This window comes from Glycine max, chromosome 20 (assembly GCF_000004515.6).
Source record: "Glycine max cultivar Williams 82 chromosome 20, Glycine_max_v4.0, whole genome shotgun sequence".
NCBI lineage: Eukaryota > Viridiplantae > Streptophyta > Magnoliopsida > Fabales > Fabaceae > Glycine > Glycine max.
This window is the reverse complement of record NC_038256.2, coordinates 12368180-12440268: the sequence shown is the minus strand read 5'-3', so window position 1 is coordinate 12440268 and position 72089 is coordinate 12368180. Positions and strand designations below refer to the sequence as shown.

General features: G+C 34.4%; 1 protein-coding gene across 1 annotated transcript; it reads left to right on the top strand.

The window, feature by feature from the left end:
- Positions 1-32119: 32119 nt before the first annotated feature.
- Positions 32120-44245, top strand: LOC106794093 (linoleate 13S-lipoxygenase 2-1, chloroplastic). Its single transcript, XM_003555572.5, has 9 exons — positions 32120-32588; positions 37716-37984; positions 39409-39649; positions 40517-40840; positions 41909-41994; positions 42097-42207; positions 42285-42598; positions 42915-43181; positions 43292-44245. The coding sequence occupies exons 1-9, from the start codon at positions 32249-32251 to the stop codon at positions 44049-44051; spliced, it is 2712 nt and encodes a 903-aa protein (XP_003555620.1). The 5' UTR covers positions 32120-32248; the 3' UTR covers positions 44052-44245.
- Positions 44246-72089: the final 27844 nt, after the last annotated feature.

The following is a 72089-nucleotide window of genomic DNA, read 5'->3' as shown; positions in this document are numbered from 1 at the left end:
ATTATCTTCTTAAATGCATGCATGGGGCACCATGGTAATGACTGCGAATGAACCATGATGCCCAATACGTTGTGATTTAGAAGAGATAATCTTCTGGGCTCTTGTGTCTGTAAAATGCATTTGCGTCATGCATAGCATAAACATTCCCTCATGCATTTTCTCCATGATAAGGTGTCAAAGTATTTCTTGATAGAGTTTTTCTTTCATTTTAGAAAACATGGGATCAAATCAAGCACCCTCTTTTAAGAAAAGATTCTATCATGTCAAAATCAAAAGCCTAGAGGTAGCCGATTTGCAAGAGTTAGGGCAGTTGATGGATCAACTCCTATGTCAAGCTTTCCGCAAGACATATGGAAAGATCTGGGATTTGGCTATGATAGAAGTGTTTGTTGAAGCCATTGCATCCCTTGTTCAATATTACGACCAGCCGCTAAGGAGCTTCACGTTTGGGGACTTTCAGTTAGTACCGACCGTGGAAGAATTTGAAGAGATCTTGGGATGCATACTAGGAGGAAGAAAGCTATATCTCTTTTCTGGGTTATACCCCTCCATGGCGAGAATAACCAAGGTGGTCAAAGTCTTGGCACAAGAATTGGACCGAGTAAAACAAAATAGAAATGGGGTAGTTAGAATACCGAGGAAGCACTTGAAGGAGAAAGCAAAGGCTTTGGCGGATCAAGGTGAATGGGCTTCATTCATTGATGTCTTAGCGCTATTGTTGTTTGGATTCGTCCTCTTTCCAAATGTGGAAGGGCTAGTGGACCTAGCGGCAATCGACGCCTATGACACATTTGACTAGAGATGCGAGAAGAGCGGTGCAAGGATTGTCTGTTGCACACCCACTTTTTATGTATGGTTGGTCTCTCACCTCTTTCGTCATGAAAGTAGACCCGTCTATCCCCTACAAGGTCACCGCATGTGTACCAAGAAAGGGGAAGTAAATTGGGAGCAGCTCATGGCTGGTATGGTAGGGGCATCCATTAATTGGTTCCCTTGATGGAAGGAAGGAGGGGCCGAAGTTTTATCCTCATGTGAAAAGTTCTCAAGCGTCCCCTTGATGGGAACGAGGAGTTGTATCAATTATAATCCCATTCTTGCCATAAGAAAACTTGGCTATCCCATGGGAGGAGCGTTGTCGGAAGAAAGTGTCACGCCTTTCATTGCACGACATTTCAGTGGCCCCAATGCAAGGACATTTCAAAAAGTCCAAAAAGCATGGAGTGCGGTGCAAAGAAAGGATAAGGAGCTTAAGGGAAGTAGCAATGGGATCGTCGGCGGCTACCACAAGTGGCTAAAGGCTAGGATGCAAGAGATAACTTGGCTCCCGAAGCTAAAATTCTCAAATGAAGAAGAGGCTGAAACCCCTTAGGAAAGCGAAGAGGTGCAAGCCTTGAAGGCGGAACTTGAAATAGCACAAGTGGTCAAGGAAAAGTTAAAGACAACGGCCATCAAGGTTCAAAAAGAGTGCAATGAGCCGAGGGACGTCAACATGGCCACGACCAAAGCATTGGAACGGGAAATAAAGAGGGCCCGAAAGGAAGAATGGGGTCAGAACAAGTTCCGAGGGGCTTTGAGGGACAGCAACAGCGAGCTTAAGCTTCGAAGGGCCAAAAGAGACCAGTCGAGAGTCGAAGGTATGATATTAGAGGACAAGTTGAAGGCTTGTCAAAGGTCAAAGAGGAGCTTGTTCGAATCGTTGAGTAGGATGGAACAGAACATGTGGGCTATCATTGACCAATACAAAGAGAAGCTAAATCTAGCTGCGACCTATGAACAAAGACTAGAGGACGAGTATGAGAAAGTATCGGTCCTGCAAGCAGAAAGCGAATCAAGGGAGAGGGTGATAGATTCATTGCACAGAGAAGCTATGATGTGAATGGATAGGTTCACTTTCACCTTGAATCGAAGTCAAGAGCTCCCAAGACTGCTAGCCAAAGCCAAGGCGATGGTCGACGTGTACTCGACTCCCGAGGAAGTTCATGGGCTCCTCGATTATTGTCAGTATATGATCGATTTGACGACCCACATAATTAGGAACCGCTAAGGCGTTTGTATTTTCGCATTAATTTTGACAAGATGAACAATTTTGTTCCTTAATGAAATGAGATTTGATTCAATCCTATATCTCGGCTGAAATTCTGCATGGGTCCAACACTTCAACAGTTTATCTTTAGAATGCATTCATGTTTAGTTCTTTGTCGCATTACTCACTGTATTTTGTTCTTTTAGCAATAAACACCATATATACAAGAAAGCTCTTGATGCATTTCTTTCAAGAAAGCTTGGCCGAATCGGTGGTCACCTATATACAAATTTGGAAGCTTCCCAAATTTGCTCTTGGAAGGACTTGATAGCTGCCTTCATCAAGCAATATCAATACAATACTGACATGACTCCTGACAAAACCCAGCTACAAAATATGAGCAAGAGGGAGCATGAGTCCTTTAAGGAGTATGCCCAATGATGGAGGGACTTGGCAGCACAAGTGGCACCTCACATGGTGGAAAGAGAAATGATAACTATGATAGTGGACACGCTACCATTGTTCTACTATGAAAGGTTGGTGGGGTACATGCCCTCTAGCTTTGCAGATTTGGAATTTGCGAGCGAGAGGATTGAAGTAGGCTTGTAGAGGGGAAACTTCGATTATGTCACTCCTGCCAGCACGAGCAATAGGAGATTTAGAGCAAGTGGAGCAAAGAATAAGGAAGGAGATACCCACGCTGTGACTTCAGCTCCTACTTGGCTGAAACCCCAACAAACCCCTCACAACACTTACCCATATGCCCAACACCAACCAAGCTTTTCGACCCGCGTCGAAAACCCTTCCAATCCAGTGCCTGTCCAGCAATGGGCACCTGCTCAACAACAAAGGGCCCCCACTCAAAACTCGGCTCCCACACAACCTCGCCTTGCCGGCAACTCCAATCCTAGCACGAGCGCCAATCCGGGAAAGAATTTTCATGTGAAGAAACTTGTGGAACACCAGCGACGATTTGAGGCCATTAAAGGCTGGTCGTTCCTCAAGGAGAGGTGAGTCCAGTTGAGGGACGGAGAGTATGCTGAGTTTCAAGAGGAAATTGCTCAGAGGCAATGGGCTCAGCTTGTGTCACCCATGGCTAAGTACGACCCATAAATAGTCATGGAGTTCTATGCCAATGTCTGGCCCATGGAGGAGGGAGTCAGACAAGCATTCCTGGGTGAGGGGTCAGTGGATCCCTTTTGATGAGGATGCCATTAACCAATTTATGGGGCATCCATTGGTCTTGGAGGAAGGCCAGGGCTGTGACTCTAGCATGACCACCCTTACACAAATTTAGATGACAATGTTGTTCAGCAACATTCTCCCCAGCGACCATAATTCAGACCTCCCCCTGCCGAAGTGTCAGCTGGTTTACGCCATCCTGACATAGGTGAGTGTCCATGTTGCCTAACTGATCTTGGATGCTATATATCAGTTTGCAGGGATCATGCCTCCTAGACACCTAGTGGACCCAAAGAAGTCCAACAAGGCCCTGGGATTTCCTGCTTTAATCATGGGCCTTTGCCAGTTCTATGGAGTGTCGGTCACCCCCACCAAGATTATCCAGCCCCCCATCAGCAGGGCTTTCATAGAGAAATATTGCATGCCCAACAGCAACAGTAGGAGGGCCAGCAGCAGCCCGCCGCAGATGCACTGCTGCCTCCTCTATATGAGACACCATCCTTGGGGTCCATCTCCGCTCACTTGCGGAAGTTAGAGCTCCAGATGCACAGGTACATGCAGCATGTGACTAGCCAGTAGGTGACTAACCACAGGGGTTAGGTGCAGTTGAATGAGACTTTCTACCGTTACACTATGCACCAACAGAGCCAAGACCCCAGTCCTTTCCCTTGGCCTACCCGCGAGTAGTTTGGGGCAATAATTGTCTGGCCAGGGGGATAAGCCCGATTGTGAGACAGGGGCCCCTGGGGACGACGAGGGAGCCCATGAGGATGACGATATGGCTGATGTGCTGGATTTCCTCACTTGAGGAGGCAAGATTGCATGGCTGAGATCACCCAAAAAAAATTGTGATTTCGTCTTCATTTCGATAAAACTGTACTCTATGTTATTGCTTCTAGTTTTTATTTGTTATCTCATTTCGATAAAACTGTACTATGTGTTATCACTTTCAGTTTTTATCTGTTATCTCATTTCGGTAAAATTGTACTCTATGTTATCACTTTCAGTTTTTGTTATCTCATTGTGATAAACTTTACCGCCTCTAGTGTATTGTCATACTGTTATGTTACGATGTTTCGTTTGAGTCGAGAAAAGCTAAGAAAAAAAAAGGTTTTGTGTATTGGTTTCTTTTTGTTCACACGGCTTTTGTTTCTTTGGTAAAGTGTAGTCTAGGGTAACAATTTTTCCTAGGTTACAAACTTTTTCCATGAAAACTAAAAATTTATTAATTAAACAAGAAAGAAAACTAAAAAGCCAACACGCTTTGGAAAAAGAATGACCACCAGTTTTCTTTGGAAAATTCACGGATCAAAACACAGAAAGGTTTTTGAAAAAGAATGAATGTGCACCTAAAGGGTGAACACACTGAAAGATTTTCCTGAAATGCCTAAATGGACTTGGATGTGTGTGTGACTTAATAAAAGAGCAGTTTTCAGAAACACTGGTTTGATTGAATGGGGAAGAAAACCCTAAGCCCTAGTGTTTACATGGCCACAAAAGCATTATGTCTAAGTGTTCGCATGGATGTGTGCAATGATTTATTTTGCATAAATTTCTAATTGTCATAATATGCGTTTCATGGAAATGATTGGGGCATCCCCTTGTTCCTGAGCCATTTGCCAAACAGATACCCAACATAAATCATGTCCCACCATTTGTAAGCCTTTTATGCCAAGTGTCGATTCTTGGCCATAACCTTGACCTAGGATGGAAATTTCCAACCTTACCCTAGGAAGAGAGGACTGGAAGACTTTCCAAGAGAATATTCTCTTACCTTGGGTTAGAGATGAGCAAAAACAAAAAGAAAAGAAAAAAAAAGAGAAAGAAAAACGAAAAGAAAAAGAGAAGAATCAATCAAAGATTGAAGAAAAGCAAAAGAAAATAGAAAAGAAAAAAAAAGGAAAAAAAAGAGGTTCTTTAGACCAGACAATGTCTGAGCAATGTGCGGAATTGTAAAAAAGCAAAAAAAAAAAGAATGGTAACAGTAACCTGGTTTAAAACTTGAGGGATATGTGAAGCAATCACCTGCTTAGTTACAAACCAAATCCTTGTGTTTGCTCTTGTTCCGCGTCGAACCTAAAGAGAAAAGGGAACAAAAAGGGGAAAAGCCCGAACGACCGAAGCCAAATTTCCCACCAAAAATCAACCTCCTAGAAGTCCTGTTAATCATGATTATGCGTATTATCTTTTATTTGATGGGAAATGACTTGCAAAGTCGATCTATGACATGTCTATGGTCTGGAATTAGGATGAAACACTTGCATGTGTGAGGTTTTATACACCTTGAGTAGTTTCCCCTATTTGGTTGGACCCAATGTTTCTTCTAATGCAATTTTTGAAACGAAATGCTAATATCTTAAATCTCTTTTGGGTTATGAGAAAATTCTATCTGCTTGCTTCCATTCCCCAATAATCACATTGTTTTTCTTCAAAAATATATGTTGTTCTGATCGGTTTGGAGGTTTGTTTCTTCGCTAAGCATGTTCGCCTTTTAGTGGAAGATTTTCAAAGACTATCATAGTCTATTGTTTTGCAAAGACAATCATGGTCATCTACTCTTTTACTTTTCAAAGACTATCATAGTCCATTGTTTTGCAGAGACAATCATGGTCACTGCCCCTTTTATTTTTTGAAGACTATCATAGTCTTTTGTTTTGCAAAAACAATCATGGTCATCTGCTCCTTTACTTTTCAAAGACTATCAAAGTCTATTGTTTTGCGGAGACAATCAAGGTCATCTGCCTCTTTTCGAAGACTTCAATGTCTTTCGACCAAGACTATCACAGTCTTCTTAGCCTTCAAGACTATCAAGTCTGTTGGCCTACAGAGACAATCAAGGTCATCAGCCTCTTTTTGATGACTTCAATGTCTTTTGACCAAGACTATTACAATCTTCTTTGCCTCAGAGACTATCAAGTCCGTTGGCATGTAGAGACAATCAAGGTAATCTGCCTCTTTTCGAAGACTTCAATGTCTTTCGACCAAGACTATCATGGTCTTCTTTACTTTTCTAAGACTATCAAAGTCTGTTGTAATGCAGAGACAATCATGGTCATCCACTTTCTTTACATTTTCAAGACTATCAAAGTCTGTCGTCATGCGAAGACAATCATGGTCATCCGCTTTCTTTACATTTTCAAGACTATCGAAGTCTGTTGATATGAACCCTCATGGCACAAGGGCTGATGACTTAGGAACGTCTAGGATTAAACCTTGATGGAAAATGCGGAAATTGATTAAGGGAAGGATGGAAAATAAGTGGTTAATTTCGTGGTCTTAATAAGGTGGTTCTTGGCATAAAATGGATGAATGGGATGGTAAAACGTAGGTTAAGTGGTGGTTGGACAGAAATATAGAAATGGCAATAACTGAAGCTACATGGCTCCAAATGAGGTGATTCCAAAACAAGGTGAAAGGTCTCGTTTTGAAATTCAATTTAGACTCAAGAATCACTTAATTTGAGTGCGTAAAATGGGAGTTATGGCCACGAGATAATTCTGGGCAGAGGTGGATTTTCTGGAATTATGGTTTGAAAGAACAAGGGTGAAGATGAAAGGAAGGAAAGAATCACTCTTTCCAGCGAGGGCAACACACAAAGGTTGTGAAAGTCCTTTGATACAACCAGGGTGTTCTTGAATCACTCAAGAATTTAGGAGAATCACTCTCACTAAGATAAAAGAGATAAACTCTAATTTTCTGAATAAAACTCAATTTGTGTTTATTGATAAAATGGTTCAGCTTATATAGAAGCTTTACAGCAGATTTTAGTAATGACCCACTAACCTAGAATTAAAATAACTTAATGCCATTAACCTAGGGAATTAAAAAAAACTTAATGGCTGAGTGTAACTGAAATTATGGCAATCAAAAGTCACCCCCAACAGCCAACAAGTCAGCCACCATTTGGTCTCCCAAAAGGCTGATGCCTAGGTTACCAATTGGGCCCTTATTACAACTTGAACTAAACCTACTAAAGCCCTTTTAGTGGATTAACCCAAAACATATTTTTGGTCAGCCAACTTTACAAGGATTGGGCCATTATTTAGACAAACTAAACACTCTAAAATTGAGACAAAGTGGTGCCATTTAGTCCTCCTCCATTTGGGCCATGATACAACTCACAACCTTGGACTTTTCTCCTTGAAACTTGGGCTTGTATTCAAATAGTATGGACAACACTTGTTAAAGAGCTTCCTTGGCTTTCCTTACTCTAGCCCTTGTCATAGGCCCTCCAAGTCCTTCAAGTGGATCCTTGCCCTTGCTTTGGTCATGTCCTCATCATCTATCGTCATGCAGAGACAATCATGGTCATCCATTTTCTTTACTTTTTCAAGACTATCAAAGTTTTTCATCATGCAGAGACAATCATGATCATATGCTTTCTTTACTTTTCCAAGACTATCAAACTCTATTGCCTTGTGAAGACTATCAATGTTTTTTGCTCTTTACTTTTTCGAAGACAATTAGAGTCTTTTGTTTCAAAGACTATCAGAGTCTTCTGTCGAGACTTCAATGTCCCCTTTACTTTGCAAGGCTTCATGGTCTTTCGTGGATATACCTGCTGCCTCTTATACTCTCTCATTTGACAGGTTTCACTGGTTGGGCTCCCGCTAGTGGTCAGTCAGATGGTGAGATCGCTCGAACGAAATTAATGTCTTTATCTTTACTTCCCTTTTATTTCCAATAAAATATAAGTAAAGAGGGGCAACTGTCATACGCTAATTTCGTTCGGGGACGATCATTTCAAAACGTTTAGATTCCTATCATTCAAATTAAGCGGCTTAACACCAATTTTCACGCAATCCGTAAGGTTTTTCGACGTTTCGAAAGGAAATGTGCAAAATACTCAAAAGCAGGGCAAAAAAGTCACTTTTGGGGCATTTTTAGCCCGTGGGCCCACTATGAAGCTTAGGGCTAAAGTAACCAGCTCGCCTGGGCGAGCAAGGTTACTTCTGGAGGAAGCAAGCAGCTCACCTGGGCGAGCTGCTGTGCAACCTCCACCCCTCATTTCCTATAAATAGGCGTGAGGGGGCAAAAGAGAAGGGTCCAGCATTTGAAATTGGGAGATTTTCACTGAAATTAGTGAGAAGAAAGAGAAAGAAGAAGAAAAGACAAGGCCGAGGCGCCTCCATAATGTTTCAGTAACGTTTCCATGATCGATTCCGTGATCGTTCTTCGTTCATCGACTGGTTAGTTTTTGTTTTTGATGTTGTGAATTCATTCTATGCACCCTTAGGGGTCCACTCTTTCTTTTCGTATCTTCATCTTTATTCTTCTGCCATCAGTAATTTTATTTCATTGTAAAGCAAGTTTCGACCGATTAATTGTGCCGTAATCTCCTTTTTATCATTGTAAAGAGATTTTCCACTGATTAATTGTGTCATAATCTCACTTAATCAATGTAAAATAAAAATTCAACCGACCATTTGTACTATAACCTCGGTTAATCATTGAAAAATGAAGTTTCAACCAGTCATTTACTTTGCAAGTCCACTTTTAATGAGTTTGAAAGTAACCAAGTGAAACCAAAGCTAAAATCAACATAAAAACAAGCTTTTATCCTTAAAAAAAAGTTTAAAATCAACCCTATGCGTAACTTTCTTGCTTTCAAAGAACTACGTAGGTCTGAGTTCCTCATTGTAATTGAGGATACGTAGGAGCAAGAGCCTCGCTCTTGTCGACCCCAAAAAGTAAAAAAAACTTAATAAAGGGAAAATAAACAAATATTGAAGTCATGATTTTGCACATTTGATTAAAGGTTGTCGTCCCTTGAGGCGGACGCATGGGGTGCTAATACCTTTCCCGTGCGTAAACAACTCCCGAACCTTTGTTCTTAAAATTCGTAGACCCTCTTTAGGTTTTTTCTAACGTTTTCCTCAAATAAACGTTGGTGGCGACTCCGCACGTTTTCCTTCCTTGGAAGATGCACCCGTAAGTCTCGCGTCTTCCTCCCACCGAAGGGTAGGTTGCGATAGCCACCGGTGGCCGGGAAACCCCTTATCTTGTATATGACTGTGTTGGATGAGTTAATAGGGTGTGTGTTGGGACAGCATGACAAGTCCGGAAAAAGGGAACGAGTAGTCTATTACTTAAGCAAGAAGTTCACGGCGTGTGAAATGAACTACTCTTTGCTCGAAAGGACATGTTGTGCCCTAGTGTGGGCAGCTCACCATCTAAGGCAATACATGCTGAACTACACCACTTGGTTGGTGTCCAAAATGGATCCATTCAAGTACATCCTTGAAAACCCACTCTCACTGGACGAATCGCTCAGTGGCAGGTTCTGTTGTCGGAATTTGATATTGTTTATGTCACTCAAAAGGCGATAAAAGGAAGTGCCTTAGCGATTACCTGACTCAAAAGCCCATCAATGACTACCAGCCTATGCATCCATAATTCCCAGATGAGGACATCATGACCTTGTTTGAGGATGAAGACAGGGACAAATGGATTGTGTGGTTTGACAGCACGTCTAATGCACTAGACCATGGAGTTGGGGCGGTATTGGTTTCCCCAAATGAACAATATATACCTTTCACGGCTAGGTTAGGCTTCGACTACACGAACAACATAGCTGAGTATGAAGCGTGCGCCCTTGGAATCCAAGCGGCAATCGACTTCAAGATCAAATTGCTCAACGTATACAGGGACTTGGCCTTGGTAATTCACCAGCTGAAGGGCGAATAGGACCAGAGATCATAAATTGGTGCCCTACCAGACTTACATCAGGAAGTTGATAGAATTCTTTGATGACATATCTTTTCATCATGTTCCTAGAGAGGAAAATCAGATGGCCAACGCCCTTGCCACACTAGTATCCATGTTTCAGTTAAGCCCGCACGGGGATTTGCCATACATCGAATTCAGATGTCGTGGCAGGCCAGCACATTGCTGCTTAATAGAAGAAGAGAAGGATGGTAAGCCTTGGTACTTTGATATCAAATGATAGATTGAAGACAAGGAATACCCACAGGAGGCCTCTGACAACGACAAGAGAATGTTGTGAAAGTTGGCGACCGGCTTCTTCCTAAGCGGAAATATCCTATACAAGAGGAACCATGACATGGTGTTGCTTTGATGTGTGGATGCTAGGGAGGCTGAGCAAATGTTGGTAGAAATGCATAAGGGATCCTTTGGAACACATGCCAACGGACATGCCATGGCCCGAAAGATTTTGAGAGCAAGTTATTACTAGCTCATTATGGAGAACGATTGTTGCATCCATGTGAGGAAATGCCACAAGTGCCAGGCCTTTGCTGATAATGTTAATGCTCTACCCATACCTTTGAACGTCTTGGCAGCACCTTGGTCATTCTCTATGTGGGGTATAGACGTGATCAGAGCTATTGAGCCCAAGGCAATTTGATAGGAAGATCATTTACAATGGCCTAACTAATGAGATTACCCTCACCCATCTTGGCACTAAATTTGTGTTGCATCCTCAAACACCTTTACAGGTGACCAAAGATCAACTAACTATGAAAGATAAGAGGGATGAGGAAGTACAACTAGAAAAACAAAAGAAAAACAAGGATAGTAAGGCCTTGTCTTCAAAGGCCAAGGGGAAGGAAAAAGAGAAAAAGGATTCCTCCAAGAAGATTGTTAAGAAGGAAAGTCATTTTGCAACAAAAGGTGATATCAAAAGGGCACTCCTTCTTAAACAATCTTTCTAACTTCTCTTATAAAGGGAAACATCCCTTAGCACTTCCATACCTCTTGAGCTTGAGGTTATTCCTCAAGTAAAGGAGTTTTTGGATGAGGGTTTTGTTCGTAAGAGCTTAACTCCTTGTGTTTTGTTGGTGTCCAAAATAGGTATTATGAGGCACCAAATCCCAATGATAGGTGATATGATGAATGTGTTGAGTAGTGCAATCCTCTTTTGAAAAATCACTCATGCATCCAACATCTTCATGATTCACATACATAGGGACTCATTAGGCTGGTTTGTTCTTATTTTTAGTTTCAATACAAACTTAGGTGCTCATATGGGACACCTTAAGTTTGTCGTACTTTTAGATAGGAATAATCAACATGAAAATACAAAAAAAAGTATGTTTTATTGCATTACTTTCCTTAATTTTTTAAATAAAGATCAAGGAATTCCCATGGACCCTAAGAGAATAAAGGTCATTCCTGAGTGGCCCACTCCACCAAATATAAGGAAAATTTGGGACTTCCATGACTTAACAAACTTTTACAAAAGGTTTATCTCATATTTTTCTATACTTGTAGCACCACTCATTGAATTGGTGAGGAACCATGTTCTCTCATGGAAAGATGTCCAAAAAAAGGATTTTGAGACCTTACCCTACTCCAACATACCAAACACCACTAATTTATCCTTTAGCAGGAGACAAAATACCCAATGGTTCTTTTCTTTTGGTTAAAGTTTAAATTATTGCACTAGTCTTAAGGTGGGGTCCCATCATACACTTCTTTTGATAATAATATTAGGTTCCTTGAATAGCTTAATTTATAAGAGTCCAATAAAATTGCCTTGACTTTTTAATGAAAAAAGAAAACAAAACAAAACGTGACACATCCCCTTGCCCACATATGTTCAATTACACATTAGGATTTCATCATCAATACACCCACTTTCTCCCCAATCCATTCCACCTACCACAACAGTATATAAACACGGAAGAACGAAACTAGTTTGTTTAATTGCAAGTTACACACATCAGCATTCCCATCCATTTCTCAAAATCAATCATCAATTTAATCAACCCGCACCAAAAATTGATTTAATTTATTTGACATAATAAAAGTGTGGTAAAATTCATTTAACAATTTTTTATTTAATTATTAACTAATCAAATTATATATAAAAGTATAATGGTATTTGTGAGGGTGTGTATGGGATCCAGCCGTCCAGCAGTGAATTAGAAGAAGATTAGACAAAGATTGGTAAATTTTGTGGTAATAAAAAAATAAAAAATAAAAAGGCCAAACCTCATGTAAAATCAATTTTGCTAATTTGGTAAGTTAAATTTGATATAAAAGTTGATATTTTGCTTTATAATGACTTAGAAGAGAAGAAAGGGAGAAGGTGATGTGGCTTTGTCATGATCAAGTAAGAAGGTGTGGTGAATAACAAGTGTAGTTATGGCAATTAATGAAAGCCAGTTTAATGTAAACAGAAAGTTTAATATTAATGATCTCATTTAGGTTGCTTTTCTAGATAGGAAATACGACACATCTCATAAAATTTTGTGGAAAGAAATGATGAACCATCCAATTACTCACTCTGGTCCAAATTAACTAATGTTTTATCATCCCAAAAAAAATTAAATTAACTGATGTTCTTAATTTTTTAACGAGATATTAAAATAAATATTTTAATATTATTTTTAATAAATATTGTTATATGAAAAGAATTAATAATATAATTATTGAAATTAAGAAAAATAAGGATATTTTAATAAAATCATCCTCAAATAAATGCTATTGCCTTGAAATATTTATTTTTTTAATTTGTGTAAGAAAAATGTAAACATCAATTAATTTGAGACGATGAGTAAATAAATGGCTACGGTTAATTAGTAAAAGTAATTTAATTTAAATGTGAAAAATTTAATTTTATCTTATTGATGGAAAATGGTCCATGTAGCAGTTATAGTATGTTGCAATTCTTTTTAGTAAATTAGTAGTTTAAATTTAAATTTTGATATTATCTTAATTTTCATCTTATGTGCTCCTTTTTCTTACTTTTCAAGTAAAAGTATATAGATGTGGTAGTCTAATTATCTTGGCCGAATTTTATTTATCAAAGGTTAGGAGTATTTAATTTTTTTTTCATTATGTGTTAATTAAGAACAAGATTGCGAACTCAATAAACTATATAGTTTCAAAAATATTAAAATAAAATTGTTAGATTATTCCTCACTTAAAATATCACTTAGATATTTTTTTAAAACTTTTCGAAATCAAAATGATACTTGCTGAACTTATATATACAATTAATTAGGAGCTTTTGGTCATACAAAACATGAATTTTAAATAATTTTTTTAAAAAATAATAATACATTTTTAACCACAATAGTTAGGCAATTTATCGGTGGAATCCCGAAATATTTTTACACACTTCAATCTTTTGAACCGATTATGATATTAGTCATCGGTTCAAAATTTAATAACAATTAAAGCTCATCATTCCTCCATAATAGTGTATTAATATACTTTATTGCCCTAAATATTACTTCAAGTTTAAACATAACTGTTTTTTACAATTTTCAGATAATATTACTAATTTATGTCGCTATTATCATTACTAGCAGAAACACATACGCCGTCATATCTTTGTGTTTGTATTTATATTTCATCTTATTATGTATTGATGTACATAATATTAGTTTTAGTTTATTATTCTTTCCAAATACATGTATTTTTACTTCTTTTGTCTCGACTATTTATGGTAGTTTCATAATTTAATTTTTGTGCATTACTGAAATCATATTCTAATCATATAAAGATTTTTTTTTTTAATTCAGTAAACATTTAAGATAGTCCAACTTCTTAATTCGCATTACAATAAATGAATAAAGCGGTTAAGGTATGTCTATGTTTCTTTGTGTTTAATTTTTTTAATTTTAAATTATGGACTAATTTTGAACCAATAAGAATGAGATAAAAATGAAATACTTATTTTTTTTAAAATAATGTTAAAAGAAAGAGGAAAAAAAATAATTTAAAATATTATGAATAAATTGATATTTTTGTTTTATTCTCTGCATTTGCTAACAAATTAAGGGATCTGAAAATCCATTTTTATTTTCATTTTTAGTCACAAATATTACCTTAATTTTATTTGGTTTTTAATTTATTTATTTTTATTTTTTATTTCTATTTTTAAGCATTTAAATACAATAAATAAATAAAAAATTATTTAACAATTTTATAACTAAAAAAAGTTATTTTGTCCAATAAAATAATTAAACTGTGATAATTTAGTGATACATTCCGTTTATTTTTATATTTTATATTAATGTAACAATTAATTTGATAGATAGGCCATTTGATGTAGATCAATAATAAAATTTGCTAATTTATTTTAAGTATTAATTAAAAAATTTATTTTTCATATTTTTTTACAGATAAAATATGCTAGGAAGAAAGTAAGGTCAATGTATTAGGTACAATTTTGAATCCTTTTTTCTCTTAGAACAAATCCCTCACTCATTTTTTAAAGTTAAAATCACTCATTAAGAAGTTAGTTATATTATTTAAATCTAACAGAACTTTTAACATAAATTGAAAATGGTGAAATCATAAAATAGGTAAAGATCATAAAATTCTCGCATTTTATTATCCCATTTGTACTATCCACTCATGACATATTAATAAATTGTGGATATATATTAAATATATATACAAAATAATAAATCCAAGAGGCGATATTATTCATCTTCTGTGCCATAAAGTCATGAGAGAAAATAATATGAAAATAAAAAAGGTTACGATAATAATGACTTTTAAGTTTTGCATGGAACTAAAATCAAAAGATCTTATCAAAAACAAAAACCAGAAGCAAAATATAGTACAAATGTATAATCGAGAGTGATAGATAACATAACAAACTAAATTTAACAAAACATCAGTTGCAATGATAATACTAAAAACAACTTCACGTGTTGTTCACTTGTTGGCAACTTCTATCTTGATGGGAACCTATAATCATAAGAATTAATCAACAAATGAGAATTATCAAGTATTTTAAAATACTCAAACAGGAAAATTCAGAACATAGTCAACTACAAATTTTAAAAAAGAAAGATAATAAATTTGTTTTACATCAGCTTTAACACATTTCTTTTGTTAAAAATAGGGGGAGCAACATGAATGATGCAATTCTACCCCGCAAGGGCATTGGATAGAAGATTTCAAGAAGATTGGACCAGGGATGCAAGAGAGAAGGCCCTAGAGTCCTCATGTGCCTTAGGGTAGATTTCGGGCCCATGGACTAAGTATGAGCCCGTTTATCTTTATACATATTAAATTAAGGTTTCGTTATTTTTTGGCCTTGTATTTAGGGCTCCACAATATAGGTAAGATACCCTAGAAATGTAGGATTTTTCAGCCCTTGTATTTTAGGGCACCTAGACTAGTTTTTGTATTAGGGGTAGTTTTGTAATTTCACATGCATTGAGTGAATATTTGATGTGTGTGGTTGGAAATAAATTTAATTGAATTGGCAGAAGCCCAATCCAATTAAATTTTAGAGGGAGAGGTGAGCATTTGCTTGTTACACCCCACTGTCACATCATATAGTTACATTTTGTGCATGTCCTTCATGCTTTACATGTCTCATGACACCTAAACAAACTCAGTGGAGAATCTTGGACTTAATCTTGGATTAGTGGGTTGAATCATAGCTAAAATTCACTAATCATAATTAGTGAAATTTTGACTCCAAAATTTGGCTCCACAAATTCAAGTCAAATTTGAATAGAAATTCAAATTTTCCTCCAATTTTGTGTGACACTTAGGCTATAGATAGAGGCCATGTGTGTGCATTTTTTTCAACTTTGATCATTTGAGAATTACACTTCAAAGTTCAGACCTCCTTTGAGGCACAAAATTTCATGCTCCTTCTCTCCTTTTCCCTCCATTCATCTTCTCCTACCTCAAACTCTTATCCATGGCTTCCTATGGTGGTGAGCTTCTTCTTGACTTATCTTCTCCTTGAAGTGGCGTCTCCAATCATCTTTCTCCTTCTCCATTCCGCTACAATCAGACCTCAAGAAGATCCAAGGCCTACAAGCTCCACATGGAGCAACATCAACGAAGATTAAACTTTGGAGCTTGAAGAAGTTTTGTCTTTTTACATGTCTAACTCTTTAAGTGACATTTGTATTGATTGTTGTATCTTAGTCTTAATCTATCCATACGTACATCATGCATCATCATGTAGAGGTAAGAAAATTGTTTCTAAAGTTAGAAACTTCTTTAGTGCATTAAACTCTTTGTTTTAATTGATTATCAGGCTATTTGTAATTGATTACACAAGTTGTTTGGAGCTTACAGAGAGATCCTCATTTGGTTTAATCGATTACCAGTTTATTTGTAATTGATTACACAATTTCAGTTTGAGACCATGTCTGATTTTTCATGAGTCTTTGCTTTAATCAATTACCAGGTGATCGTAATCGATTACTTCATTCTTGAAAGAGTTTCTAGAAGTGATCAAGAATACTTTAATAGATTAAATTAAGAATCTAATCGATTACATTATTCTTGAAAGCTTTATAGGTTTAGGAAGAACACTTCAATTGATTAAAATGATAATATAATTGATTACTCCTTCGAAATAATCGATTATATTGACAATTTAATCAATTACGGGCTCTTATAACTATTTTTTCTATAAATAATCACCTTGTGTTCTCACTTTTAAGAGATCAAAATTAGTGCTTAGAATAAGTTTGTCAGACTCACACATTCTAGTCATCATTTTTGAAGCATTCATGGTAAAAGTGACTTTTAACACCTTGTGAGATCAAGAAGAGATCCATTCAATCAAACATAGGTTCTTGCATTCCTTGACTAAGTTTTTCATATGTTATTACTTGTTGTTAACATATGCATGAATTTCTGAATGCTTGCTACAATAGGATTTTCTAGTTTGGGCTAAGGGTAGGTATCTCTTAGGCTTTTATTCACAAAAGACACTAGGATTAGATACCTTAGTCTCTTTTTCTGGATATGAATTGTGATTAATTGTGATTGCTTTTAAGAATTCAAAGTATATGGTGGAAATCTAATTCAAATTGAATTAGATAATTGGAATAGCTTCTCTAGAGATAGAAAATGAACCAGTATAAAAATTGGTGTCATTTTTCTCTTGGTAATATCTCTCTCATTGTATTCTTAATCAATTTGTTGAGTTTAAAGAAAATTTCTTTTTGGAAAGAACTTTAACAAAACGATATTGTGTATAGGTGATTGATTAGATGTTGATTTTAACAAAAAAATGTAATACGATCCTTGGAAGCGAAAGTTTTTCAAAACTATTTTAAAGTTTGATTTAATTTAAAAACCAATTCACCCCCTCTTGGTATGTTAGTTCCATCATGTCTTTCATTTTTTACATGAAGTTTTAACACTCAATTATATTTAGCACACCTATAAGGCTATACGCCAAAAATATTTGAAGTTGAATACAACATTAATTCAACCAAACCCAAATAATTGGATGCATAAATGGTCATTAATGTGATTTAAAAACTCATTTATGTAAAATTGTTAATTTTAAAGTTGAAACTCATTTTAAAACTGTCCATTTTCAAGATGTCTTAACCAATTATCATGGTCACATTTAGTAACCATTCATTTTTTTAAAAAAAAACTGAAACAAAAAATAATTTTTAAAATAAGAAAAAAATATACCCTTCATTTGATTTTTTTTAAAAAGATTCACTTGAATATCACAAATACAAGAATAAGGAGAAAATATAATTTTAAAAAAATTGTAAAAATGAAAGAACAAATATAAACAATCAATAGTAGAAAAGTATAAGCAGAAAAAAATTGAAATACTCTAAATTTTTAAGACATTTTTAAAAATCATTTTATAAAATGTAATATAATATTTTCTTGACTTTTCGTCTTCCCACCCCATTAATAAAATAGCATACGTGTCACAGAGGGAATAGTCACTTTTTTTCTCTAAATGTGTAATTCCCTAACAAATACATTACTGAAAGATGAAAATACAAAATTTAGTCACCAAAAGTATAAAAAGTGCGACAAATATATTTGACTGTTAACTTCCCTCCGTCACTGTTAATAAAATAGCCTACGTGCCACAGAGGGACGAATTTGTCACTGAAATAATTGTCAACGTGATCATCTCTAATTACCAGCATAAGGACATATTTGTAATATAATATTTTCTTGACTTTTCGTCTTCCCACCCCGCTAACAAATGCGTCCCTGAAAGATGGAAATACAAAATCTAGTCCTCAAAAGTGTAAAAAGTACGACAAATATATCCGAATGTTAATAGTGGATTGTGATTAATTATTATAATTTGGAAAAATTTATAATGATTGGTACACTATTACAATGTTTATTTTGGTAAACTATTATAATGTTTATTTTGGATAATTTCTATCATGACCGACAAATTAAGGTTGATAATCAATATTACATTTATTATTATGTTTATTTTAAATTATGTTTGCCAATATATTTTTTTAAGTGATTATTGTAATGTTATATTTGTAACGATATAAAATGGTGAAGATTAACCCTAAAATTATATTTTATCCTTAAATGAAATGAAATTTTGAGTTTAACAAATTATTCCAATAGAAACAAACTGATATTTAGGTCTAATAAAAAATTACTAATATTTTCATTCAATAATGATAACTTATTAACATTTTGGTCCAATGGAATGTACTGACATTTGGGTCCAAAATAAATTACTGACATTTTGCTCCAATAAAAAATATTGACATTTTAGTCCAACAAAAAATTACTGACATTTACATCCAAAAATGGTATCTTACTAACATTTTCATCCAATCTAGTTAGCATGATCACGTTGGTAATCATTTCAGTGACAAATTTGTCCCTCTGTGCCATGTATGCTATTTTATTAACAGTGACAGAGGGAAGTTAACAGTCAAATATATTTGTCGCACTTTTTACACTTTTGATGACTAAATTTTGTATTTTCATCTTTCAGTAATGCATTTGTCAGGGAATTACACATTCAGAGAAAAAAGTGACTATTTACTCTATAGTTTATATAACTTGTTGGCATATTTGTGAGCATGTAATTATTTTTTTTTATTATTCAGTTTTTGTTGCTAGTGCTACAATTGTATTTGCTCAAGTGAATTGTCTACCAATGCTGAATGGGACAAATTGTAAGGTCTGGAAGAAGCCATAGAAATTGTTCTCGGCTATATGGATTTAGATTTGGCACTGAGAACGGAACCACCCACTTCCACTTTGAAAACCTCTAATGAGGCAAAAATTGAGAAATGAAACCATTCCAATCAAATGTGCATCATGATCATGAAATGCTCTATTCCATAAGTGTTTTGGGGCTTTATTTCTGAGGGCAAAAATTCATAGCTCACAACTCAATGCATGCAACATCCCTAATTTATCAAAATTTCATGACAATTCAACTGTTAACGAGTCCAGGATCGTAGTTTTACTAAGACAGTTTTGGGTTTCTGCGGGAAAAGAAAAAGTTGCAATAAAAAGGGTTTTTCTCACAGCTTCGACATCTTTTCGTAATTCCCAATGGCGAGAATGTTCGGAAATGAGTTTCAACCATGGTGCTCAAATTTCACAACGATCCAACGGTGAATGAGTCAGAGATCATCATTTTTCTGAGATAAGTTTGGTAGTATACGGGAAAAAGAAAGGGTTTTGAGAGGAGGAGAGGGGAAAATGAAATTGAGAGAAAGAGGAAGCGTTGTCAGTGTGAAAACTGACCTAACACGTCTCTATTTATAGCTAGGGTACTTACAACTTATCATTTACTCTATTTATTTATTTTTATCATTTTGTAAAAATAAACTCTATTTTATTCCCTATCAAATGAATAAATAAAATACCCTTTTTATTTTCTCTCAAACCATTATTTTAATTAATAAAGCTATTTCTTCTTATTTATTTGATTATAAAAAAATTATCATTTTTCTAAAACTCTATTTATTTACAAATAACAATCCTTTTTAAATTAGTTTACGAAAAATGGGATGTTACATTGTAAAGCATAAAAACAGAAGACATGAAGTCTTGTAAAGCATAAAAACAGAAGACATGAAGTCTTGTAAAGCATAAAAACAGAAGACAAGAAGTCTTGCAAAGTATAAAAACAGAAGACATGAAGTCTTATAAAGCATAAAAATAGAAGACATAAAGTCTTGTAAAGCATAAAACACAAAAGACATGAAGTCTTGTAAAGCATAAAAAATAGAAGACATGAAGTCTTGTAAAGCATAAAAACGGAAGACATGAAGTCTTGTTTCAACACTTAGGAAGAGGTACTTCCCCCAACCTAGAACCTTGCTTATTCTCAAGCAAAGTACAGAAAAATTACAAATAGCAATAGTATAAGTATAAAATAAAATATGCTTCAAAGAATATGAACATGCTTTGTTTCTAAAGCACAACATTTTTCAAAAATGAACAACGAGAAATGAAAGCGCAAAGATGGAATTCTTAGAACCAAAAATGAGATTAAGATCATTTCACATTTTGTTTCTAAAGAACATCAGAGGAAACATGGGATTCATTCAAACAGAGGAAAACCTCTCAAAGCTATATAAATCTCACACAGGAAAGTGTTTCATCTCAATTCCAATCACAGATGTCATAAATCAATTTTGCAAGTTATTTCCTATTAAATCAAGATAATATGCATAATCATCATGGATCAATAGGTCTTTTTAAGGTTGGGCCTGGTTTTGAAGAAAATCTTGGCTTTTCTAGATATTAAAACATACATTGAGAATAGGAGAGCAGGCATAAAAATCTAGCTAGTAACTTAAACGAATGATCAATTCCTATCCTTTTTCATTTCAACCAAGTTATCACTTTTTTCTATTCAAATATTTACAACAACTCTGTACATGATTTAGACATTTATTTATCCAAAAAGAACTTATTTTTCCTTTCTCTTTTTCTTTTCTCTTTTTGTTCTTTTCTCTTTTTTTGTTCTTTTCTTTTCTGATAAATATTTAATTTCCTTTTATTTATCCATAAAGAACTTATTCACATCACATTAGTCACCAAATGATAGAAATCCCCATTAAAACACCCTTGCTCTCCTAACCTAAGGTAAGGTAGGAAACGTTTATCCTAGGTTAGTGTTCCAATAAAATATCAAGTGTTTGGCTTAAAGGGCTTGCAAATGATAAAATAATATACATTGGGATAGTTGTTTGGCCAGTGGCTTAAAATGTAAATAAAGAAAGAATGCCTAGATCATATTCATGAATCATATGTTATGACAATTAGAAATTCATGCAAAACCAACTGTAGAACATATCAATGAGGACACTCAATGTAAAATCTGTGGTTGCGCACAATAACTAAAGCTTAAGGCATGTTTCCATATTCAGATCAAATCAATGTTTCGAAGGTTGTTCTTTTATCAAGTCCATGCAAAAATATTTGAGTTCATTTGGTATTTGGGAAAGTCATTCATTGTTTTCATTCTCAATGTTTTCCAAAAAAAAAAAAAAATCCTTTTGTTGGGTTCTGATCCAAAAAAGTTTCAAAAAATACTAGTTGTTGATTCTTTCCAAAGCATGTTGCGTTCAAGAAAAATTTTCTATTTAAGTCCCAAAAAGAAAGTTATAATCTATAACTACACTATTAGAATATCAAAGCACGCATAAATTAATCAAAATAAAGTCACATAAGTTGTTTTTTCAAAAAATTCAAAACAATAAATAAGGTAATAAAGTGCTGAAATTTAATACAAAGCGATAAATAAACATAAAGACAAGTTCTCAAACTTTAAAAGACATGGCTGAGGAGCTTAGTCTCCTCCAATGAAATAATCAACCAGATCTGTCATGTCTTCATCATCCTCAACTCTTCCTCCATCTCCTTGGGCAGATCCTTGAGCGCCTGTAGGTCCCGCCTCCTCCTGAAAAATAGGCCTATCTCTAGGCCATGCAATAGTGGCACTACATTGTTCAGAAGTAGGCAAAGGTTAAAGGCTAGGGTCCTAGAGATGCTGGTGCAGCGTGTAATGGTAGAAGCTATCATTCAACTGCATCTTTCCCCTATGACTTGTCGACTACTAGTCAGCCAAATGACGCATGTATGTGTGCATCTGGAGCTCCATCCTCTGCAAGTGAGCTGAGATGGACTCCAAGGATGGTGGCTGATGTGGAGGTTATGGTGGTGCATCTATTGTTGGCTGATGTTGCTAATCTTGCTCTGATTGTTGTACTTGCCTTGGCATGCAATATTTTTCAATAAATGATTTGTTAATCAGAGGCCGGATGTGTTTTGTTGGTGTGACCGGTACTCCATAGAACTGGCAGAGACCTGTAATTAAGGCATGAAATCCCAGTACCTTGTTGGATTTTTCTGGGTCCATTGGGTGCCTGGGAGGCTTAATACCAACAAACTAATGGATAGCATCTGAAATGAGTTGGGCCACATGAACACTGATAGGCTCCATAATGTTGTAGACCAGCTAACATTTAGGTAGGGTAAGATCAATGGTGTGGTCACTCGAAAAGATATTACTAAGGAGGAAAGTCATCCAAATTTGAGTCAAAGTCATCATGATTCGCAACTGCCTCCCCACCATGCTTCGTACAAAATCACATCCTGGGAAGCAAAGCAGCTGACCTATAGCCTCTTCATCAAAACCTGTAGTCCGACTTCTCCTTGCAATGTACTCACATTGTTGCCATTCCTCTAGGATCAATGAATTCCCTAAAAATTGGTTGATGGCATCTATGTCATAAGGAATCCATTGGCCCCTCACTTTGGAGTGCTTATCCATAACACCTTCCTTAGTAGGTCAAGCATTTGCATAAAATTCCATGATAATCTCAGGGTCATATTTAGGCATGGGCTCTGCAAGTTGTGTCCAGTGCCTACTAGCAATCTCTGCTTGAAATTCAATATACTCATCTTTAGCTAATTAGACCCTTCTTTCCTTGAGGAAAGACCAATCTTTGATCACTACGAAGCGGCATTGATGTTCTTCACTACGAAAGCGGTGTCCATCAAATTCAATTTCTACAGGCAGAGCTGTGCTAGACCCTTCTCCTGCAGTGGTCTTCCTAGCTCTCTTAGAGGTGAGTTTCTTTGGAGCCATTTGCAACAAAGACATATCTAACTAACTTTTAGCACAAAAAATTATTTTTCATGAAACACATAGCCACATCGTTTTAGCTTTCCCAAGTATAACAACCTAGAAGTCAATCTTTGTGTGGTTTTTATTAATTGCATGTCATACCATACAATTAATAAAAATAACTCAATGTGTAGTATTCTGAAAGAAAGAATCTTGATGTTCAACAAAAATTCACATGCATTGTACCCATCCTAGTGCAGCAAGTTAGTCAATAAAAATAGGCCAATTCAATCCAAACAATTTTAAGCATTCAACTAACAACTAATGTGCTTGCATAAAGGAAATATTGAAATTTCAAGGTTGGCTCACACTTTTGGCATTTAATTCAACAATGTAAGTTTATCATACACCTAAAATAATGGTTGAACATGTGTAAAGATTATCATTCATTCAGATTTCAAAATAACACATGAACTGGCCATTGTGACATTTCATCAAATAGTTGGCATGCACATGTTTAAGCATGCATAAATGAAGGAGAAAGAGCAAGCATGATATGCAAACATGTAAAAACCAAGGGTAGGCCTAGAGCCATTCAAAATAGCCACAAATTGGAGCACTTTGATCATTCATTCATACACAAATTTATCTTGCAAATTATTGAAAAGAAAGCAACAAAAACACCAAATCACAAGGGAAATGAAAAATTAGATTGAGGTATGATACTTACATGAATGAGATGGAGTGGTGTGTGCAAAATGAAGATTTTGGTGGAAAGAAGGTACCTTGGGCGAGTTTTGGGAGAAAAAAGGCGAGGGTTTCATGCAAAAGGAAAGAAGAAGAAGTGTGAAATGAAGAAGGCGAGGGTTTCACCCCCTTTTATTTTGTCACTACAGACGTGCACTCGCTCAGGCAAGCTACCCATTTGTCCAGGCGAGCTACCCACTCGCCTAGGCGAGTTAATTTTTTTAATTAAATAATATTTTTAGTTATGATCTTGTAATAAACTTTATAATTAAGTATAATCCTAAAAATTCAAAAATAGTTCAAACAAATAAAAAATTAAACAACACAAACATGTAATGAGGAAGTATAAGACATAAAATTAATAAAGCAAAGTTTAGAAATACTAGGTTGCCTCCCAGGAGTACTTCTTTAACGTCTTTATAGTTGGACACTATTGTTGTGGCTAAGGCTTCACTATTTTATCATCCAAATTCTTTTCTTCTTCATAAGCAAATCACAATTCTATTAATATGCAGTTTGTTTAAAAATATCTATAAAACGCTTGTACTTTCTTTTCTTCTTCTTCCCTTTTTTTATTTTCTATTATCATTTTCTTTTATAACCCTAACTTTTGCCTAGGCCGTTCTTCCATGTTTTCAACCTACTAGGTAAGCATTCCTTATCTACCCCTAGGTTCACTCGAGGCTTGTGCATGGTGTCTATCATAACCCAAACAACTCTCAATTTTTGCAAAACTTTTGAAGATAATGAGATGAGGTCGCATGCATGTTTGTATTCATTTAGAAAAATAGTCAATCAAGTGTTTTGTTCAATTTTACTCAACCCTTATGGCACCCCCACCAAACATGTTGAATGTGCAATTTCTGATCAGGCAGACTCGGAAGTTAGCTCTGGAGCACAGGTCATATGAGCAAGCAAAGCAAAAGCATACATTCATATCCTAGCGAAACAAAAAATAAAAGTGCAAAAGATTCACATGAGAGGAAGAGATACAATGCATCAATCCATCCATATTATTAACGTTGCAATTGTTGTTTACAATGATAGCATAAGCATGAAAACCCTAATGAGTCCTTGGGGATGCCCCAACAATAACCCTTCAAATTGCCCCAAGCATCATGCATAGTATCATTTGACAACATCAGAATTCACAGGCGAAGGCAGTTCTTCACCATCCATGTTCGTGAGTATGAGTGCTCTGCCTGAGAAAGCCTTCTTCACCATAAAAGGTCCTTGATAGCTCGAGCCCATTTCCCTCAAAGATCTTTCTGAACATGTGACACCTTCTTCAAAACAACATCCCCCTTGCTAAATTCACGTCGACGCACCCTTTTGTCAAACACATTTTTCATTCTTCTCTGATATAGCTGCCCATGACTTATGGCAGTCAATCTCTTTCCTTCGTTAAGATTCAACTGGTCAAAATGTGCCTGGGCCCATTCCACTTCTTCCAACCTTGATTATGCTAGAATTCTCAAAGAAGGTATCTCTACCTTAAAAGGGAGCACAACTTCAATCCCATACACCAAAGAGAATGGGGTTGCCCCAGTAGAAGTGCGCACAAAAGTTTGATAACCATGAAATGTGAATGACAGCATCTCATGCCAATCTTTGTATGACATTGTCATCTTCTGAATAATCTTCTTGATATTTTTATTGGCATCCTCAACTAAACCATATGTTGGGCCGATAAGATGTTGCATTATGGTGTTGGATCTTGAAATTCTCACACATCTCCTTCATCATTTTGTTGTTCAAGTTAGTGATATTATCGGTGATTATTTTTTTGGGCAACCCATATCTGTAAATTATCTCCTTCTTGATTAATCTAACCACCACATTCCTAGTCATATTAGCATACGGGGCAGCTTCCACCCATTTGGTGAAGTAATCAATGGCGACTAGGATGAAATGATGCCTATTTGAAGCCTTGGGCTTGATATCCCCAATCACATCTATGCCCCACATTGAGAACGGCCATGGCGCTAACAACACATTCAACAGTACAGGTGGAACATTAACATTATCTGCAAAAGCTTGGCACTTGTTGCATTTCCTCATGTGAACACAACAATCATTCTCCATTGTGATCCAATAATACCCAGCTCTCAGAACCTTTCGGCCCATGGTATGCCCATTGACATAGGTTCCAAAGGATCCTTCATGAACCTTCGCTAGTATCTACTCGGCCTCGTCTGCATTCACACACCTGAGCAATACCATATCATGGTTCCTTTTATATAGGACATCCTCGTTCAGAAGGAAACTGGTCACCAACCTCCGTAATCTCCTCTCATCATTGTCAGAGGCCCCAGGCGGGTATTCCTTGTCCTTGATGTATCGTTTGATATCGAAATATCAAGGCTTATCATCCTTTTCTTCTTCTATTAAACAATAGTATGCAAGCTTAATGTGACATTTGATTTCTATGCATGACAAGTCTCCATGAGGGCATATTTTGAACATGAACGATAGAGTGGCAAGAGCATCATCCATTTGGTTTTCCTCTCTAGGAATGTGATGAAATGATATATCATCGAAGAGCTTCATCAATTCCTTGATGTAAGCCTAATAAGGTATCAACTTATGGTCTCTAGTTTCTCATTCACCTTTCAACTGATGAATTACCAACGTTGAATCCCTATACACTTTGAGCAACTTAACCCTAAAGTCAATTCCTACTCTAAATCCCAAGGCGCATGCTTCGTACTCTGCCATATTATTTGTACAATCAAAACACAATCTAGTCATGGAAGGCAAACATTGTTTATTTGGTGAAACCAACACTAAACCAATTTCGTGCCCCAACACATTAGACGCACCATCAAAATCATACAATCCACTTCTCTTTGTCTTCATCATCACCCTCTTCCTCAAATAGGGCCATGATATTCTCATCAGGGAATTCTGGATGCATAGGCTGATAATCATTTATGGGCTGTTGAGCCAGATAATCTGCCAAAGTGCTCCCTTTTATTGCCTTCTGAGTGACATGAACAATATCAAACTCTGACAACAAAACCTGCCATAGAAGATGTATTTGATTGGATCCGCTTTGGACACCAACCAAGTAGTGCAATTCAACATATACTACCTCAAACGGTGTGTTGCCCATGCCAAGGCACACCATGTCCTTTCTAGTAATAAGTAGTTCATCTCTCACGCTGTGAATGTCTTGCTCAAGTAATAAATGGCTTGTTCTTTTTTCCCGATTCATCATGTTGCCCTAGTACACACCCATTCAATTAAACTTCTCTCCCAACACACACACATCAAATAGTGCACTTAATGCATGTGAAATTACAAAACTACCCCTGATACAAAAACTAGTCTAGGTGCCTTAAAATACAAGGACTGAAAAATCCTACATTACTAGGGTACCCTCCCTACACTATGGAGCCTTAAATGCAAGGTTCAAAAATAATGAAACCCTAATCTAATATGTACAACGATAAGTGGGCTCATACTTAGCCCATGGGCCCAAAGTCTATCCTAAGGCTCATGAGAACCCTAGGGCCTTCTCCTTCATCTCTGGCTCAATCTTCTTGGAGTCTTCTATCCAATACCCTTGGGGGTAGGATTGCATCACACCCCCATCGACTCATCTAACACTATCATGTACAAAATAAGAGGTCTCCCAGGCATTGGTGGTACGAGCACAGAAGGATTCATCAAACATTGTTTAATTCTCTCATATGCTACTTGACAATCATCACCCACTTAACAGACTGATTCTTACGCAACAACTTGAAAAGAGGCTCACAAGTGGCAGTTAACTGTGATATGAATCTAGCGATGTAATTCAACCTTCTCAAGAACCCACAAACTTATTTCTCTGTACGTGGCTCAGGCATCTCAAGGATTGCTTTCACCTTATCTAGATCCACCTCTATTCCTTTTTGGCTAACAACAAAACCGAGTAGCTTCCCAGATTTTACCCCAAACGTGCACTTTGCGGGATTCAATCTCAACTTGTATTTACGTAGTCGCTCAAACAACTTCCACAAATTGACTAAGTGCGCCTCCACCGTTCTTGATTTTGCAATCATGTCATCTACATAGACCTCGACCTCCTTATGCGTCATGTCATGGAACAATGTCACTATGGCCCGCTGATATGCTGCCCCAATATTTTTCATCCCAAAAGGCATTACCTTATAACAGAAGGTTCCCCACATAGTAATGAAAGTCGTCTTCTCCATATCCTCTAATGCCATCTTTATCTGATTATACCCTAAAAACCCATCCATGAAAGAGAATAGGGCAAAGTGGGTTGTATCATCCACCAGAACGTCAATGTGAGGTAAAAGAAAATTATCCTTTGGACTGGCTCGGTTTAGATCTCGATAGTCCATACACATTCACACTTTTCCATCCTTTTTTGGGACTGACACAATGTTGGCAACCCACTCTGGGTACGGGCAACGGCTAAAAAACCCACATCAAATTGTTTCTTCACCTCTATTTTTTATCTTTAGGGACATCTCAGGCTTCATTCTCCTCAATTTCTGTTTCATCAGGGAGCATTCGAGATTCAACGGTAACCTATGCTGCATAATTTCTGAGCTCAAACTAGGCATATCCTGATAAGGCCAAGCGAAGATGTCTTGGGAGTCTCGCAATAGGGCCACCAACTCTTCTTGGACGTTAGCTGACACACAAGTGCCAATCTTGACCTCTTTTTTCTCTTCACTAGTGCCCAAGTTAACAACCTTTGTTTCCTCTTGATGCGATTTTATCTCCCTCTCTTCCCGCTCCACTATTCTCAACAAATCAAGAGGGAATCCCCAATCCTCATCTTATTCCTCTTCGGTTTGATTAACTAGCTACTCAAAATCAAAATCCAGGGCCTTAGTATCATTGCCTTCACAGGACTCATTATCGAATCTGCAACAAATCATTTAATCGCAACGAAAATAAATATACAGAGAGATGAAACGACAAAAGATGCGAAAGGGAATATATCTATCAAATGTAGTATATTAATGATCACTGGAATTTTAAAGAAAAGTATGCCCGACAAAAAGTAACTCCTAAAGCCTTAGGCATGGCAATAGGATACAAAACTATTCAATTACATCAAATCTGAAACATAAATCTTCGCTTGTAACCCAACCCAAACCTCCCACGATTTTCGACAACTTCCAGCAAAGTCACCATGCCATCACTATTTCAGCCCAAACCCACCAGAGTAATTCTTCTATTGTTAGTAGTGGTGGGCTTTTTTTTAATTATATATATATATATATATATATATATATATATTATATTTTTTTCTTTTTTTCATGATGTTTTTAATTGTGTCATTTATTTATTTTTGCCTTTTGATTTGTTTTTTTATTAATTCTATATTTTTTATTTATTTTTTTCAGTTTTTCTAGAGTGGATTTTCATTTTATTTTTATTTTCATATTTTTTATAAAATTATCTCAATCTTTTTTTATTAAAAAAATTGTTAATAAAAGTTGTGTTTAACCCACAACTTTAATTAAACTAAAATAGAGATTAAGTTAACATAAAATAGAATAAATTACAAATAATACAACATAACATTTAAATTAATGTTGTTTTGAGTAACAATTAAATTACAAACAATTTGACATAAGATTAAAATTAACGTTATTGGCTTGAGCTTGTATTTCCAACACGATGAAAACATTTGTTTTTGGAATGACCTAGGTTGTTACACATGAAATATCTTTTGGGCTGATTCAATTGGTGTATATACAAGAGTATCTTTCAATTCAAGTTTTTTATTATTATTTTGCTGACTAAGAATTCAAGTTGAGTTGTTAAAAAATATGATGCAACTTGTAAAAGCATTGTAGTTATTTTTTTGCCTTGACCACCTAGACAAACTTAAATGAATTCACTAAGTCCAAAAACTAATGTTTGTGCATTTTGGAGCACAATTTTCATACATTTTTAGACATATTGTAGATGTGAAAGTTGTATCATTGGATTCATATACATGAAATTTATGGGGTTTAACTATTGTTCCAACCAAAAAACAATATAAACATGAGTAAAATCGAGCAAAAAGTGAATCACATTAAACGTTTAAAGGAATTCACTAAGTCCATTTTATTTTATTTTTTGCATTTTTAGACATGACTTTGAAGCATTATTATATCTATTCAATATATGAAACTTGTATCATCCAATTCATCAATGTGAAATATATGAGACTACATTATTACTCAATTGATAAAACATCATAAACATAAAAAAAAAAAACACAAAAGATGGTCTCCATAAGAACTTTAAAGGAATTAAGTAATTCCTATAACTAACATTTTTATTTTAACAAATCATAAAATTGGAAATTAAAAGAAAATAAAAAGCATTCTAAAAAAGTTTTCAAAGAATAAAAGAAGTAATTATAAAATCAAAAAAAATATAAGATTATAAAAAAAATGAAAAAAAAAACATGTTCGAGAAATCTGTGCATGGTCACCAATTTCCCAACAATGAAAATAAAAAAATTTGGAAGCTACATTTTGAGAAATCGGGAAGTGGGAAATCAATTTCTCATCCCAAATAATGTTTTTATTATTTATCTATATAATTTTGTACTTGTATAATTAGAGCATTTTTTAATTTTTGTTTGTATTTTTGGTTTAAAAAACTCTCAAATCCGAGTTAAGGTTTTAAATTCCAGTGTTCATTAAGTTATTGAGTTTAATTTTGATAGTATACTATAGTATAAAGATTTTTACATTAATAATTGATTACAAATAATCTTAATTATAATTTTAAAAACAATTCTTATAAAACCTTCTCATGCAACATGATAGACTGACTATTCATGATTAAATAATAGTGTAAATTTTTTTTTTCTATTCTGTGTATTCTAATTAATTTCTAATTTATATACGAAATGAAACTATTATTTTAAAGTAGTTGTTAGAAAAGTTAACAATTTATTTTTTGTATATGATAATTCATAATTTGATGATAGGGTAAGAAATTTATGATGTTAATATATTATAATTAAATTCTAAATTATATTTAAACAATGAAACAACAATAATAACAATATTAATAATAAAAAAAATATTAATTTTTTGTCATTTATTTATACAGACTGTCAAAGGACCAACCAATATGTACCTAAACAGCACTTTGAAGACAAATAACATGCCCATTCGCTTTCAACGCCCGCGTCACAAATACGGAGCATCGTGCTTCATTTTTTTAATTTTATAATTAATACAAATAAATACTTTTTAAATCAAATAGTCAATGATATTACAGAAATCTTTGAAATGGCATCACGTTGCCGACAGCAGCTTAAAATCTTTACGATTCGTTGGTATTATAAAAATAATATATCTGTCAGTCAATAGGTGATCCTCCTTTATTGGATCTCCTTTTTCCACCATACATATACTTACAGATTTTTTTAAAAATCAGAAGTATTTTGTATTGATTACAATCATATTGAGTCAGATGAAATTATTTTGAGTGACAAATGTTTTTTTTCTCAAGTATTTAAAGTCTAGGTAAGTTAAAACAATTCAACGTCAGCTAATCAACACGCTTGGTGGCTGATTTGTATTTGTTTATCAACAAATATTATAACAGAATGAGAAAACATATTTTTATCCAGAAAACTGAAAAAGAATGAGTAAACATCTCAGCATTATAAGTATTTTCATTAATTTAGTTACAGATACCTAGCTAACTCTTTAAGTATTTAGAGCTTTTGATGGAAAAGATTGCTCACTAAGCGAGATAAGTACAGGTTTGATCCACCAGAAAGTGAGGTCTAAAAAAATTGAGATTTTTTATTTTATTTTAAAAAGAGTAATGTGGAGAGCCTTTTAGTCAATATGTATAGTATTTTTTGCTTTAAAAAATTAATGACAAATGTTGGTAGCCTAAAACTTGACTTGAGCCCACCTTGGATATATAAGTAACATTAAAAAAAAAGATAAATATTAACCCATACCCTAAGAGTATGATTAAGGCGATGAAAGAAAAAAGTTTTTTTTTATTGAAATGTGTTAAAATACATCTCCTTAATTATAATTTTTAATTAAAAATTTTTCTTATAATTTCTTAATCAGTATTTTAAAGTATTGGTGAACAAGATAAAACAAATTCAAACTGATCGCCCAACACTCATCATCATGAGAAGATTGGAAGTTTATAGTAAATCCTTAGCTACTTGTGACAAACTGACAACTGGCAATTTACATTGGCCACTTGGCTCATTTATTATCTTACCAATATGTAACCCTACTTTTTATGGATATTTATTTGTCTTGTTTGGGTTTATTTGTATTTTGTACGCAACTTTGCTAACGGTAGGTGATAAGGTTCCATGCTAGAAGAAGGCACCAGATACGCCAAGGCACGTTTTGTACTTAAATATAAATGCATTGTTACATTGGGGGAATAACCATATCCACTGAAATCAGCAACCCCACAACCTCACGCTAAAAAATCAACATGTGCACCAATCCATCATTAACAGTGTAGTTTCCCCCTTGTGTATGCATAATAAAATATACTCTCACATTTGCCATATGAATATAGGTAGTTGCTTCTTGAGCCAAGGCAAACTCTCTTTCCCAGCAAGTAGTAATATTAGGGTTCCGAGAGAGGTTCGCATAGGGTGCGTGTCTCGGCACGTGAAGGCTGTGATGAGGAAAAAGAGTGGCACCTCCAACAACAACCCTAATAAGGCTCAGAATGCGAAGGCCATTGTGATTGTGAAGCGAAGTGGTGGTGGTGGGCTACTAACGAATCTCGTTAGAGATGGTGTTGAAGGGATTGAAGAGTTGGTTGGGAAAACTCTTATTTTGGAGCTTGTTAGCAATGAGCTTGATTCAAGTAAGTTTTGCTTTTATTTATATGTTTGACTAAAATGTAATTTTCATCTTCCTATTTTTTTTATATGAATAATTTTAATTTTCTTGCTTTTTAATTGAAACATTTTATCTTTCACGTTTAAAAAAAAATTGTGATTTTAATTTTTTTAATTAAAACATTTTGCCCTACAATTTGAAAAAATTTGTAATTTTAGTTTTCTTGTTCAATTTTAAATTCATCGACAGTGTACTTTTTAATTCTTTTCTAATAAATTAAATTTATTAACAATTAATTTTTTTACAAGAATTATCATGTGAATAATAAATAAATATGTGTCAATTTATAATGTACATAAATTAACTTGAAATTGATTAAAAAAACTAAAATTATAAATTTTTTAAAAGTAAAAGACGAAATGTCTCAATTAAAAAATAAGAAACTAAAATAATAAACATTTTAAAAGGAAAGATAAAATATCTCAATTAAAAAATAAGAAACTAAAATAATAAATTTTTAAAAAAAGAAAACAAAAATTATATTTTATTCTTTAATTTTTATATTAATTTTCATAATTGTTGAAATGAAACATAGAATATTTCATTTTAACAATTAAGGAAATTAATATATCAGGATTTCATCCAACAATTAACATTATGATTGACAAATAAGTATGTTGCCTAATTAATATGTTGCTTTTTTTTATAGAGAAATTAATATGTGGCTTGAGTACGTAATTATGAATTCTATTTTAACATTCGTGTGTGAAAGAACATCTATATATTGGATGAGGCTAACAGTATATATGTACGTACATGAATAGAGTCTCTGGGTTTTAGCTAGAGGTGGAGATATACATTGGGCAACCGATTGTTTTCTCTTCCAACAGTTAATAGAAATAAAGTGAAGGTGTGTTGTATCATTGATTTATATAAATTAATAAAATAATATATACAATATAATGAAAACCATTTTTTTATTTGGTTTTTATTTAAATATTATATATTTATATATTCCGTTATTGGATGATTTTTTTCGGAGAGACCTGGTTTGAGTAATCCAAAAATTATAAAGACTAGAATCACATATAAGTTATATTAGGAGGCGTCCTTGTTTAAGTTGGATTTTTACTTCTTTTATTTTTTTCAGTAATTATCGTAATGGTTTTTGACCTTCGGTAAAATCTCACAACTTTAATCCTTTGGATCAGCTATCGAAGATATATTTTTACTTTTCTTATGAGAAAAATTTTGTAAAAAACATAAAGAAAAATAATTTGTGGATTTTTTTTAAATAAATCAAAAATGAAATACAGATATTTTCAAGTTTAGATTCTTGAAAAATCAATTTTTTTTTAATCAAAAGTCCCTAAAAGTAAAAAATTATTCAAATACTTTTATAGAAGTTCTCTTTTGTCTACCAAGAGAGAAAAAACTCGCTTTTACTCAACTCTCAAAAAATTGAGTTTACCATATTTTCCTTTCAAAAGAGGAAAAAGCAAAAAATATATAAAGTCAAACCTTGTTTTTTCTTAAAAAAAAAAAAAAGAAGAAGAGTCAAACCTTACTTATTCATCAAATGATCAGTTGATTCAGCACAAAGAGCCAAACCTTGCTTAAAATGGCCAATAGAATTGAATGAAGAAAATATTTCTACGTTTGGAAGTTCTTATCCATTAAAGAAATAATTAGCCTCAAAGTCACACAAGTCACAATAATCTGTTAGTGGAGCCCACCAAGGAAATCACAATTCTTATTTCTGCTAATTTTTTATTCTTATTGAAAGAAGACAAATACAAAAAAGAGCAGCGTCGGATTTCGGGAAAAAAAAGATATTTTGTTGTTTTTATCTTGTGAAAATTTAGAGGTTGAAGTATTATTCTATTTGTCCCATTTTGGCTGTCATTTCTAGGGTGGATTACCGTGATAGGTGATCATTTTGGATTATGATTTTTGACCGTTAGATTAGTCTCAATATTATAGGTCATTTTTTAGACGGCGACATTTTTCTCCACATTGCACACTCAATCCCTCGCCTCTCTCAGCAATTGTCGTATGAATCATTCCCCTCCTTCCGCAAAGCTCACGCTTTCCTCTACCTCGCACCTCTCTATCAAATCAACGCATGGTAGTTGCATATTTGTTTCCTTCACCATTGTCGCGTTGTCTTTTAACCGTCAAAGTCATTTTCCACCTCAACGTCGCACCTCTCCACCGCAAATCCAAGCGTCACTCTCCTAGATTGGCAGTGACAAGAATGATCTCATGTTCCTTGCTCGTTGTCGCTCCACCCCCTAAATCTGTCGTAAATCTCTGACTTTGAGGTTTGAATCTGCCATAGAAGCAAAATAGAAGAAAAAATGAACATTTTGAAACTTAGATAATTAGAAGAGGAGAAAATAGTCATCGAAGGAGGTAAGTTGTACGTGGTTACGGGGTGAGTAGTGACCGAAGGGGGACAATGGGGGTGGGTGGTGATGGGGTCGCCAAGCCAGAAGTGATGAAAGGGCTGCCGAAAATGGTGGAGAGAGAGGGAGGGAGAATGAGGGTAAGGATTTGGTGTGACCAAGATTAAAGTGTCTGAAGATGTTTTTGGGAGCTCTATGGCGGTTGGCAGCTTTGGTTGCTAGGGAGAGGTTTTTGGGATTGATAATCTAGTGTAGAAGATGTAAATATGATCTATGAAATAAGATTAATGTAACGGTCTAGAATTATGGTTCATTATGGACCATTTGAATTACTAGTCTACAAAAAATAAGGATTATGTTCGATAAGACATTTGAGTTAATTTATAACTTTTTTTATTACACATACCTTTCTCTCTTTGTCACTTCTCCCTCCCCTTTCAAAACTTTAAATCCACCCTCTCCACCAATACCCTCCACATTCCTCTCTCCCTTGGTTGCCCCCATTGGCACAAATCCCTGCATGGTTATCGCACTCCATTGTGTCACGCTTCCCAAGTCTTTGAACTAGTATCTGAATCCAAACCCGAATCCTTCCTCTAGTCCCTCCCCTCCCTATTCGCTCCTCCCATCACCCCCTCTTCCTCTCCTCCCTCCACAACAAGCCCCTCAAATCTCGACGACGTCAATGGTAGTGTCGATATGGAGGAGTGTGGTGTGAAGGAGCAAGTGAGCAAGGTTGACCTTGAATATCTTGCACAGAAGAAGTAATCGCAAATCCAAAATGAGAAACGATTTGAGATCTAAAAATATAAGCAAGTTTGGAGAGTGAATCACAGATCTAAAAATAGAAAGACGTCCATAGAGTAAAAAGGAGACAAGAAGAAGAAATAATTGAATTAAAGTTATCAAGGTTGCCATGGCCCATGGCCCATGGCAATGGTGGAGGTGTCATCATCGTTGTCGTTGATGTTGTCAATAGCGATGACGACGAATGTTACAACATGCAATTGGAGAGAATCATACTTTTTTCCTACTTGGTTTGTGTTAAAAGTGTTGGGGGAATCACAAGTTTTTTTAATTTTTTGGGTATAGTTCATTTTCTTTGGGATTCCAATTGGTGTTGATGTTGATGTTTTTGTGGCCAACACTTTCAAATTTGAATTGGGATTCCTTTAGTTGGAGGTGATGGCTATTTGGTTGTTCGAGGTGTGATGATTGTGGAGTTTGAGGTGCAGCGGTTATAGCTATTTAGGTATTGTGAATTTGATTTTTTGTATTTTTTTGTAATTTGTGGTGATTTTTAACTCCCAAAAATTACATTTCAAAATTAAATTAAAAAAATTCATGTAGGTTCCGAAGCATTAAACCCTTGCTCTAGGCCAAAAAGTAACATTATAATTTTGCATGAACAAAAGCATATAATATTTTTTGTAGGGACTAAATCCAAATTTTGATAATTTAATAGGGATGAAAAACATCTATTTATCCTAACATTTTTTAAGAAATCTGAAATGGAAAGGAGGAATGATACATATATTTAAGAGTTATACAAGATTTACTTAAATGCATATATCACGTGGGTGTTTAACTTAATGTTTGACATTTTTTGTGTTGATTCATGACCTAGAAAGTATGTTTTTATTGATAAAAAATTATTAAGCAATATTACATTGTTGATAAGAAAGGTTACATCAAATGCTTCAACAACAATTTTTGTTAAGCAACTTGTATTATTTTCAAGCAATTCACATAAGCAACTTCATTATAGATGTTCTACATGATCAATGGATCCATACTATTTTATTTTTAAGATTTGTAAAAATTAAAAAATATTGAAAACCTTGAAAATTATAAAATTATTGATAAAAACTAAAAAGGATTCTATATTAGGCTAATAATTTATTCACTTATTATTTCACATTTTATATCAACAAGTAACTTATACTAAAAACAATGTAATTTTTATAAGGACCTTGCTGACAGTGCCATAAACACACTAGAAACAAGCTGTAAATAGTGTTTTGACAAATCTTAACCCTATCCACGAATTAAACATACCATTGGCGAGCTGAAAACTCAAATATATATATAACTTAGTTGATTGAGTTAGTATAAACTCCGGGACACTGACACTGCTTTCAATTCTGGGATAAAAAAAAAAATTCTAGACTTCTAGTTAGTTACCAACAATATTATACAAAGCAGAACAGGAAAATATTCATTTTATTATATTTTTTACTGATCAAAATTTATTGAAAATAAGAAGATTTACTGAAAATAAGAAGACGAAGATTCATTAAATATAATGTGTAACTCATAAAATTTTCTAATTATTAATGAATTTTAATCAATAATAGAACTTTTAAAAGAGTGTACTCCCTCCATTTTAAATTGATTGATGTTTTAGCATTAAAATAAATTTTCATATTGACTGATATTTTCAGTTTTTTAATATGTTCTCTAAACATATTATATTAAAATTAAGAAAGAAAGTAAAAATATTTTAGTAAAATTGTCCCCTAACAATATTGTCTTGGAATATTTTTTTAAAAGGTTGTCTTGGAATACTTGTTTTTATTTATGTGAAAATATCTTAAACGTCAATCATTTTAAAATAGAGAGAGTATTGCTAACATTTGTTTTTGTTAGTTGTTAGCTAGTTTTATTTAAGCTTTTACAATTCTCTCTCACTCTTAATAATGTTTTTAATTACTTTCCTTACCCTTTGTTTTCTATGAATGAAGAAACAAACTTAGAGAAAAAGACAATTAAAGGTGATGCACACAAGACTGAGGAAAAAGAGGATGAGGTGTATTATGAGGCCACATTTGAGTTACCAACAGAGTTCGGGAAAGTTGGTGCTGTTTTGGTTGAGAATGAACATCACAATGAGATGTTTTTAAAGAGCATAGTCTTTGATGGTTTCCCTGATGGCCCTGTGCACCTCACCTGTGATTCATGGGTTCAGCCCAAGTATGATAATCCTGTCAAGAGAGTCTTCTTTACAGACAAGGTTAGTGTCACAAAATGTCATTTTAAGATTAATTTAGTAAGTTTTATGTTAAAAAAATGTTCAATTTTACTGATAAAGACTTCCTCAATTTAAAAATTAATAAATCAATAGAGTATAAGTTGAGATGTCTATTTCTGCTTAAATTTTTAAATCTCGCCTTTTAAAAGTACTGATTTAAAAATTGAATGAAAAAATTTCTTTAGAATATCCTGAAAACTTTTGTTTTTAATTTGTTTTCTTTATCCGGGAGTAAATCCCAAGATTTGCCCTTGACAAATTTGGCAGTAGCCAGGTTATTACTCCCTGAAAATTGCATAAACTCTATATATTATTGTCCCCAAGAATTATATTGTTGGCCATACTACTAGCAGGGGAAAGGTTAAAATTTTGATTTAATTAAAGAGGACTAAGACTAAAATTTATGATTTAATAAAAAAAATTAAAGTTTTATTTGCATATATAACATATATAAGAAATTTCATATACAGCTTTAATAATTTTTTATAAGTAAAAAAAATTAAACTGTAATTTTATAAAATAGTATGAGAAAAAAAAATTAAATATATGGAGTAATTTTTATAAGGGTGACTATGATATCCCTACCCCCACTCTTCAAGTTCTTGTGAAAAACCAATGTGTTCAGTGCCTAATATGACCTAGAATGTTCTCAGGGACCATAATAAGGTTTCTGCTTTCTCTGGGACTGGGATTAATGTGTTTGCTGAATATTGCTGCTACATTCTGAAGGATAAATTTGAAAGTTTAATCTTTCTTTTTATAACAAAACTGTCATATAAAAAAATGTAAATAAATAAATATTTCTTCTCCAATGTTAGCTGGTCATGTCCCTCTTTTGTTCTTTTGTAAACTTCTCAATGTTCCCTCACCATACATTGTGGTATTTTAGTTGTTCACACGAGTTGTTTATTTTTCTTTCATAATACTTAAAGTTCGTAAGTGCTGAGCAAAAAAAACAAAAACAAAAGACTTAAAGTTCGTATATAGACTTGATTTCTATGTCACGTACAGAAAATGCTACAGTTCAACATCAAACACTAAATTCTGCTACCAAACATTAGAAATAGAAGAAACAGTTATTAGCATTGAATCATCATCTTCTGATTTCTTCATATCCTTCTCCTCCCATCTAAAAATATATCCTTTGTTTGTAAACTCTTTAGAACCATTAAAATTTGTTATGTTTTTTTTATTTCATTTTTATAATAAAAATGCTATTAATTAACACGCTATTATATTTTTGTCCTAACAGATTCTCTTTTATTGATAAGATTCATGTTAGACCTAAATGAATTTTAACTAATAAAAGAGAAAAATATTGGAAAGAAGTTGTTATAGAGTACACTTCTCTTATAAATTTTAAGACTATAGCGTTCTTGTGACTAACTAAGGCATGCATGTAATAGTCATACTTGCCATCACAAACACCAAGTGGATTGAGAAGGTTGAGGGAAGAGGAATTGGAACTACTAAGAGGGAATGGAGAAGGAGAACGCAAGAGCTCTGATAGAATATATGATTATGATGTGTACAATGATCTTGGGGATCCTGATTCTAACATTAACCTCAAAAGACCTGTTCTTGGAGGCTCCAAACAATATCCATATCCAAGAAGGTGTCGTACTGGTCGAGAACACACTGATTCAGGTCATTTTTGCTCGTGACTTTTTTCATTTGTCAATAAAACTCATTTTTTAAAAAGTTTAATTTTTTTTATGCAGTACTTTCAATGCATTGTTAACCAAATAAAAAATATTTAGATACAAATAATTTTAAGATAATTATTTATAAAGTTAATAAATTTATCATACATGTTAATTTGTAATTGAATTATAGTATAGATACTATTTATACTCATTATTTTCTCATTTTTAATATTAAAAAAAATATACTGAAGAGGTTTATGTGTTCAGCTCTAGTTGATGAGATGATAGGAATGTGTTAGTTGTAAGAGATTTAGATAGTTTAATTATAGGAGCTTGTAAGTTCAAATTAATTTGTGAGTTGTGACTCATTGTAAAAACAAATGGAAAATGAGATCTTCAAATTTAAGAAGATAGTATAGGTGTGAAAAGCACTGACGCGTTATCAGGTTGTTTGAAAAAAATAAAATTTAAAGAACAATTGAAAATAAAAGAGTTGACATTAGATAAAATACTAAATAGGTTTATTTTGCATAATTAGTTATCTTTTCCTAAAGTTAGTTTTTAACTGATTCATAGCTTACTTCAAAAAAAAAAAAACCCTGATTATAATAGCTTTAATCAATTGTTTGTTCATTTATTTTTAAAGTGAACATTTTAGAACGGACATAACTGATCTAAAAAAAACTTATTATAATAGCTTTAATAACTTTTTAGATACTAACTGTTCTAAAAAGTTATTTTTAATCGTTCTAAAAAGTTTTCTGTAATAGTGATACTAGTTATTGTGCTTGGTGTGGAAGGATTTGAAGTTTTGAACATGTAAGTTAACACGATTTGCTTTTTACTTTTTGTTGTTGTTGTTTTACAGATCCATCATCTGAGAAGAGAAGTTTAGATTTTTATGTTCCTCGCGATGAGACATTTTCTGATGTAAAACAGTCACAATTCACAATGAGCACAATATCCTCAGGACTGAGTGCAATTTTAGAATCCTTAGATGCAATTCTCACTGACCAAAATCTTGGATTTAGAAGCTTCGAAGACATAGACACGATCTACAAAGAAGGATTTAAGTTACCACCTCTTAAAGGCAATGGCCTAAATTTCCTCCAAAGAACCGTTCCCAGGTTGATCGAGGCTGCTAATGATAGCCAGAACCTTTTGCGCTTTGATACCCCGGAAACACTTAAAAGTAAGGGTTGATCTTTATGACTTATAACTTAAGTGCTTATTTTTAAATTTGATAAGCGTGCAGTTTTTGCAATACTTTCTTTTTAGATTGTTAGATGGTAGATTTAAATATATTTTTAATCCGTGTGATTTAGTGTTTTTTTTCCTGTAACTTTATTTTTATTTTAGTTTTTGTAAAATATTTATTTTGTTTTTTATTCTTAAACTACCTTAAATTGGATTTTTTTATTATTTAAAATATTTTTTACTGTTCAAAATACTATCTAAAGCATTATAAGGACTAAAAATAAGATAAATATTGTAAGGATTAAAATGAAAAAAAAAATATTTAAAAAAAATAAAAAAATGTTAAATTGTAGGGATGAAAAAAAAATTTAATCCTAGAGTCAAATACATTTTACAAATTGCTGATACAAATGTACTATAGATGCCAAAGACTATTTTTCTAAAAAAAACCAAGAGTTAAGGCTTAACATTTGTTTTTAATCTCTAATAAGCCTTCTTTGCCTATAGCCCTTTGAACTTGAACTAAGAGTAAAGCTTATAGGACCACTCCATGCTGTATTGAAATTTAACTTTAAATTGAGCAGCAAGTATTGAAGTCCCAATAACTTGGTAATAGAAGCTCCAGTATCTTGTCAATTAATTAAGGGTATGTTTAGATAATTTTTTGAAATAATATTTATAGGAGAAAATTTTAAGATAGAAAAATGAAATAAGCTTTTCTATAAGTTAATTTGTATAATCTATCTCATATTAGATTCTCCGAATTTTTTTTTAATTTATGGATAGGTTAATTTTAGTTTATGAAGAAACTTAATTTATTTTTTCTTATTTTTTCATCCTACAAATGCATATTAAAAAGTTTATTCAAAATAGACCATCTCACTTTTGTATCTAACAATTAAATCAAAATAGGTGGAAACCAAGTTTGTGTCTATCACCTTTATTGGGAACTCTGGTTAATATAGCGAACCAAAGCTCAAGTGGTTGATTACTTAACACTAAAAGATACCACAAAATGCAAACTTTCTCTAGCTCTGGATGAATGTGAGTTTTGGAAATGCAGGGGACAAATTTTTTTGGTTTTCAGATGAGGAATTTGCCAGAGAGACTTTGGCAGGGGTGAACCCATATAGCATCCAATTGGTCAAGGCAAGATTATCATCATAAATAATTTGTTTAATATTTTAATCACGTCATCTATGCTCAACTTAAGGATCTCAATGTTTTCTTATTGGTATATTCATGATGTAGGAATGGCCTCTAAGAAGTAAACTAGAATCCCAAATCTATGGTCCACCAGAATCAGCTATCACCAGAGAAGTCATCGAGCCACATATACTAGGTTATGGCACAATTGAAGAGGTATCAAACTATATAGATGACTTTGTTAAATTTAGATTATGTTATGCTTAAAAGTTGTATACCTTGAACACTTGCAGGCCATTAAAGAGAAGAAGTTGTACATGTTAGACTATCATGATCTATTGTTACCATATGTAAGCAAAGTGAGAGAGATTGAAGGAACCACACTATATGGATCACGAACACTATTCTTTCTCACTAAACAAGGAACATTGAAGCCACTAGCTATTGAGCTCACTAGGCCACCTATTGATGGCAAGCCACAATGGAAGCAAGTCTTCACTCCTGCTTCTTATTCAATTTCTCATTCAACCAATCTTTGGCTTTGGAGGCTTGCCAAAGCTCATGTTCTTGCCCATGATGCTGGTGTTCATGAACTTATAAATCATTGGTGAGTATCATCATAGAGAAAAAAAGGTTATGCACCGACATTGTAAAAGTTTTACATCCAATCACAACACATCATGTATGATAAGTTTGTTGACTTTTGAAATAATTATCTTAAAATAACTCAAAATGATGATCTATGATTGGATGACGATGTAAAAAGATTTTACATTGTCAGTGCATAGACATTAAACTCATCATCATATCATTCTCTTCTACCTTGTAACTTGGTATATGTTGACTCTATCAATGGGGGTGAAAAGTTCGGAGTCTTAATAAATGATATTATCTTGCTATGTGTAAATTATGATTTTTTGTAGGTTAAGAACTCATGCTGTCATGGAACCCTTTGTCGTTGCAACAAATAGGCAACTAAGTGTCATGCATCCAATCTACAAACTACTGCATCCACATTTGACATACACTCTGGCTATTAATTCACTTGCTCGTGAAATTCTTATCAATGGAAATGGGATCATTGAAAAATCATTTTCACCAAATAAATATTCAATGGAGTTAAGCTCCGCGGCATATGATCAACTTTGGCGATTTGATTTGCAAGCACTTCCTAATGATCTTATTGACAGGTACAATATATACAGATCCTAATGCTATATGATTTTTCTTGTATTTGTTAGTTTAGAACCACATATTAATCATTCATTTACTGGAAAAATTCTAAATCGTATTGTTTCAGAGGAATTGCTGTGGTAGATCCAAATGCACCACATGGCCTAAAGCTAACAATTGAAGACTACCCTTTTGCCAATGATGGTCTTCTCATATGGGATGCCATCAAACAATGGATAACTGAGTATGTCAACCATTACTATCCAACCCCAAGTATCATAGAATCTGACCAAGAGCTTCAACCATGGTGGACAGAAATTAGAACAGTGGGTCATGGAGACAAATCTGAAGAACCATGGTGGCCAAATCTCAAAACACCAAAAGACCTTATTGACATCATCACCACCATAGCTTGGACAGCATCTGCTCATCATGCAGCTGTTAACTTTACCCAATATACTTATGGAGGCTATTTTCCTAATCGACCGAACATTGTTAGAACCAAAATACCTACAGAAGATCCTTCTAAGGAAGAGTGGGAAACTTTTCTAAACAATCCTGAGCAAACTCTTTTGGAGTCTTTCCCATCACAAATCCAAGCAACTACAATGATGTTAGTTTTTAACATACTATCATATCATTCCCCAGATGAAGAGTATATTGGGCAATACTTGAAGCCATCATGGGCTGAGGATCCAACTATAAAGGCATCCTTTGAAAGGTTCAATGGGAGACTCAAGGAAATTGAAGGTATTATAGACTCAAGGAATGCAGATTGTAATATGAAAAATAGACATGGTGTTGGGGTGGTGCCTTATGAGCAGATGAAGCCATTTTCAGGACCTGGAATCACTGGAAAAGGAATTCCATATAGCGTATCCATTTAAAGACTCATACTTTTTAAGTGGAATATTCATTGATAATTTTTTTTGTTGCAATATTTGGTACTGTCCTCAACAACAAGCATTTTGATATAAGACTTTTCATTTCCCACATTTTTAGTGAGCAAGAATCATATTGTCCTACAATAGATCTTATGTTGCTATCTCAATTGGTTCATATGAAATATATTGATGGTGAAGTACAAGGGGCATTGGCCTACTTACATATTAGGAGTAATTGAGTTTTTAGTTTTTAATTTTTTTAAATTTAGTTTTTAGTCCCTAAACTTTTTTGATGGGTCAATGTCCCTCACCTTTTTTCATTAAGAATTTTAGTCCTTAAGCTTTTAAAAAATTCAGTTTAAATCCTTTAAATCTAATTAAATAAATTAAAAATATTATTTAAAAATTAAAATTTCTCAAAAAATTAGGAACTTTGATTAGTTAAACAAAAGATTAAGAATTAAAAATTTTAATAAAAAAAATTGAGAGATCTTGACCAGTCAAACAAAAATTGAGATACTAAAAACTGAATTTCAAAAAAATTTATGGACTCACAACTGTAAAAATACTATTTAACCACGGTTAAATAGAGCTTTTAACAACGGTTCCTAAAAACATCGTCGTTGAAAACGCGAGCGTTTTAAGACGATTCTTTCTTACATAAGAACCGTATTAGAAAGCATACCTTCTAAGACGGTTCTTATACCTTCTAAGACGGTTGTCATGTAATAATCGTTTTAGAAGGTACGCTTTCAGCAGATTTTGACAATGTCATTCTTATCAGTTAAAACCTAAATAAATATAATAAATGACTATATATGAAATTACAATAATGAAATTGTAATATTAAAATCTGCTAAATACTTTAATCATTACTAGCGCAAATAATTTGGAAAAAAAAACTAAGTACTGCTTAGAAACATATATAGTAATTAAGCCTAGCTACCAACATATACCTGCAACATTTGATTATTTGGGGTCTTATGGCCACGATCTTAGCATCAGCTCCCATATTAAGCTGCAATTTTAAGTTACGATAATATTAAAAATTAATGTATAGGTTAGTTGTATGAAAGAAAATAAAAGACAACTATATGTAAAGGTGTGGCCCTAGCATCATCTCCTTGATGTTGTCACTGGACATATTATAGGTGTATGCTCTACAATTAAATAGGTCATGACTTGTGCCTCAACTTTGATGTCGTCAGTGGACATATTATAGGTGTATGGTCTACAGTTACTGTTATTATATTGATGCAATCCTATCCCGCAAGGGCATTCGATTGAAGATTTCAAGTAGATTGGGCCAGAAATGCAAGAAAAGACCTTAGGGTTCTCATGAGCCTTAGGGTAGATTTTAGGTACATGGGCTAAGTATGAGCCCACTTATCTTTGTACATATTAGATTAAGGTTTCATTATTTTTGGACCTTGTATTTTCGTCTCCATAATGTAGGTAGGGTACCCTAGAAATGTAAGATTTTTCAGCCCTTATATTTTAGGGCACTTAAACCAGTTTTTGTGTTAGGGTAGTTTTGTAATTTCATGTGCATTAAGTGAATATATGATGTGTGTGTTGAAAAATAAATTTAATTGAATTGGGAGAAATCAAATCCAATTAAATTTTAGAGGGGGAGGTGAGCATTTTCTTGCTACACCCCATTGTCACATCATATAGTCACACTTTATGCATGTCCTTCATGCTTTACATGCCTCATGACACTTAAGCACACTTAGTGGAGAATCTTAGACTTGATCTTGGATTAGTGGGTTGAACCATAACTAAAATTCACTAATCATAATTAGTGAAATTTTGGCTCCAAAATTTGGCTCCACAAATTCAATTTCAAATCCAAGTGAATTTTGAATAAAAATTCAAATTTCCCTCCAATTTTGTGTGACACTTAAGCTATAAATAGAGGTCACGTGTGTGCATTTTTTTAACTTTGATCATTTGAGAATTACACTTCAAAGTTTAGACCTCTTTTGAGGCACCAATTTCGTGCTCCCTCTCTCCTTCTCCCTCCATTCTTCTTCTCCTACCTCTAAGCTCTTATCCATGGCTTCCTATGGTGGTGAGCTTCTTCTTGACTCATTTTCTCCTTGAAGTGACGTCTCCTCTCAACTCTTCTTCTTCTCCATTTCGCTACCATGAGAATTCAATAAGCAAAGGACTCCATTGATGAAGAAGATCCAAGACCTACAAGCTCCAATGGAGCTACATCATGTGGTATCAAGAACATCTTCATCTAGGTGATGTTCTTTTGCTTTCTATATCTTTTTGTTCAGTCAATTCACTTTAATTCCTTGCTATTCATCTTATTCTCCATGTATATCCTCCATTGTCTTGTGGTTTGGTGCTGTTTAGAGTAGATTCAAAAAAATAAATCGATTAAATCTTAGATCTACACTTGTTCTTGCATTTCTATGGTTCAAATTTTATAGATCTAGTCTTGAATCATGTTTTTGTGTTGATTTTAAGTTCTATCATTTTTCAGTCATAATATTCTTGTGCTGAACATTTAGATCTAAATTTTCTTTCAAAATATTGATTAGAAAAAAAACACAGAAATCTAAGTGTAAATCACTTAATCCATGTTGTCTTAGAGTCATGTTTAGTCATAGTAATTGTCACATTATGTTATAAGTTTGTGTTGAATTTTTATTTTGTTGATTGAATTCTAGATACATTTGTTCATGTATTCTTGTCATTCTTAGCCTATCTTTTGAATTTTGAGTCTAATTCATGCATGTTATTTAGTTCATAACATGTTCTAAATCAATTCCTAGAAGTAATTTTGTTGTTGAACTTTTTTTTTTGTTTTCTAAGTTTCCTACATGATGCCTATGATGAAGTTGAGTTGTGGTGCTAAGTTGTGATTGTATTTGTGAATCAAAATAAGTCTTAAGCTCTCTTGAATTGTGTTATTCAAGATGATTGAGCATAAGCAAACACAAATTGTAACTATCCTAGCCTTAAGCAACATAAACATTACTCTTGATTTCTAGGTTGAAATCGTTGGTGCTGGCAGCTTGAACATATAAACTTGTATAAGTTACTGAGAAATGGTTACAACGAATTTTGAGCTAAAATTTTTACTGAATTTTCTAGACATCTGGAAAAAAATTATAAAAAAAGAACCAAGCAATTTGGATAAAAGGAAAAAATAATAAAAAATAACACAAGTTGGCAGAAAAATCAGTATCCAGGAAAAAAAGTGAAAGGGAAGTGTGCTTGTTGTTTTGGCTCGAAATTTGTTCTATAATTGGTGCCTATTTTATACCAATCTTAGTTCTGAAATTTCAATTGAAAATTAGTGTGAAAACAAGTGCCAAAGCTAGAGGTTTCTTGAGTCTTTTTTTTTATAGTTTTTTTTACTCCACTCTAGAGTCATTCTAAGTTTATCTTGGAGTTCTAGCTTGCTTTTATGTGCTTTTCATTGCTTTAATTATTGAATAATAATTGAAAATTTGTCTTGTTAAAAACTCTATTGGTTTAACTTTCATTTCATTTTTTTGGTCTTTGGTTATTGTCTGTCTCTTTGTTTCCTTGTTTGTGAGTTGCCATATAGGGAATTGAAAAGGAGGATTGGTGCCATCCCTTGAAGAATTTGAGTCAATAAGTAAGGGGCAAATCACCTTATGAGCTATTGGACTAAGAAACACTCCAAATTGAGTGAAACACCACAGAGAGAATAGCCACCAAAATTGAAGACCTTTTTTTTTGTAATTTTGTAATTGGCAATTTGCTTTGCTTTCAAATTTTGTAACAAAAAGGTCTTTCATTGGAAGTAAGTTAGGAGCCTCCAATTGGTCACCCTACTTCCATTTGTGTGTAATAATTTTAGGCAATTTTCCATTAGGATAGTGAGTATTTTGTTGGGAACCTTAAATGAGGTCATCCAAACACTCTTAGGATCCGCCTAGTTTACATTTCTTGCACTTTAATTTCTTGCTTACTTTCATAGCTTATTTCATTTACCTTCCCTTGTTAAACTGCCTAGATAGCTTGTCTTTTACCCATTAGTTTTTACTTTATCTTTCACACCTCTTTTAGTGTTTATTTTGGCTAGTTTCAATCATAGTTTCTTTTACCATTTGATTTCAAACCCCCAACAAGAAAGAACCACAACTTAGGAACCAACATGAGCCTTCATTCTTCATCTAGTGTTAATGATGAGGGTTCTACTCCTAAAGATCCCTTGTATAAGATATTAGATGTTGAGATCCTTAAAGTTGTGGAAATAAAAACAAGAGAGAAAAGAAAAAGGAAAAAAAGAGTGGAAGAAATAAGTCAATATGAAAGAGAGAAAATAAGAGAGGAAGAAAGAAAAAAAATAATGAAAGAAATGAAAAGAGAAAAACATGCCTCCTATAGTAGTCATAACTCTTGCAAGAGCCTAAGTGAAGAACTTCGTGACTATTATGAAGGAAGGCATAGGTCACATCTTAGACCTCACTCCCATAGGAGAGAAAATGAAAGAAAGCCTCAAGAGGCTAACATTAACCTCCCATACTTTCATGGGAAGGACAACGAAGAGGCTTACTTAGATTGGGAAATGAGGGTAGAGCAAAAACTTAAAAGAAAGTCTATTTTAAAATCTTATGGCTCTCTTTCTTATCCAAAGAAAGACCAAGGTCAATGCATCTTAGGGGTAGCACATTCTAAGGCCAAAGATGATAAGGGGAAGATAATAGAAAAGCAACCCCCTAAGGTTAGTATGCAAGAAAAGACTAGCTCTATAAAGTGCTTTAAATTTCTTGGAAGATGACACATTACTTCTCAATGCCCCACTAAGAAAATTATGATTATGAGGACCCAAGACATTTATTGTAGCCAAGATGAGGCTACTACTTAACCTTCATCTAGTGAAAGTGAAGAAGCAAAAGGGGAAGAATCTAGTGAAGAAATCTACCCCCAAGAAAAAGGACAACCTTTAATGGTTAAGGAGGAGTGTAAAGAGGTAAGTGTCTCCTCCAAGAGGTTAGCTAAGAAGGAAACACATTTTGAAATAAAGACAAATATTGAAGAAATTTCTCCTCTTAGACAACCTCCACATTTTCTCCTTTGTAAAAAGACACTTGTTAGCTTTGCCACACCTTTTGGGCTTGAGGTTATTCCTCAAGTAAAGGTGTTGTAGGATGAGGGTTTGGTTCGCAAGAACTTAAATCCTTGTGCTTTGTTGGTGCCCAAAATAGATGTTATTAGGCACCAAATCCCTAAAATAGGTGGTATGATGAATGTTTTGAGTGGTGCAACCCTCTTTTGTAAAATCACTCGTGCACCCAACATCTTCATGATTTATGTACATCGTTAGGTAGGTTTGTTCTTATTTTTAGTTTCAATACAAACTTAGGTACTCATATGGGACACCTTAGGTTTGTCATACTTTTTGGTAGGAATAATCAACATGAAAATATAGAAAAAGGTATGTTTTAATGTATTACTTTTCTTAATTTTTTAAATAGTGATCAAGGGGTTCCCATGAACCCTAAAAGAATAAAGGTCATTCCTAAGTGGCCCACTCCACCAAGTATAAGGAAAATTTGGGGCTTCCATGACTTAACAAACTTTTACAAAAGGTTTGTCCCATATTTTTCTATACTTGGGGAAGATGCCCAGGATATGGGTTTTCATACCTTACCTTACTTCAACATACCAAACACCACTAATATATATGTTTTTTTTTCTTTTTACAGCTATTGAGGAAAAAAGCCTAGAGTTTCAAGAACCTTGGGATTTAAGGTCAAATCCTTTTCAAGGGGAAGGGAATGATGCAATCCTACCCCGCAAAGGCATTGGATAGAAGACTCCAAGTAGATTGGGTCAAAGATGCAAGAGAAGACTGTAGATGCAATTGCCTTTGATGTTTTGATGATGAACATGATGATGTGTTGCAATTGATGCAAATGAGCTTTTCAAGATTAAATTCAAGACAATACTTCAAGATTACTAGTCACAACATCAAGATGATCACTAGAATATTAGGAAGGGAATTCCTAATTGAATTAGCAAAGGTTTGGCCAAGTGATTTAAATTAAAAAAGTGTTTCTCAAAGGTTTTACTCTCTGGTAATCGATTACCAGAGGATGTAATCGATTACCAGTGGCCAAATACGTTTTATAACAACTACAAAAATTTGAATTCGAAATTTTAGATTGTGTAATCGATTACACAATTTTGGTAATCAATTACCAGCAGTTAGTAAATGTTTTAATTCAAATTTTAAAAGCTGTAATCGATTACAAAATTACTGTAATCGATTACCAGACAGGATTTTCAGAAAAATAATTTCAAGAGTCACAACTTTTCAAAGGCTTTATTCATGACCACCAATGGTCTATATATATGTGACTTAAACACGAAATTGCTCAGAGTTTTTCAGAACAACAAGTGTTTATCCTCTCAAAGAGCAAATTCATTTTATCCTCTTAAGAATTCCTTGGCCAATTCAATTGCAATTCATTAAGGAATTATTTGAGTGCTCAATCTGTAAAATCCATCTCTTTCTAGAGAGATTTGTTCTTCTTCTTCTTCTCATTCTCTAAGGGATTAAGAGACTGTGAGTCTCTTGTTGTAAAGGAATTCTAAACACAAAGGAAGGATTATCCTTGTGTGTTTAGAACTTGGAAAAGGAATTTACAAGATAGTGGAACTCTCAAGCGGGTTGCTTGGGGACTGGACGTAGGCACAAGAGTGTGGCCGAACCAGTATAAAACTGAGTTTGCATTTTCTCTTCCCTTAATCTCCTTTATTTATTATTGCTTTATATTCATATTCAAATTGTTTCATTTGAATTAATATTTAAGAAGATTGTCATTAAGGGAATTCAGAACTTGAGTAAAAAGTGAAATAGATTTTTAATTAGGGGAAATAGTTTGGAATATCTTAATTCAACCCCCCCTTCTTAAGATATCTGAGGCCACTTGTCTAACAAAGACCCTAGGGTTCTCATGAGCCTTAGTGTAGATTTCGGGCCCATGGGCTAAGCATGAGCTCACTTATCTTTGTACATATTAGATTAAGGTTTCATTATATTTGGACCTTGTATTTTTGTCTCTATAATGTAGGTAGGATCATATGGAACTTACTTGTATCATTGAAGCAAGAAACAATGCAGCAAGCACAAATGCAGATACAAAATTGGGAGATTTTTTTGGATGAGAGAGGACGAAGGAGAAGAGAGTGTTTGTGCAGAATCCCACAACTGTCCTCTTCCTTGGGAGCTTGTCAATATACTGATGTTACACTTAACCAAGCGATTTTTGACACTCGCGCTTAGCGAAATGTCTCGCTAAGCGAGAGAGACGTTTGGTTTTTCAAGACCTGTTGCTTAGTGAATCCGTGCGCTTAGCCGACGTTTCAAATTCAAATTTTTTTTTAACAGAGAAAAGGCTTAGCTTAGCGCGTTGATTCTGCCGCTTAGCGAGATCTGCAGATTAGAAAACCTACAACTCTCACTAAGCGGGTCTCTAGGCTCGCTTAGCTGGAATCATGTATATTGAGTACAGAGGAGTGGGCTTTGACAGTAAATTAAAATTGCTCAGCACACTTATTGCCGCAAACATCTAAGCTTAGCGGCAAGGAATGACGCTTAGCTCAATCAAGATAAAGTTTGGCCGCAAGAAGTTCAGCTTAGCCACCATGATTAGCGGTTTGACTGTCGCTTAGCCGAATTCATATCGAATTGAAGTTAGCTTAGCTCAACCTTGGCCAGCTTAGCGGACCAAATCAGCCTCAGATGCAAGGGTTGGGCGCTAAGCGCTTGAGATTGCTTAGCTCATGAACAGAGATGCGCTTAGCGCGAGGCTTGCACTTAGCGAAAGGACTATTTTTCAGAAAAAAAAGTTTTCTAATTTATTTTTCAGTCCTTTTTCCAAGAAATCGAAACCCTTATGTTAAGCATTCAAAGATAGGCTGATATACTCTTATGTATAGATCATACAACAAATTCCAAATGATTAAATTCATGAAAAACAAAGTTAACAGAAATTAAAACTGGGTTGCCTCCTATGAAGCGCTTCTTTAACGTCATTAGCTTGACGCTTTTACCTCACTGGGTAATCTTATGTTTTGGTTCTTACTTTCAGAACCTCTTGACCTCTTTCCATTACCTGTAAGCAAACATTGTGTTCTGGAGCAGGCTTGTCTTCAAAAAACAAATCAAAATCAATTTTCTGATCTTCAAAACCTAGCTCTAGCTTCCTCTTCCCCATATCAACTATGCAACTTGCGGTCAACATGAATGGCCTTCCCAATATTACAGGGATGTTAGTATCTTTAGAGATATTCATTACCACAAAGTCTGCCAGGAAGTTAAAATGTTTTACTCTAACCAAATCATCTTCAATTACTCCATATGGCCTGGTAATGGAGCGGTCAACTAATTGTAAAGTCATTTGAGTGGGCATTATTTCAAACTCTCCCAATCTTCTGCACATGGAGAGTGGCATCAAATTGATACTAACTCCCAGGTCAATAAGAGCTTTTCCCACATTGGCTTCTCCAATTGAAAAAGGAATAGTTACACTCCCAGGATCTTTATGCTTGGGTGGAAGGATCTTCTGGATCACAGCACTGTAGTTTCCTTCCACTATGATGTTTTCCTGATGAATATATTTATGCTTCCTTGTTAACATATCTTTCAAAAATTTAGAGCAAAGTGGCATCTGCTGTAAAGCTTCTCCGAAGGGCATGGTTATTTCCAGTTTCCTTAAAATATCTAAAAATCTTGCCAGATGATGATCTTTTTCTTTCTTGGAAGGTACCACAGGATATGGTACTTTCACACCTTCATCCACAACTTTTTCACTCCTACTCTTCTTTGCATTCTTATTATTTTTTTCTTCTTTTTCATTTTTTTCATTTTCTATTTATTTTTCTTGGTCCTTCAATTCTTTATTCTTGACCATTATTTGTTCCTCTTTTTCTTGATTACTTTCACCTCTCACCTCATTTTTCTTGCCATCAGTACTTTTTTTGTCAGCAGTTTTCTTCTTATGCACAACACTATCCTCATCCTTAGCCTCCACAAACCTTTTACTCCTTGTCATCACAGTTTTGCATTCCTCCTTGGGATTCTGTTTTGTATTTGCCACAAAACTGTTGGATGACTTGTCAGCTATCTGCTTGGCCAGTTGTCCCACTTGGACCTCAAGGTTTTTCAGTGCTGACTCAGTGCTTTTATGATTTGACATTGTTACCTGCATAAACTGAGTCAAGGTCTCCTCTAGCTTAGTAGTTCTCTGAAATATGTTAGGTACTTGTTGGATTGGCCTGTTTGAAGGCCTACTCTAGTTTTTGTTGAACTGGTTGCTAGGATGTGTCCTCCATTATCCTTGTTGATTATAGGGACCCTGCTAGAAGCTTGAAAATCCTCCTTGAGTATACCCTTGTTGCTGTTGATTTCCCATATAATGAATTTCTTGAGTGTTTTCTTCAGTGGGAATACATTGGCTTGTTTCATGAGCCTCACCACAGATGCTACAACCTGTCACCTGCAAAACAGAAGAGTGTGTAGGTTGACCCATAAACAACTTAGTTGGCAGCTTACCGAGTGTTTCTGTTAAAATCTCAAGTTGCTTAGAAAGCAACTTGTTCTGTGCCAATAAAGCATCATGTGATGATAGCTCTATCAAGCTTTTCTTCGTGGGTTGATGGGTTCTTCCTCGTAGAATGGCATGATCACTGGCTGACATGTTCTCAATCAGCTCAGTTGCTTCTTCCGGGGTCTTCAGTTTTATCTTTCCCCCTGCAGAAGCATCTAATAGTTGTTTGGTTTGTGTTCTCAGCCCATCTATAAACATATTCAATTGGATTGGCTCGGAAAACCCATGAGTGGGACTTCTTCTTAACAAGCCTCTGAATCTCTCCAATGCTTCACTCAGAGATTCATCAGGAAACTGATGAAATGAAGAGATTACAGCTTTTCCTTCTGCAGTCTTGGACTCCGGGAAGTATTTCTTTAGGAACTTTTCAACAACTTCTTCCTAGGTTTTCAGACTGTTGCCCTTGAATGAGTGGAGCCACCTCTTGGCTTCTCCTGCCAATGAGAATGAGAAAAGGCTGAGCCTAATAGCTTCGTTTGGTACACTGGCAATCTTAACAGTGTTACATATTTCAATGAACGTTGTCTAGTGTGCATCGTGATCTTCATTAGGTAATCCTTGAAATAAGTTCCCCTGTATTAAATGAATTAAGGAATATGGATAGTTGATGTTGTTAGCTTACACTTCAAGATGTGCAATGCTGGTGAAAAATTGTAGTACTGAACTAATTGAGTAATCCTCAAGGGTAATCCTCTGGTCATGCTCTTTTGCCATGGTGATGGCTTTGGGAAATTGAGTGGCGAGTTCCCTTGATGATGGTGAATCAGGTGATAATAAGTCAGAGAAATAAGTCTCCTCCTCAAGAATGGATGCAACTGTTCTGTCTTGCATAAGTTTCCTTCTCTTCTTGGCCCTGTTCCTTTGAAATGTAGCTTCAATTTCTAAATCCAGAGGAACTAAATTACTTGTGGGAGATCTATGCATATACAATACTAACAGAACAACGGTTATCCAGTTAAACAAGAAAAGACAAATAGAAATTAAGAATAAATATTCACAAAAACAATCAAAAAAATAACAAATAAAGAATAGAAACCTAAAAACGAGCTAACTTCCCAAATAAAAAGAAGTTCCCCGGCAACGGTGCCAAAAACTTGTTCGCTGGTTCCGACAAGTGTACTGGATCACACAAGTAGTATAAAACGGTAAGAACCGAGTATCGAACACTAGGGACACTTGTGTTCTTTGGTAAGCTATTTCAGCAAATAGGTGTCTGGTGGGTAAAGGTAAGTGTGAATATGAACAAGTGTATAAACTATTTGTGCAAAAAGAAAGAAAATCACGCGAGAGAAATGATGTGTAAAAACAAGCAGAGAACACGTTGGTCTTCCTAATAGGTGCCTGATGCTAAAAAGATATTCTCTATCTAACAATGCTCAAGTGTTCTTATGGTGTCTCCTGAGATACTAAACCCCGATTCCTCATGATAGTTTAGCCTAATCCTGATCAAGCATCGTCCGCAGATTTTTCTTGTAAGACTAAACTCAACTAGGATCGCATTAAGACACACACACTTAACTAAATTATCGCACCACGATTCCTCGTGAAAGCATGACAACTCAGCCCTGCACTATCAAGGACTTTAGAGTCAGACCATTTTCCACTATTGAATGACCCTAACAAAGCATGCATCTACGTGATCAAGGTAAAGACATACTGGAATGAAAAGCAGAGAGCACAAAGAACACACAAAACATCATTAAATAGATATAAATATATTTACATCAGGTACCTACAGGGAAGATCCAATAGAGGATTTAGCTTTCCATACCAGGAAGCCTTCTTAACAACAAAGAGAAGAACAAGATGAAAGATTGCAAAAATACAAGTGGTGAGGATGTCTCCTTCACCTCTAGGATCTCACAATCACTCACAAACTCATCTCAAGCTCTCAAATCGGCTCCTGCTTCGAGCTCTGGTCTCTGTAGATCTTCACACAGCAAAATCTCTCAAAACTCTCTGGAACTTGGACTTGGACCTTTCTCTCTCTAGAAACCCTAGACATGCAAAGCTCTAAATCCTAGTCCAAACTCCCTTCACAAAATCTGATTTCAGGCTTAAATAGGTGGCCTTGTTCGTGCTCGTGCGCTTAGCTCACGTGTGGACCACTTAGCGCACGTTAGTGATTTTTGGCTTAGCGCGCCTTTCTCGCTTAGCGGATGAACTGAAGCGGTGCGCTTAGCGAACCTGTACAGCTCATCTTCTTCCAGAGTCATCCTCACGCTTAGCCCATGAGTGTTGTGCTTAGTGGATGCTCGCTAAGCCAGCAGATTGGCTTAGCGAGAAGGTGAAAAACATCACTTTTCAAAGCTTGCCTAATTAACCTGAAATTGAGAGAAAATGATTATTAAACACACAAAATGAAAATACTAAGTATTTATTACCTATACTTAATAGAAAATACTTATAACACTACAAAATAACCATAAACAAAGAGAGTTTGATACAATTTATACAAGTTTTATACACAAAAGTTAGTCGTTTTCACCGACTAACAACTCCCCCAAATTTACAGTTTTGCTTGTCCTCAAGCAAAAAAGAGAACAACTCACTTGTCCTCAAGTGACAATGACATGCAGTGACTATGTACAAAGGTGTATGCTACAAAAGTTACTGATTGCATAATAAGAGAATGGAGTAAAATGCCCTCATCACTTGTCTTTCACAAGGTATGCTGTTATCCAAAGAGAAGAACGAAATGTAACCTAAACAAATAGATGGAGTTTGGCATAAGATAGATATTAAGGAAAGTAGCTTAAACCACAGTCTCACGGTTACTGTTTCACTCAAGCACAAGTGTTTATGCTATTCATTTATGCAACTAGCAAGAGGTCCAATCTTTGAATTTCATCTCATGCCATAAAGTAAAAAATGTATAAACAGAATCAGAAGGGCTTTCTTAGGCTTGTAGTGAGGCTTGGCTACAAAAATTCATTGGTTTTTCTAGGATTCAAAGGTTTAGATTCTCAGAGAGCACAAATCCCAGACTTATCCCAATGGTCTTTTTAATACACTTAGCTTGCTCACTAGCTTTTTACTTTCATTTGCTTTTGACCTTGTTACATTGACACACTTTATTCTTTTTTTTAACATACAACTTATTTGTTGTGTGTGCTGATGCTTTCTCTCTTTCTTTGCATCCCAATTAGTTCCACTCCCCCAAATTTGGGGTAAATTTTCCTTGAACCATATGCTCTCCTAGAATCTAAACAAGGTATCAAGAGATACTTATTTAAGTTCAGGGTTCAAAATTTTGACAATATCCTTCAGCTCAAAAAAGGGTGCAAAAGATATAATTATCATTCATGGTAAGGTTTTTGGTCAAAAGGCTTGAGCATGTACAATCATGGCCTTCATCATGTTCTCATTTATACATTTCATTCTAAAATTTAGAGATTCATGCAAAGATTATTACTCATAGCTAGTCGTTCACTCACAGTTTAAGGTCACACTCTCACCGGTTTTGGTTCAAGCTTTTCTTTGATAATCAGTCTGTCTACTGACTAACAATTCTAAATGCAAGTTAACATTCTTGTTCTTTCTTTGTCTAACATACACACTTTCTCAAACTCATGAAAAGAAACACAAACTCCATCACAATCATGCATTCAATTTAAAATAAAAGCATACAACTATTTTTCACAAAAAGATAAAAGTGTTTCATTGTCATGTCATCAAAAACCAAGTTAAACTGTTCAAAATACTTTAGAATAAGCATATTAATTGTTCATAAATAAAACTAGCAAAAAGGGATTACTGTACTAAAACCATGACCATAATAATAATAATCTAAAAGGCAACAACAAAAGAACACAAAAGCATCAGGGATATCAACATTCTTGTTAGTATGAGTCACAACTTCCTCAGCAGTCCATCCAATCAGAAAAGGCAGAACCATCGTCTATGTTGCAAGATGGTGAATCAGGAGAAGCAGCAGCTTCATCAGCTGAGTCATCGGGGATGATTATCAAAGGTGGTGCTGGAGGAGACAATGTCTCAAGCTCCGGAGAAGTAGGTGGATCTACTACAGGAGGCTGTGGTTCAATTGATGTCGGCTCAGTCCTAGCTAGTACAGGTCCGGGTGGAACAACCTTATGGGCTCTTTCTAGAGGGAGCTGAGCTTCAGGCCATGCCACTTTTTCCAGAAACTGCTCCATAGATATGATTGGTCTGTTGTGAACCAACTCCTGCTGGTTGTATACGATCATCAACTGTCCCCTGAATAAGCTTTGCAACATAGGAATTAAAGAATGTGCTTGTTGGGCATCTGGTTCCATGGCTGCTGTCGAAGGAGATAGGTTGGATGATGAAGGGATGTCCTCAATTCTCGCTCTCTTTCTTGATGCCATCTGGAAGAAAAGAATGTAGATAATTACAAGAGTTAATTTGAAATCAACATAAAGGCCACTTAGCTAGATCGAATTCGCTTAGCAGACCTTCACAAAACAACACATACCGCTTAGTGAAACGTAGTTCACTTAGCGAATCTTGAAGGAGAAAGATATACCCGCTTAGCGACCTATATAGCCTGCTAAGCCTAAGAGCAATCACACAAATATGCGCTTAGCGAACCTATACAACTCATCTTCTTCCAGAGTCTTCCTCGCGCTTAGTCCAAGAGTGTTGTGCTTAGCGGATGCTCGCTAAGCCAACAAATTGGCTTAGCGAGAAGGTGAAAAACAACTTTTTCCAAAGCTTGCCTAATTAACCTGAAATTTAGAGAAAATAATTATTAAACACACAAAATCAAAATACCAAGTATTTATTACCTATACTTAACAAAAAATACTTGTAACACTACAAAATAACCATAAATTGAGAGAGTTTGAAATAATTTATACAAGTTTTATACACAAAAGTTAGTCGTTTTCACCGACTAACAGATTTCTACTTACAACTAAGTAAATTTATAATTAGGGTTTAAACAAACAGAAATTTACAATGTCAACAAATTCATAATATCATAAACACCAGGCATGTATGAACGAAACTTATGAGGGAGCACGAAGAGCAAACAAATAAATTAAACTTACAACACAATGGTCAGAGGCACTTGTTAGACAGACAATGGCAATGGCGAACGACAATCGAGCTTGCAGCACACTTTGAACCTCACGGAGGAGTGAAGGAGGTCAGACGAAGCTTGCGAATGCGTTCGGAGTGAAAGAGGTCGGAGACGATGAGTTTACTCTGTCCAGAGAATTCAGACAAACGCGCGAGCAGTGACCTTACAAAGTCAAAAATTCATTTAAAATATGAGTAATTCAAAGACGGTGGTAGAGAAAACTGTCGTGGTCTACTTACAAACAAAGGCGGTTTTTATAAAACCTCATTTGTAACATGCACATCGAAGGCGGTTTTATAATAATCGTCGTTAACATGTTAAAAAGTTCGTGTAAATTTCAAAAATGCCACCACATGATTAACTACGTCGATTTTTCAATAACCGATGTAGATTTAACAATGCTAATTCTTTATTTTGTAGTAGTGACTAAACTTAGTTAACCCTACATAATATGCAATAAAAGGATAAAAAGATAAAGGAGTAAACCACCACTCATAGTAACTCAAAGAAACATTTTTAAAGCTAGTCTTAATCTATAACCAACTCCTAAGTTTGACTATTTCCATATGCATTCATCAAACTTAGAGTACCAAAGTTGAAAGTAATGCTTCTACGCAACCAAAGAGTCCATACCTCAGATATTGTTGAGGTGTTTTATCCTGAGAGATTTGCCAATAGCAATGTGGACATGAGGGGATATGACATTATACTTTTACCATTTGCTTCTGGTCGTAGAGGCTGCCATAGGATTCATTTGGGTCTAACTACTATTAAGATTGTTCTAGCTCAATTGGTGCACTGCTTCAATTGGGAACTTCCATTAGGCATGTCCCCTGATGACTTGGACATGCTGAGAAATTTGGCCTCACAATTCCAAGAAGTGGTCGCTTGCTAGTTGTGCCAACATACCGGCTAGCTGCTGAAGTTGGAAATGAATAAATTAAAATAGATTAGGTTTATTGCTAAAATAATATTTAGTTATCATTAAATTAGGAAATGATACTTGTATTTTGTTTCTTAAAATAAGAATTGGTCGTTGCCTTAGAGTTTCTTTGTAGCAATTGGATCGAACCCAATGCACTGATTGCAATTGTGTTACTGGTACACAACAAAACTGAAATATTAATGGGTTGAACAGTACTTCTACTTTTTTTTCAACTCATTTCTATGTGTATCTTTCTCTTGTCACATTATATCAACTATTGTTTTCTTCTCTTCTATGTATTTATATAAGTTTATTTAAATTGACCCTAAGAGTAAATTTAGCAAGTATGTTTCTATCTTTTCTATTTCATTTCATTCTATTTTACTCCTAAGCTAAACAAAACATGAGTGCAGGCCAAAGCCATCTCTTGTGCTTTATTCCCTGATGCTTTCCTTCTCTGTCCTTAGGGTTGTTATATCTTAAATTTTCATCAGTCACTTTTTGAATATCTCGTTACATTTTGCAAATTGATCACGTGGCCATGGTTTTGCAGATCCTAAATAGTGGAGAGCAAATAGGCTTGAATCATTTTAGGCCAGTTAAACCTTTGGGTTCAGGAGAAACTGGCAGGTTTTTTTTCCTGATTCTCTTTTCAACTTCCCAACATTTAAAATGTGCATGAACAGATGGCATGAGGCTTAAATTAATTGCTAGCTGAAACAAATTGCAACTATATATATGACTGTGATGCTCACGAAACATATAACATGGGACCTAAGAATCAAACCTGAAACTTTACTTTGATAGTATCTTCAATCCCTTTCAGTATGGTGGATTAGCTGCAACAACCACTTATGAACATAATTTTTTTAAATGATTGCATTGCTCCAACTCCAAGTATTACCCATTTGCCAAATAAATCCAAGTGTCCATCCGTGTATGTTTTTTGGTGTAATGAGTGCTTTTTAAACTAGTAAGTCTAATTCTTCAATGAAATTTCAGCATCTATTAGAAAATTATAGGTGAACTAGTCTATAGTTTAGCTGATTTTTTTTTTTTAAATTCTAAAACCTTGATTAGAATTTCTTCATTGATTTGAGTTATGTGAATTTTTTCTCTGTTCATTATTTTTTCCAATCAAGCATATATCCATTTGTATTATATCATTGTTTTATTGGCATACAATGTCTATCTTGTGGAGCTAGGTAAAACTGGTCATTATTTTGGCATGAAGGCTATGGGTAAGGGTGTTATGCTCAATCGTAACAAGGTACATAATTTATTTACATCATAATTTTTTTTCTTTTTACTTGTGACCTCCTACCATCATTAGTTTTAGAAATATTCACTTGGAAATTGTTCAAAACTATATTCCTAGCCCTTTTCTTGGCTTTATATTCTTTGCCTTTTGGTATTCCATTTTAGTTTTTTTATCAGTTAATTTAAACAATTTTTGTCCTAGTGGGTCACTTTTAACAGTAACTGTAGCTATAGGTGCATATAGCTTGCATAGAGAGAGAAATCCTTGACATGTTGGACCACCCTTTTCTTCCTGCATTATATGCTTCCTTTTAGGTTTGCAACTCCAGTGCACTTCAAAGTAAGATAGTTATTAGAGAATAATGAAAATGGAACTCAAAATATCATTGGTCATTGATACAAGTACAATACGAGTTCCTTAACTCAAGCTCCGAAAACTGAAAACTAACTACCATCTGTCTTAACTGCTAAAATATGACTACCAACTGAATATAAGAGAAACTAACTAGAATTAGTTTGATCTTACATCTTCTGTCAATAGTTGTTAGTTTTTATTTTTTAGAGACTAGAGAAACATCAGGATGTTTATGATTTCTTGAAGAACGATCACTCGCCCTGCCACCACTCTGTTCTAGCCTGTGATTAAAAAGTGAAAATTGTCACAACTCACAAGCTCTTTAACATACACCTTTGCTTTCATGGAGGATGGTTTCACACATCATATTCCCTACCTTGTTGTTTATTATGCCTACATTTCCTATTTCATTTAATTAAAAAATTTCTACTTACTAGATACCAATCGATGCATACATTATCACTACTTAGAATAAAAATGAAATTGTAAATTCTTTGAAACTTACTTAATTTTCAGACCAAGACACATGTTTGTTTGTTAACTAATTATTGTTCTGGTGGAGAACTATTCCTTCTTCTTGACCAACAACCAGCTAAAGTTCTCAGGGAAGATGCAGTGAGGTATATTATGCTACTACGCAAGTATCTATGCATGTTTATTACAAGTTTAGAGTTTGAAGACAATCAAAATTGATAATGAGGAAGGGGAGGTTAGATTATACGTACCTAAGTTTTTCTTTATGTTTATAACTACTAAATTATCTTCTTGCATACTTATGGGAAAAACTGCAAGCCTCAAATCGAAAAGAAAAATTGAATGCAGTATTTATTGTGTAGTGGACATGTTTATCTTAGAAAAAGTTTGGTTTTCTATTAGTGAAAACTTTTTTTGCCATAGTTGAATCGGACCAATAGCATTCTACCTGTCTATTATTCACATGGTATTCTATTATGAGTATATGTTAATTCTTTTTTCTTCTTAATCCTTTGCTTTTTTTTTTTCACCCTTTTATTTACTTTGGCATATACCCATTTTGTCCTCGATCGAGTAAATTTTAGGATATGGAGAGAATGAATTGAAAAAAAGTTAATCACAAAGACTTTTGAAATGCTAAAGACATTCATCTTGATTGCATCTTTCTCATGATAAGGATTGTCATTAATAGAATTTACAACCCAAAACCTAATCTATTGGTCTCTTTCTCATAAAAGACACACGACTATACTCAAAAACATATTTTTGACTGCATGCCTTACTTTTTTTGAGGAATTCTTTCATATGAAATGTTTTATGGGTATACACCATATTTTTGACTACTTAATGTTATTCCAGATCATCTTATATGGATGTATTGTCTAAAAACTCAAATGCAGAAATATTGACCATGATCTGATAGCACACCAGACACAACTTTTACCATTTTTATATATTTTCATATAGTCAAAATAATTAGGAGTCTTGATTCGTCTTTAATACATAAATGTCTTTTGACTTAACAATACTTGTCTTTTATATCAATCTATCTCCATGACTCTTATGTAAGATAACATTTGATCATATCCCATGATTTTAGGCGATAACATTTATTGGATAGTTACGATCACTACTAGAAAATAGACTTTTAACATCGATTGTTTTTTACTTTCAACATCGATTTTTAACCGATGCTAAAACTACCAACATTAATTTTATCAACATTAACATCAATTTTCAAAAAACCAATGTTAACATACACTACACGACATCGGTTATTATGAAAACCAATGTCATATAGTAAGAAATATACAAAAAAAAAACTGCAAAAACAACATCGGTTCTTAAAAAAATGATGTTGAATTGTGTATTTTGAAATTGACAAAACCGATGTTGTAATGACACTTTTTACATCGGTTTTAAACCAACCGATGTTATTTTTTGCAAAAAAAATTAATATTTTATTTGTTTTACAATAAACCAACTAGAATCAATTTATAAAAAATATATTAATTTTAAATTAAAATATTTAAAAATATTATTTTCATTATAATATCACATTATTTACAATCTCATAATATTAATCTAGAAACAAATTTAAATGATAGTTATCAAACTAGAAGATATAAATATTACTCATTTTCAACTTACATATATATCCTACCACAAAATAAGTAAAAACTAGATTTTTTAACTAAAACTTAAAATAGGACAATTACTTAGGCAAGACAAGTAACTAATGTTTCTTAATTAGTATTGGTCCACCAAGCATTTTTTATTTTTATAAGTTATTAGTATTTCCATTTTAATATAAGTCATATTAAGAGTATATGTTAAATAAACTAATTATCCAAGTTGAATATTGAATAATATAGTAATACAGTTTACTATTAATATTGAATAAGATAGTAACATATATTTCATTTTAGTGTGCCATTATAAAGATATAACTTTCTAAGACATACCTAGCTATTATCCAAAGTTGCACCCTATTAGAGATAAGCACAATATGTACATTTACATTTATGATTGTCATTTTAGTGTAATTTCATAATGAAAATAATATGCTTAAATAACAAACTTCAAGTTAATAATTAATTAAATTAGAAGACTGAATCTGACCAAATATCCGCTTTTACTCATCATCCCATGCTATCCCATTCAAAACATCAGTATCCTAAAATGTAAAAGATCTAAACATAAGTGCAATAACTACTGATGATGACTGATTGATGTCGAAACAAGAATTAATGATGATTCATAGTTTAAAGTAGCTTCCTAGAGACTAAAGGTTGCATAGAAAAGAAAAATACCCTAGAGACTTGTTTATCCTACCTACCCAAAAATAAACCTGAAAAACAATGCAAGCTGGAGTAGGTTTGGGATAAGAATGATGAAATTAATTTAAATTAAATAGTACTAAAAGGAAACAAGCTAGGTAATATGAACTTGACACAACGTTGCATTTTACATTATGCATACTAATATATAGTTGGAGTTATACCACTATTCCTTTTTTCTATTCATTTAAGATGATATCACACAAATTGAGAAATGCAATTAATAGTCTCATTAAAATTATTTTTAACTTTCTAATAATTCGAATGATAGTACTTAATATTGTCTTGAACTTTTTAAAAACACATAAATAGGAACAATTTTTTTTTAAAAAAAAATTGACAAATAAAAAGGAACAAATGTAATGCTACAGATTTAAAAAGCTTAACTAACTTGACCACTGAGTGATGGATCTATTACTGCTCCAAATATTAAATTAACAGTAGGGTCCACGAGGTCATATATAACCTCTGCTGTCATGTTTACTTATAAATGATTATATTAAAAGTCATAGCATACAAAAGGGTACCATACATACAACATAGTAGTCTGCAAGAGCATGATGAATTCAATAGATAACTTATCATGAAGACCAAGTGTTTCTCAAACAGGTATTAGCTCAATTTAAATTCCAAGTTCACAAAATACATAATGGAAAGACAAAATTATGAAGTTGCATTAACAAGATAGGTGAATTGCCTTTTAACAATGGAATTTATAAGCATTAGATTTTTCTGTCTCAACTAAATATCATATCCATGGGAAAATGACAAATCACTATATAAATTATGCAAGACAAAATTCACAATAAAAAACGAATGAGTTTTGTATATGTAATTACTAAATTTTAAGTTAAGATCGATAAATTAAATATTTCTTTAGTGTTGTTTTATATCAAATATTTATTAACTAGTTTTACATTTATTTTTATCAAATAATTTTAATTTAATTAATTAATTAATTTATCAACCTTTAACTTTTTCTTAATTAAGTAATCAAATATTTCTTGAATTTCTCAAATTTCTGTTTAAATTTTATCTTCTAGCTAGACTCAGCTTTCTAGAACTTAATGTCAACCAATGGCTCTAAATACATCATTTTGTTTTTACAAGTCCGCCACTTGTTTTTTAAGGTGAGGAGTATGAAATGCGATTTAAAATTGGATGTAAAATGACATCCATATAGAAACTCAAACAGAAGCAAAAAGGATACTAAAAACTAATTGAGTTTTATTGCAACGAGAGTAGCATATGCAAAATTTCACTTAATAAGGTTAATTTTAAACTAGTACCACCAGATTTGAAACTTTTTTACCCTTACTATTCTGTTTAGCTTCATTCACTTTATTTTCCTTTTATACCACGTAGCTCTTAGCTTCATTTACACTCACCAACTCTTTGATCAGTCTTTGACAACAAGCTTGGACTATATGATGCCCTTCTTTAAAAGAAAAAAAAAACAAAAGCTCTAATAAAAATGAGGAACGATGAAAAAAATTAACGGCTATCACCATTTTTAAAAATAACAAAAAATTACATACAACACATGGGAAATATATAGTAGAATTTATTAATTAATGGTAGTATTTAAATAAATCCAAGTTGTTGGCGTGACATCACATAGATTCAATAATGTAAAAAAAAAAGGTATAGTAGTAAAGGTAACGTGCCTCATTGCTCTCTCAGTGACAACATGTTCCCTACTTACGTGTAACTACGACGAACCTTACCTCTTCTTCGTTTAATTTCTCGACCTTGGTCACACACATATACTTACTATATAGTATCATCACATCACTCCCTCACTCTCACCAATTAGTAGCAAACTCTCTTCATTTTATATGGATCAAGAAACGACAACAACAAGCACCATATTAGGAACTCTCTTCATATTAGGAACACTTTTTCCTTTTCATCCAGAAACTAGAGGTTCTAAGGACTTCAAATAAGCATCCTTACAAATTACTGATATGTAGGAATTTAAACAAATAATAAATTCAAATACATTATATAACAACAACAAATATAACGAATCAACATTTCACACATATAGACCTTTTATTCTCGCAGGTAAACTTTCAATGGTAGGTTATATGTAAGTATCACACTAAGCACTCATTAACCTTGGAATTTCAATGAGAACAATGCTTTTAATGGATATGGGTTTTTTTTATGAAGAAAAGTATGAAGCTATATTTTCCTGAACATAATACAATAAATGGCTTCCAAATTGACAGGTAAAAAAAATTTCCCTCTGAATAACCATGTACTTATGAAGAATCTATGCTTACCAGCTGAAGTTCTCAAAGATTTCCAAGTCAAGATCACCATGAGTAGAATTGTTAAGTCTTGAATCACAATTATCTATGCTAGCATCCAATTAACTTAGTGCATGTTGATCAAACATAGGGTAAGGTGTGTAGATGAATGATGATATAAAAATTATTCAAGGGATAATGAATCAATTAGTGAAACAAAACTCGGGCGTTACTATTGCAGAAAATAAGAAAATATATAAAGGCAAAGAGGACAAATGGTCTGTCTCCCAAGGACTAGGAGAAAACTATATTCCATTCCACCCACATGCCTCAACAATTCCTCATTTACATTGATACAAAACATAATGCCTAGCTGAACCCACTTACATTTTTGTAGAGACGAGAGGCTCTTAAAAATAACCAATAAATTGAATTTCAGTAAATAGAATCAGCTAGACTTACTGTTTAATAATCAATTATTTATTAAACATATAGTTTGTATTATCTGGTTGATTGGCTCCAATATTACCCATAAACATCTTTAACAGTAAAACAAAACATAGGTAGCAGAATACATAGAGAAGAAAAAGAAAACAACAATTAAAGTGAAACCTTAATGCTTTGAGTTCAAATTCGTGGTGGTGTATATGGGACTTCACTATTTAGCTAATTCCACTTGATTAATTCAAATTTGGTATTAGCATCAAATTTTAAATTTGAAGAAGTGTTCAAACGAAACCGAATTATACTTACCGGTCCGATTAAAAGTTTGGTTTTTTACAAGCCAAGAAATTGGGAAAAATAAATAAATGTCAATTTGAAAGATAAAACATGTCTAAAAAATTGGGAAAAATATACGAAACAAAAATTGAAACAGAGGTAACACGATTTGCGTGCAGAAAGGATGAGATTTACCTTCGTTGATTTCAAACTCTTCAAAATCGTCATCGTCTTCAAAGAGGTCGATCTTGACATTCTTGGTGGCCGCTTTTGGTTCAGTGGCCATGGATGGTCTCGCGGTACTCCGATGAAACAACCTTGCAAATCCTTTAGCTTCTTCAAACCATTGACCATGGATGTCTGGGTCCAGTCCGAGGATGAACCCAATCCATATTTAGGCAAGTTATAGTTCCTTGGAGTAGAAGACATAGATGTTGTCGATGGTGGCGATGTGCGAGCACCGATGTAGCTTCGACATGACCACGATGACAATGATTCCAGAGGCAGTGCGGACCGGCTTGGCGTGGATCTTAGGGAGGAGCGTCTCGCACTCGGTGTCAGGGAGCACCACGTGAGAGCCCGTACTTGTGGCACACCGCGTACACATGCCTACTCCTCGCTTAGGCTACGTGCTTCGTACTCGCCCTTGCCCGCCGCGGAGAGTTGCAAGTGACAGCGAGAGTGAGACCAAGATCCAGGAGTGGAAGCACCATGAGAGTGAGTAAGGGAGTAAGTTTGCAATGTTGAGGGTTTGGGTGCCAGATTTTATTATAAAAGACCCAACAACATCGGTTTTTAAAATAAAACTGATGTTGTTCATGCAATCCACGACATCGATTTTCAAAAATTGATATTAACTATGAACTAACAACATCATTTTTTTTAAATCGATGTTAACTATTAACTAACAACATCGGTTTTTGGAAAACTGATGTTAACATTATGCTAATAACATTGGTTTTTGAAAAATCGATGTTAATGATATCCCTTTATTTATGGAAATGCCATCGCGAGTAGTTTAACATCGGTTTTTCTTGTAACCGAGGTTAAACAAACGATGTTGAATGTACATTTTGTGGTAGTGGATACTAGGATATGTTTCTAGTTAGTGATGCTTAGGGACTCAGTCGGACACTAACTTATGCTAGAGTAGGTGTTTGGTTGATCACGACCGAAGGAAACAAAACCCTCAACCTCAACCTCTAGTAAGGGTTTGTGTTCCTAGTGTACCCAAGCTTAGGATAACGATCTTGGAAGAGGGCCACAGAAGTAGTCTAAGTATCCACCCGGGAGTGACTAAGATGTACCAGGACCTTAGGCAGATGTTTTGGTGGTCGAGTATGAAGAAAGAAGTTAATGAGTTTGTCCTTGCGTGCCTAGTGTGTCAGAAAGCTAAGATAGAACACCAGAAGCCTTCAGGGAAGTTGCAACCTTTAGACATACCTGAGTGGAAGTGGGATATCATCTCCATGGATTTCGTGGTTGGGTTACCTAGGACCCCCAAAGGTTTAGATTCCATTTGGGTTATTGTAGACAAGTTGATGAAATCTGCTCACTTCATCCCAATTAACATCAGATATTCCTTAGAAAGATTGACTAGCTTGTACATCAGTGAGATAGTTAGACTACACGGTGTTCCTTCTAGCATAGTCTCTGATAGAGATCCCAGATTTACCTTTAGATTTTGGGAGAGTCTTCATAAAGCCTTGGGGACCAAGCTTAAGTTGAGTTATGCTTACCACCCACAGACTGACAGGCAGACCAGACGCACCATCAAATCCTTAAAGGACCTCTTGAGAGCCTGTGTGTTAGAGTAGAGGGATAGTTGGGATAGTTTCTTACCCTTAATAGAATTTAGATACAACAATAGTTTTCATTCTAGTATAAGTATGGCACCCTACGAGGCATTGTATGGTAGAAGATGTAGGACACCTTTATTTTGTGTAGATTCCAATGAGAGCATTGCCTTAAGACCTGAGGTAGTTCAACAAACCACTGAAAAGGTCAAGTTGATCCAAGAAAGGATGAGAGCAGCCCGGAGTAGGCAGAAGAGCTACTATGATAGGAGAAGAAAGGACCTTGAATTTGCTGTAGGTGATCATGTATTTCTGAGAGTCACTCTGTGGACTGGGGTTGGTAAGGCATTGAAGTCCAGTAAGCTCACACCTAGATTCATTGGTGATATGAATCCTCATGGCACAAGGGCTGACTTAGGATCGTCTAGGATTAAACCTTGATGGAAAATGCGGAAATTGATTAAGGAAAGGATGGAAAATAAGGTGGTTAATTTCGTGGGTCTTAATAAGGTGGTTCTTGGCATAAAATGGATGAATGGTATGGTAAAACGTAGGTTAAGTGGTGGCTGGACAGAAATATAGAAATGGAAATAACTGAAGCTACAGGGCTCCAAATGAGGTGATTCCAAAACGAGGTGAAAGGTCTCGTTTTGAAATTCAATTTAGTCTCAAGAATCACTTAATTTGAGTGCGTAAAATGGGAGTTATGGCCACGAGATAATTCTAGGCAGAGGTGGATTTTCTGGAATTGTGGTTTGAAAGAACAAGGGTGAAGATGAAAGGAAGGAAAGAATCACTCTTTCCAGCGAGGGCAACACACAAAGGTTGTGAAAGTCCTTTGATACAGCCAAGGTGTTCTTGAATCACTCAAGAATTTAGGAGAATCACTCTCACTAAGATAAAAGAGATAAACTCTAATTTTCTAAATAAAACTCAACTTGTGTTTATTGATAAAATGGTTCAGCTTATATAGAAGCTTTACAGCAGATTTTAGTAATGACCCACTAACCAAGAATTAAAATAACTTAATGCCATTAACCTAGGGAATTAAAAAAAAACTTAATGGCTGAGTGTAACTGAAATTGTGGCAACCAAAAGTCACCCCCAACAACCAACAAGTTAGCCACCATTTGGTCTCCCAAAAGGCTGATGCCTAGGTTGCCAATTGGGCCCTTATTACAACTTGAACTAAACCTAACTAAAGCCCTTTTAGTTGATTAACCCAAAACATATTTTTGGTCAGCCAACTTTACAAGGATTGGGCCATTATTTAGACAAACTAAACACTCTAAAATTGAAACAAAGTGGTGTCATTTAGTCCTCCTCCATTTGGGCCATGATACAACTCACAACCTTGGACTTTTCTCCTTGAAACTTGGGCTTGTATTCAAACAGTATGGACAGACCTTGTTGAAGAGCTTCCTTGGCTTTCCTTGCTCTAGCCCTTGTCATAGGTCCTCCAAGTCCTTCAAGTGGATCCTTGCCCTTGCTCTTGGTCATGTCCTCATCAATTGGTCCCTTTGAAATCCTAAAGCGTGTCGGCCCAGTTGCGTATCAGGTGGCCTTGCCACCATTTCTCTCAAATCTCCATAGTGTCTTCCATGTCTCTCAGCTCAGAAAATATGTTCATGATCTGTCGCACGTGATCCAGTTGGACAACGCCCAAGTGAAAGAGAACTTGACATATGAAACACTGCCATTGAGAATCGACGACCGCATGATCAAGCAGCTAAGGGGGAAGGAGATTTGCTTGGTCAAAGTAGTATAGGGAAGTGCTTCAAGCAAGGATGCCACCTGGGAATTAGAGGGCCAGATGCGTGATGCATATCCTTCCTTATTCGATAACGGTAAGTTTCAAGGGCGAAACTTCTTTTATGGGGATGAAATTGTAACAGTCGTGTCTTTTAAGCTTTCCTATAAATAAATAATAAATAAATAAATTAAATCAGTTAGGTCATAATTTCCCCACTATATAAACTAACTTTTAACCCAGAGCAGCTTTTACAAAACACCTTGAGTTCCTTTTTCTTCTTCTGACGCACAAAAACCCTAACAGAGCAACCGAAGGAGGAGTTCTATAGAGCACTAGAAATGCCACAATTGCTAACGAAGAATGCTTGAACGACTACATCGAGGTAAGGGATGAGTTACTCACGCTTGGGACACTATTAGAAAATACACTTTCAACATCGGTTATTTAGAACATTCTACATCGATTCTAAAACTGATGTTGAAAGTGACGATGTTGAATGTATGAATGTTAACATCGGGTTTGGAGAACCGATGTTAACATCCATATGACAACATCGTTTCTCTAAATACCCGATGTTAAACACAATGAACAACAACAAAAAAAGTGTACGCCTGATGAACGTTGACATCGATTTTCCAGTAAAACCGATGTTAATATGTTAGTTTAACATCGGTTTTCTAAAAAAACCGATGTTAATATATGCCCTTAACATCAGTTTTGCTAGAAAACCGATGTCAACGTTGATGATGCATACACTTATTTGGTGTAGTTCTTTGTGTATAACATCGATTAATTATAAATAACCGATGTTAATATTCAAATATTCACATCGGTTATTTATAATTAACCGATGTTAATGTACAATAGTTGACATCGGTTATCTACAAATAACCGATGTTAAAATACAAACGCTGACATCGGTTATACACAAAATCTGATGTTAATATACAAATGTTAACATCGGTTTTCTATTATAACCGATGTTGGTTATGATATTAACATCGGTTTTTGTTAATAACCGATGTTGTTTTCAAGTATTGTTTTTATATATACTTTCTGTTTTTACAGTAAACCCAAAATTGTACCTGTCAAATACAATTTCAGGAGGCCCAATTCACAGCAAATAAACATTTTATTCTGCTTTCAAGTAGTTTTAATGATAATAAACATCAAATAATTGATTTATATATTATCAAGAACAATCAACAAATGAATTCAATGTTCATGTTACATAGAAAATGTAAAAAATGTAAAAAATGTTACAAAATGTCCCTAAATCCTAGGCCTGATCTCTAACTCGGAGATAAAATTGTGCCCACTGGATCCGCAATGCTTTTAATCTCTCAGGCTCCAATGGTCTTGGATCGTTAAAATACTGCATGATGAAATAAATCATATTAAGTTAATAATGTAATACAAATTATAAATAAATCGATTTTCTTTGAAATAAACTTACCGCTTCCCAATTATTTCTAAAACTTCCTAAAATGA

Bases quoted from the DNA above. Each gene is read 5' to 3' on its own strand.
- LOC106794093 (XM_003555572.5), top strand. From the start codon at position 32,249: ATGCATAATAAAATATACTCTCACATTTGCCATATGAATATAGGTAGT. The intron at 37,985-39,408 runs GTTAGTGTCACA...TGCATGTAATAG, and splicing joins GAGTCTTCTTTACAGACAAG to TCATACTTGCCATCACAAAC. The intron at 39,650-40,516 runs GTCATTTTTGCT...GTTGTTTTACAG, and splicing joins TCGAGAACACACTGATTCAG to ATCCATCATCTGAGAAGAGA.